This window comes from Cajanus cajan, chromosome 8, assembly GCF_000230855.2.
Source record: "Cajanus cajan strain Asha chromosome 8, NIPB_CcT2T_4, whole genome shotgun sequence".
Taxonomy (NCBI): domain Eukaryota; kingdom Viridiplantae; phylum Streptophyta; class Magnoliopsida; order Fabales; family Fabaceae; genus Cajanus; species Cajanus cajan.
In genome coordinates, this window is record NC_138524.1 from 8,898,656 (window position 1) to 8,970,744 (window position 72,089).

General features: G+C 30.9%; 6 protein-coding genes across 7 annotated transcripts; 4 read left to right on the top strand and 2 right to left on the bottom strand.

Annotated features, from left to right (window-relative positions):
- Nucleotides 1-3,542: 3,542 nt before the first annotated feature.
- FRA8 (Exostosin family protein) lies at nt 3,543-5,936 on the bottom strand. 2 transcript variants are annotated; one of them, XM_020358903.3, is made up of 4 exons: nt 5,231-5,936; nt 4,787-5,148; nt 4,448-4,698; nt 3,543-4,317 (listed from the first exon to the last, which is right to left on the bottom strand). In XM_020358903.3, exons 1-4 carry the CDS (start codon nt 5,478-5,480, stop codon nt 3,834-3,836), a joined length of 1,347 nt encoding a protein of 448 aa, XP_020214492.1. In that variant the 5' UTR covers nt 5,481-5,936; the 3' UTR covers nt 3,543-3,833. The 2 variants fall into 2 exon arrangements, with proteins under 2 accessions (XP_020214492.1, XP_020214491.1); XM_020358902.3 differs by having other exon boundaries at nt 4,787-5,151; nt 5,231-5,935.
- A 16,382-nt stretch (nt 5,937-22,318) lies between these two features.
- Nucleotides 22,319-25,478, top strand: LOC109799173 (protein NUCLEAR FUSION DEFECTIVE 4). The gene has a single exon (XM_020359711.3). The coding sequence runs from the start codon at nt 23,591-23,593 to the stop codon at nt 25,349-25,351; it is 1,761 nt and encodes a 586-aa protein (XP_020215300.1). The 5' UTR covers nt 22,319-23,590; the 3' UTR covers nt 25,352-25,478.
- Nucleotides 25,479-29,308: 3,830 nt separating this feature from the next.
- LOC109798895 (actin protein 2/3 complex subunit-like protein) lies at nt 29,309-34,013 on the top strand. The gene is made up of 13 exons (XM_020359327.3): nt 29,309-29,516; nt 29,722-29,899; nt 29,993-30,055; nt 30,171-30,276; nt 30,479-30,583; nt 30,663-30,739; nt 30,855-30,972; nt 31,195-31,267; nt 31,462-31,653; nt 32,351-32,468; nt 33,060-33,284; nt 33,363-33,420; nt 33,638-34,013. The coding sequence occupies exons 1-12, from the start codon at nt 29,356-29,358 to the stop codon at nt 33,408-33,410; spliced, it is 1,464 nt and encodes a 487-aa protein (XP_020214916.1). The 5' UTR covers nt 29,309-29,355; the 3' UTR covers nt 33,411-33,420; nt 33,638-34,013.
- Nucleotides 34,014-34,640: 627 nt separating this feature from the next.
- Nucleotides 34,641-37,427, top strand: LOC109799132 (shugoshin). The gene is made up of 9 exons (XM_083062317.1): nt 34,641-35,020; nt 35,096-35,133; nt 35,227-35,335; nt 35,420-35,443; nt 35,526-35,594; nt 36,300-36,350; nt 36,449-36,539; nt 36,628-36,685; nt 37,036-37,427. Exons 1-9 carry the CDS (start codon nt 34,892-34,894, stop codon nt 37,307-37,309), a joined length of 843 nt encoding a protein of 280 aa, XP_082918443.1. The 5' UTR covers nt 34,641-34,891; the 3' UTR covers nt 37,310-37,427.
- A 16,249-nt stretch (nt 37,428-53,676) lies between these two features.
- On the top strand, nt 53,677-54,625 carry LOC109798871 (uncharacterized). The gene is made up of 2 exons (XM_020359290.3): nt 53,677-53,875; nt 53,959-54,625. The coding sequence occupies exons 1-2, from the start codon at nt 53,819-53,821 to the stop codon at nt 54,517-54,519; spliced, it is 618 nt and encodes a 205-aa protein (XP_020214879.1). The 5' UTR covers nt 53,677-53,818; the 3' UTR covers nt 54,520-54,625.
- Nucleotides 54,626-56,453: 1,828 nt separating this feature from the next.
- On the bottom strand, nt 56,454-67,527 carry LIG1 (DNA ligase 1). The gene is made up of 17 exons (XM_020359478.3): nt 66,654-67,527; nt 66,372-66,488; nt 65,340-65,441; nt 65,144-65,263; nt 64,627-64,857; nt 64,451-64,545; nt 64,160-64,247; nt 63,590-63,721; nt 62,278-62,390; nt 61,810-61,911; nt 61,665-61,726; nt 61,486-61,557; nt 61,327-61,400; nt 61,182-61,238; nt 59,213-59,290; nt 56,979-57,056; nt 56,454-56,895 (listed from the first exon to the last, which is right to left on the bottom strand). Exons 1-17 carry the CDS (start codon nt 67,365-67,367, stop codon nt 56,824-56,826), a joined length of 2,307 nt encoding a protein of 768 aa, XP_020215067.1. The 5' UTR covers nt 67,368-67,527; the 3' UTR covers nt 56,454-56,823.
- Between the last annotated feature and the right edge of the window lie 4,562 nt (nt 67,528-72,089).

The following is a 72,089-nucleotide window of genomic DNA, read 5'->3' on the forward strand; positions in this document are numbered from 1 at the left end:
ATGAGATATTTTAATCTCTAAAATATCTTTTACTCTCTTATAGTTTTTATGTATATTAATAAAGACATGTATCTATACCGCATGTCTAACAACTTAATCAACTATAGCATTACATAACTTTACAACTTTATTAGTTATTAACATACAACTTAAAACATCAAAATGTTACAACTTCATCAATACTCATTATAAACAACTTTAAACATCATCATATATCATCAATCAGGCAAAAAGTTTCTACCTAACCCATGCTCAATGTCACTCAACCTATGCTCGACATCATTTAGTTAGAGATCCACTGGCTAGATCATGCTTGGCACCACACCCATGGGGCTCAGCGTCACCACGTCAGAGAATTCTCAAGTTCCCACACTTGGTGCCACTCATTCCATGTCTGATATGATTAAGTCAAAGGACTTCTCATTGATTCACGTCCGATGCTATCAATCTCTTGTTCAATGTGATCAAGGTAGAAAACCTCCTAACTTAAGTCACGTCCAGTACAATGAAGACACATTTGACACGATTAATTATACTTGAGACTATCCCAAGGATAACCTAACCCTCAAGATTTCTTGAATCCGGAGTTCTAAAATAACAGTACTAACAACAATATACAATTAAATTAAAAACATCTAAAATTCATAGTGTTATGAAACTTGTTTTATTTTTTCTTCATTTTTTTATTTCATGTTATTTTTTGGATAAATTTATCTAAACATACTCAAAAGGTTGAGGATTACTTTTATTCTTATTTATTTTTTATTGCACTCAAGTCTAAACTTTTCTTGTGACTGCCCCAAACATAAATTACTAAGCTATGTTCAATATTGGGCCAGGAGTCCATGAGAAAAGGCGGACCCTGGACCCAGAATTAAGTCAATTGTTGGAAAACAAATTTCTCATAAAAAGGCACAGCCCAATACAAATTAATGTGCCCAATGCATATATTAGATTTTCGTGGTTGTCGTGGATTTACGTAGTGTAGTATGCACAGTAACAAAAAAAGAATATTCAGAAACATGTTAATTTATGAAATGAGTCTCAAATCTTCGATTGGCGAATATTATTATCTAAGGATAAAACACGATGGTACAACATAAAAAGCTTAATAATTAACCAAGTTGAAGTTGTTAATCTCAGTGATACTCGATTTAGTTTTCTTAAACAAGTTTTGCAAAGTTTTGAAGTTGAGTTTTATCTATAGAAAAAAAAAATGGTCAAAAGAGAAGAGACTCCAATAACATAATTATATATATAAAATAAAATAAACCTTAAAAGTTATTGTAAATAATCAGTGTTGAGATATTTTAGCATGCATGGGTATGAGAAAGTCTCGAAGCATGAAATATTCCCGTGCATGAAAACTTGTGTTAGGCGTAAGGAGTACCCAGCCAAATGACTCTCTGGGCATGTTTGGTTTGACATTAACTTTCAAAGTAGTTGAACATGAAAGCAATAAATTGTTCGATTTATGTTGAACATAATTTGTGTCTTTTCAGTGTTTTGCACATTGGATCCATGTGCAAACATACAAAGATTTTACATTTTTATTTGTATTTAATATTGAAATCGCAATAGAGTTAAATATGTTTACACAGTTTATAAAATATGAGAGTTTTATTTTGATTATTGTGTAAAAAAATACTGGTAGAATTTATCTTATTACATGCGATTTTTCCTGCGATTTTTCTTGCAGTAATAATTTCAAAAAATTCTTTTACAAATTTATTTGCGAAAAATAATTTACAGATATTTCTTACAATTTTTTTTTTATGAAAAATAATCTACAAGAAATTTTTGCAAATTTTGCTACAATTTAATGATCATAGAAAAAAAATTTCATGGTAAAAATTTGCAAAACATATTGTAAGAATTTTATTTTGTTTCTTGCAAATTTTCTTGCCAAAATAAATGGTAGAAAAATTTTGCCAGTAACTTTTTTGCGAATTTTCCTACCAATTTTAATTCGCAAGAAAAATTTTAAAAATATTAAATTTATAAATTTAATATTTTAAAAAAATTTCAAGTCTCACATCGATTGAAAATAAAACAATTAAAGAGTATATAAGTTGGGGGCAATACTTACCTTACAAGTTGATTTGTATGGTTGAATATTAAACTTATAATCTACAATGTTTCAGATGAGCATTTGAAAGCTGAAAAATTATTGATAAAATTTATAGTATTGCAGGAAACTTTCTTTAATGACAATTGTAATCTTGTAATAATAAAGAAATATCTCATGTCCATATTTTTAATGACAATTGTAATCTTGTATTGTATTTTATTTCTTTTATTAATTTATATTTAAGGATATAATAGGGTAAATATATATTAAAAATATCTATCCTCTTCAAAAAAAAAATTATCCATTTTTAATTGGTGAAAATATTAATTTATTTTATTTTATTCATAGAAATACGAAATATTTTTTTCGTAATAGTACGTATTAAAAAAAAACTCGCTCATTATATAAAAATAAAGATTAAAATTGTCATTAAACCGATTAAAAAGTAGGCATACCTAATACGTGAATCCAAACAATGGATAGTTTTTATTCTTGAAGGAAAAAAGAAAAAGAAAAATGCTCTTATTGACCTCTCAATCTAATAAGGAAATGGGCATGCAGGTCCACTTTTAACTAGATTCTAAATTGGACCTATATATATTCTTTAGACAACTAATGAGACTTATTAGCCCAATTCACACATGTGACATGACTAGACATTTATAATATGAAATTTGCAATGATTAACATCTACAGCTAACCCAACACCATTTCTTGATTGTTCCAAGTTGTTAAAAATATTTTTGGTGATATTTCCAGTTAATCTGAAATATTTTAACATTAATCTATTCACTAAGAAATTTAAAGCTATTTTTGAAAACATGCCGTATCCAATAATGGTACAATTTAGCTTATTTTTTACTCTCCAGTGACATCAATTTTGTAGCCATCAATTTTATATCAAGCAGACCTTACCAAATGAATATGCCCAGTACAATTAACAACTTACGAGTACTTTTTCATTTTCATTTTATTTTACACGTCAGTATTGTTCATCAAATTCGACATCAATGTCACTATTCTGCAGTCAAGCAACAACCTAGCCCTCAAATATTTGAATTGATGATTCAAATTTATTTTTACGACTTATTTAAATAATAAAAAGAACGCAATAATGTAATTTTAGTCGAATATTCCTTTCGTTTCACTTTTTAAAATTTAAAATTTAGTAAAATTTAGTTTCCCCATTGCGTTGAATTTGACACCCTTTAACATCCGTGACCACTGACACCCCCATTCACATCAACATGCAAAAAATTTAAATATAAAACTCAAGAAGACCATAAGATTCTGACACTTCTGACACAGTAGCACCCCACACCCCCATTCTCATTAATCATTTCACTGACAAACACCAAAATCTATTCACCCTTTACCCCATTTTCAGCTTCGTTTTTCCAACCCTTCTGAGTTCTGACACATCCTTTACTCACTTTCCAGTTATTAACAAATCAACACACTAACACAAACATTTCAAAAACCCTGTAATTGTTGTATTGTATCCTTGCTTCGTATAACAAATGAATAATAATGTTTTATAGAGTGGAGTATTTACTTACAGGAAAAATGATTTTACAAAATTTATTTCCTCCTTTTTTCCATACCGCATGAGCATGGAATCAATTGGAGCCATGTCACCATTAATATACATTGTGGCCCCACCATGAGTCATGCAATCCCATCTCTGAAGAAATTCCAGCTGTCATCCACTAAATGTTATTTATTCATTATTGACCATGCAGGTGTGTATTGTATTGTCAAGTCATGACGTGTCAAAATCCAATTGGCGAGAAACCCTGGAACCCCTATAGGACCTATCAAGCTTTTCGCTCAAAGCCCTCAGCACCTGCCACGTGGCATCCCCTTCCTGCACCTGGCTGTTGAATAGTAGGGCCCTTCTAGTCGCTGGGTCCCACAGCTTCCTCTGAATGATGCTGAGATTCGTCGCCGCCACGCGCTCGAGTATCTCACCCAGCCTCCCCACGTCCCTCTCCGCCACCGTCACCGATATCTCCGACCACTTCACGGCAGAGAGAAACGGCAACCGGATGCCGTCCGCTATAACAACCGGCACGCAACCCAACGCCACGGACTCAACCAGCCTCGGACTCCACGGGGCCCACCCCAAGGGACAAAGACAAAACACGGAGCGCGCAATCTCTGACTGGTAACCGCCCAACCTATGCCTCCGCAGGTAAAACCTCCGGTCCCCGTTGAACTTTCGCCATATCACAGTCCGCACTTTCCTTCAAGGTTAAAATAGTCATTTCAACGCAAAAAAAATAATAACTAAATGAACACGTGAAAGGTGAAACTGGAACTGCATTTAAGTTTTGTAAAAAAATAAATAAATAAATAAATATCAATTATTATTACTTGCTGTAAAAACGCCCACTGACGTTCTTAGGATGGACTTCCATTTTTCCTCGGAAGAAAACCCAAATATCTCGCCGTCCGTTCACCGGAGATTTCTCCATCGTGTCGTGTACGCTTTCCGGCGAAACGTACGGCGGAATCACCACGTGCTCAACCCTCTGGCACGGGTGGTCGTACACCACGCCAAACGTCTGCAACACGATCGAGTTCTTCATAATCTCTGGCACGCCATCCGCCATCGCCACGTCCTCCTTCACGTAAGAAATTAAAAACATCATTTTTCGAATCAAACGAGAAAAAAAAAAAAAAAAGGTTAGGAACAGAACACGTTAAACGCACCAGGGTGTGGAAACACGAGCCGAAATCGTGCGAGGCGACGAAGACGTGGTCGGAGCCTCGGCTCCGGTTCCAGAAGGGATACTCCGAGGAGAGGAGTTTGACGGCGGAGGCGATGAGGTTGCGCGCGTGACCAATCGCGGGGAAGCCGTTGACGGTGCTGAAGTTGCAGGAGACGTAAACAGGGACGAAGAAAAAGTCAGCTTCGTAAGGGTCAAACGTGCGAAAGTCGCTGGTCAATAACGCTCTATGAATGGCAACCTCCGACGCAAACAAATGTTTGCTACACCTCTCGTTCGCCAACCAGTCCGTGTTGTACTTCGGAGGGAGGTCGTAAACGAACACCTTCAGGTTCTTCAGCGTCCCTGCTGAAATGAAACCAAAAAAGACATATATAAAAGACACCTCTCGATGTGGGCCTAGTGATGCAAGTCAAGTCTCATTTACCTGGAGTTTTCAGAGGTTGTGTGGCGTTGTCTGATTGGGCGAGTGCTCTGGAGACGTGGTGAGAGGGTGACTTGGTGTTGTTGCTGATGAGGTAGGAGGAGAAGAAGTAGAGGGAGAAAGAGAGCCAGAGGAGGCATTTGTAGTATCTGTAGAAGCAGTTTTTGTCTTGCTGGGGTCTGCCATGTTTGTGAAGGAGCTTCATCTTGACATAGTACCCCCTGTTACTTGGGGCTGTCTTGTGCTTAGCCATCTCATTTAAGCCAACGCAGGTGTTGAAGGGATCAGAGTGGTTGTGGGGGTGCTATCCTCTCCTGCTTTGCCATGAAGTGGAAACCAAGAAACAGTGACAGGAGGAGCTTTGTTTGTTTGTTTGTTAGCATTTCCTTATACAAAGTTTTTTTTTTTTTTATTATTATTTGGAGAGAATGGGGGTTTTATTAAATTATTGCGTTCAAAGGGAAATCGTTTTGGGTTTTGTTATTTTCATATTCGGGTCTTTATTCCTAATTTCGATTATTCCCTAATAATTGATGGTGCATTTTATTAACGAAAATATGGAACAAAACAGAATACTAACATGGACAAACAAAGAGTGTGAGACAGAGAGAGAGGTCACATGGTGAAAAGCTGAAAGGTAGCATTGGATCAGAATTGAGGATGGCCACAGACAAGGTCATTACACAGCTTTTCAGTTTTCAGTCCAATACCTCACTGCTTTTTAACTTTCTCGTATGAAATCACCCATTCAAGGTATCAAAATTTAAATTATAAGAATCCAATTAAAATTGAAAGCATTCAAATATTCTAATATCAAGATAATAATAAAAAAATTGGTTATAAGATATTGTGTGCATATTACTCTTAACTCCCTGTTCCCAAGTTGATTCTAATAATTTTTTTTCTTGGAATATATTTCACAAAAACATGAGGAAAAAATTGGTGAAAAATAAGATAAGAGAAAATAAATAAATAAAATAAAATAGAAATGAAAGTACACGATTTTAGAGAATTATGAAAGAGAAGATTACAACAAAAATATTTTTAAAATTAAATAATTGGTTAAATTTTTATTTTATTGATTAAATAGAAATTTTGATTCATTAAAGTAACAAAATATATATTTCTTAGTGAAAATTGATACGCAGATGATTACAAATTTATTTCAAATAATTATTTTCTTTTTTGTTTTGTGGATAAGTAAAATAGCGAGGGATTCATACATCTTTTTAAATTTCTTTACACGTTATTCTCCTTGCAAGTTGCAAATAAATAAGTGAAGTTTTTAAATAAATAAATAAAACAAAAGTTTTAGTTTTCTAAGTTGTTTTTTCATTCTCTCATTTTTAACATCATTCACATACGCTTAGGTATTTATTTATGTTGTAATGACCCGCCATGATTACTACACTTGTAATGAAAAAAATAATTATCAAAAGTTAAATATATAACATTTAGATAAAATATGTAGAAATATGAATTAATTATGCATAATAGAATATATCAATGGTACATAACTTAGAAGAAAATATGAACATAAACTTTATACAACAAAAAAAATTTCCTATAACGGGATCAACACAAGCACATCGCCTCTGGCAACTCAACAAAGCTTCAGGCAACAAATTTAATCCTATCATGCTTGCATATCAAGTATGGTTATGATAGTTCCAACCACAAGGAAGAAAGAAGGGTAAGCTTACGCAAGAAAACACATATAAGTATCAACAATAAGTAATCAACATATAACTTAAAAGTATAATTCACAACTTAACCATCAAACAACTTTCAACAATAACAACTTAGCAATGTATCCAACATCATCATAACAATATAATTCTCTTAATCAACTAAAATAATTAAACAACTTAACAACTAAATCAACATCAATCTCAATTTTCAACAATTAATACAACTTACAACATGTATGACAATCTCAACATAACAAATTTAATTACTACATAACAACTATAAATAATTAATGCACCATCACTCATGTCAATTTGAGGAGATATCCTATAATTGAAATAAGCAATTTAAGTGGTTTGTCCCTACTATATCAAAGCAATATACCTATCTCAATCATGTTAGTTATAATACAATGTTAGGCCTCATAAGAGAACCAACTATAAATAACTTAGTTTGATTTCTTAGACTTTGTTACTTAAACAAGGAAGTATGTTACTATGTCAAAGTAGAACAATTTGCATATAAATCTAATATGACAATAACTAGCTTAACTACACCACCTATAGGATTAGTTCATCAACTACTCCTCAAATACCACAACCCTCCAATATTAGGTTAGGAATTTTAACCCATGACTTTGTACTTTACTCGATTAGTCATTCAACTAAGATATGGTTCAATTACTTCCATACCAAAACCACATAGACGAAACAACTTTCAAAACAATTTAAATCACCTCTAGCATCTATGTATCTCAACTTAAACATGTATCTTAACCACATGTCCACAATTTTACCATTTTATATAGCGTACGACTTTACAACTTTCAACTTTCATCAAATTAATCAACAATATACAACTAAACATCAATAGTATTCATAATCAATTATTATCATTTAACATCATTTAAATATCAACAAAACTCACATAATCATCATTACAAAACATGATTTCAACCACAAAAATAACATGCAAACGATAAAATTCCATAAATCAACTAACTCATGAAGCCAAAACCATGCTTAATAAAAATGCAATAAAACCTAGCTCACTTCATCTAACTTAACCAAGCACCCAACAAAAATTTTGACAATCAATTAGTGTATTTCAAACCTCATTTCAACATGCAAAATAAACAAAAGAATAAGTGAGTTTCCCTTATCTCCCTCAAGTTCAAACAACCAATAAACACGAAAGACCAAAGACTATGTACAGGCAACTCTATTCAAAAAGCCCTAGTCACTCAACTAGCCACAAAACCAACAACCAAACAAGACAACCAACTTCAAGAACACCCAAGAATTTTAGGAGTTAATTAGGGCCAACTTCACGAGCAAGGGAAAAGGAGAGAGGAAGGTTCAATCAAGGCCTGTTACGCAGGATTTTTTTTTTTTCTCTTTTGTTCCCTTTTTCATAAAACAAGTTATGAGATCCTAGGATGAGAACCTCTCCTGCCTCCTTAAAACAATTTAATCAACCCACCTTTTTTCTCAAACCAATAAAAAAGACTCGGCTCACATTAAGTAAATCCAAAAAAAAAAAAAAAAAAAAAACCTTTAAAACAACTCAACAATAACAATAAACTAATTACCACAATAAAATAAATTTAATCAAAATCAAATAATAACAACTAATTAAATTAAAACACACAACACAAATAATTTAATTAACAAATCACAGTTAAATTAAATAAAACTTAGAAAACAATTTAAATTAAACGTTATATATGTATTTATAATTTTATATACACTTATCATCAATAAATCTTTTTTTTATCCTTAAATAGGAGATAGCTTTCTTTCTTACAATTATACGTGTATTGATTTTTCCAAAACAAACACGTGTATTTAAAATTTTGTATTTATATTGATGTTTGATTAAATCATTTTTTATATTTTGATAAATTTATATATTAAAAAATATTTTTAAAAATCCCATTCAAATTAATTTCAATTGAATAAGTTCCAATTTACGTTTTGAAATTTAAGTTCATTAATTTTTTTTCTTGATAATAAAACTGGCTTAATCCTATATCCGATAACAATAACACCCATTTGATGTGAGTGCCTCTAGGTACAACCAATTCTTTGTGGCTTTACAAAGAAGATAAGGTTGTCTAATGTCTTAAACATGTTTTGCAATCAATATCATATTAAGTAATAACATCGATATCAACTTGACAATCTCTGTCTCACGGTTCTTCTTGAAAGTGCATACTGCCAATGAGGTAATGTCCAACCGATTAAATAATAGATTGTGTTTGATGCAAATGCATTGCTATGCAATTATGCATACTCTTAAACTTTAAATTTTCTAATAAAAAATATTTATTATTAGTTTTTTTGTAAAGTAGAAGACTACATATGTTGATAAATAAATAAAAAGTCAAGTTAATAAAAAAATCTAACGAATATCTTTTTCATTTAATATATATATATATATATAGAGGAAACGACACCGGTGTAACTTTAACTAAGTGTTACACCGCTCAATAACTTTATATTAAATGTGAATTTTTTAAATCCAACCGTTAGATTGAAAGTCCATATCTCTTAGATCATATATATCAAATTTTATATTAATCTAAGATGATTTGATACTTCATTTTCATAAAACAAAATTGACGTAATATATACATTTTAAAATATTCTAAAATATTAACACTTTGATTACCTTCAAGTTGTTGTTTAATTTTAACAAAATTTGACATATATGATCTAAGAGATATGAACTTTCCATCTAACGGTTAGATTTTTAAAATTCACATTTAATATAAAGTTATTGAGCGGTGTAACACTTAATAAAAGTTACACCGCTGTCGTTTGAACCCTCCTCATATATATATATATATATATTGAAATTTACTTTAAATCTTACATTACATATTTTAGTTTTATTTATTTTCTTAATTTCATTTTTATTTAAGAGATTCAGGGTATTTAATAATTGTATTTTTTATTTTCTACTCAATTTAATTTTTTATCAAACAAATGAAAAGTAATCTCTCTTTAATTTTTACCCTCTTTTTCCTTTTTTTTTCTTCACTATTAATTTTTCTTATATTTTTTTTCCTCAACCAAACAAAAATTAGTGTGAATTGAATATTCGAAGACAATATAGTCTCTCTTTAGAGTGACTAGACTAGAGCCAATTGGAGAGACCTTTTCTGATTACTACAATTGTGACTATATGTTCTAAATAAGACAACTATTTTAGTTCTAATATTTATCACTATCGGGTCGCATCATACCAAGTCAGGCATTAATTTTATCTGCTGATATTTATTAAAAGAGACGAAACTAAAAATATATTAAAAAAAAAACAATTTCTTTTATTCATTCAACACGCAATTATTTTGGTCATTATATTAAGAATGTCTATTACCTCAAAAAAGAAAAAAAATGTCTATATCTTGAAAGTTCTTTCAACGATAATAAGAAAAATAACTTTTCATGGTATAATTACATATAAATAATAAGAATTAAAAATTATTTAACATTACAGAGTCACTTAAATAAATCGCATACCTGCACACTCACATCACACTATTCTCTTATCATAAATAATTACACGCACAACACATTATTAATTAAAAATATTTAAATTTTCATGCGATTCTTTTATCATAGCTCTTTTCTTATCATAAATTATTATCTAGTTACGTGTATATTCTGACTTTCACACACACATGCATGGCTCTTCTGTTATCATAAATAATTACACACATATCTCATAATTTAAAAAGTATTTAATTTTTATGTGGTTTAAATCATACTTTCGTCAAATAATTACCTAGTTGCGTGTATATTCTGAATTCTGTCATTATATATATATATATATATATATATATATATATATATATATATATATATATATATATATATATATATATATATATATATATATATATATATATATATATATATCGGAAATATTTGGTGTGCGATTGATTGCTTCGTGCCTATTTTTACATCAAAATTAGGTGGACCTTCGTCTAATTTTTTTTCCCCACGATAATGATCGTGATTTTTCGATCAAAATTTTAAAAATAATTTTTTTGATAAGTAAAAATAATTTATATAAAAATAGAACTTTAAATTTTCTTTAATTGAAATTTAAATTAAGTGTGAAACTTATAAATTTTTTTATATGAAAGCAATATCGTATAAATTGTTAATAAATCATTTTTAAAATTAATTTATTGAAATATGTATTTGATGTCGTAAATTCTACATGTCTCTAGAAGCTAACTTAAAAAGACTGGCAATTTATTTAACTAATTATAAAATAATTAATAAGTTACGTTGCTGATAGTCTAAGAGAATAAAGTTACAAGTTCTTTTTGACACCTAAAGGCACAAGTTATTACACACGTAATACTTGGAAAAAAAACTCAGAAGTAGTTTTATTAGACCAGTCAACTGTGTCATTTCTCATTTTATTTACTCATATATTACTAATTTATTTAATTTTTTCTATGATTTATAAATAAAAGAGTTTAAATATCTATACTAATAAAGTAATATTAGAGGACATAATCTCATTTTCTCTCTCTATATATATATATTACTCTTAAAAATTATGCATATATTCAAGTAATGACACATATAATTAAATTGAAATAAAAAACTATCTATTGACACATGTTATTATAAAAAAATATATTTATCTTTTTAACACAAACATGGAGTATTTTTTTCTGCTAATTATATTAATGTGTTATAATATATACACATGTTTTAATATTAGTATAAAAAAGATATTTCGTGTATTTGTATATTTTTAAAATAAAAATAAATAAAAGTGGAAAGTTAATAATAAGTTTTTATTTATTTATTAAGAATAGAGCTTTCCCTAACCAGAGGCACTGGCTACACACATAGGTGATGATATTATGATGATAGGTAGGATGATATACGAGTTTGGAGAAAAGAGAAAAGAAGAAGTATCAACTATCAAGTATGGACATATTATTTCTATAATTGTTAAGTCTCGTACACGGCAAGGCAATAATTTAATTTCTGTTTTAGCAACACATAACTGATTAAATAGAGGAAGTATTAAAATTAAATGGTAAGTAAGAGTTTAAACTCTTGATGGCTTTAACTGATAAAAAGAAGCAGCATTATTTGACGTGTATGGGAATGAACACAAAGATATTAAAGAATAATCAATTTGCTTGTATCTTGGTGTCAAAGGCAATAGGATTACAACGCGTCACCTAAGATGAAATCCGATGAGAAACATTCTTTGCAAAATATGATACCATTGGAGGAATTTTCTGGTACGAGTTTTGTTCAGATAAGCATTCAAAATACTTTTGGATTACTTGTTTGAGCAGCCACACCCTAAACCAGTCCTGAAACATTGAGTAAAAAAATCGAATTGCTTTTAGCCTACGTTGCCATAATTATTATTTTTTCAATTCACATCAAAGATTGTGACTGCAACTGTCACTTCCCATATAGATTAATTAATTGCTAGATGGTATATATGCAATACAGGAATATAATACTTTGACGGCACCGTGTAAATAATATTAACCATACTGTATCCAAGTGTTTTTTCATATAAATAATGTGTAATTGTGGAACCCAATTAAGAACTAAAATATTAAAAAAAAAAAGAGGGAATGTTGAGAAGAAGTTGGAAGCAATCGGTGAAAATACAATTAACTGCCATATAAGTTTCGTTGGCTTTCTTTGTCTTTTTAAAATCCTTTTTACTGTTTAGGATCTATTGGCTTATAGAAGTTTTTTAATTCACTTTCCTTTCATTATCTTGTCTTCTTTCCAAGTCAAGTCCCTTTCCCTCCCTGATTAAGGAAACTGGCAACGACCAATATTACATATCCAAATTAAAGTATTTTCATGGGCACACAAAGTTTTATTGGTTCACTGAACAATTCTCATTTTCTATACCGCCACTATAAAAGATAAATACCAAGGGCGAATGGTCCTTGTCTTTGGGCGATTTTGTTTCAATTCTCATTGGGGTTGAAGAAAACTTAATTACTCAATATATACATTCTATTCTAAAACTTATTAAATAATTAAATAAGTGAACATATATTTGAAAACGTATCCAAATTCGTCCTATCTTATTTTTGTGGCATTAAAATTGCAAAATGAATTATATTACTTGTATTACAGTCTTATAATTCTTAAAAAAATGAATTAAATTATAACTCAATCTACAAAATTAATTTATAGAGTGAGATTGTCTTTCATTTATATATATTATTTTAATATTATTTTTATTTGATGTGAGATCTTTATAATATACAGAATTATACATATGCAGATAATATGATAAATTTTACCGTAACAATAAGTTCCAATATCATCTTAAGAAAATAAATTAGAATTTAACTTAATTTGACAAAATTAATTTATAAGATGAGAATTATCTTCCTCTTATTTATATTATTATAATTTTATTTATAATTAACGTAGAATTTTCAACAAAAATTAATATTTTTTTTATCAAATTTTTTGTTTCTCATGTATATTCTCTCTTAGAGATAACCGTATTTGACATATAATCAAATACCAAATATAAACACCTCTTTCAACAAATGGTTAAACCTTAATCTTTGGTAGAATGAATTTCATTTAGATTACAATATTCATTCTAGTTTATACTTTTTCTCTTATCATTTAATATACAGAAATAATATATATATATATATATAAATTCGAAATTTGTTATATAAATATAATTTATCTCGCAAAAAGTGTATATGATGAAGTGGGCGAAGTGGATAGAAGAGAAGAGTAACAATTAAAGCAATGATTGAAGGGGTCCCTGCATATATGCACACACCTAAATGGCTAAATGTCATAATACAGTAATACCCTACTCATTGTTGCATTCCCTTTGCTAGGTAGGGGTGGGTGCCATTCCCATTTCACAAGTTAAAGCCTCAATGATGTGCTTCAAGACAAATTATCTAGTTACTCATCAACTACGTATAAATATCCTTAATTACTATTTATATCAAATATTTTTAAATTTAAATTTAAATTTAAATTTTTTAAATACATATTATACAATAATTTATTAAAACCATAAACATATAAGATAATTTCAGACCACTTAATAATATTTCGTAATACGCAACACTTTCCACTTCCATCATGATTTTAATAACTTAATTCTAGACAAACCTTTGTGCTCAGTTTAGATTTGAACATCATGACATCAAAAGAGTTAACTTTTTTTATTATAACTTTGCTTCACTTTGGTACCACTCTACCGGTTATTATCTGCAACATCCAATAAGCTAGTATCTTCAGTACTGTTTATAACGCTTAACCATATTGTTAATCAAATTTGGCTTTAACTTAATAGCCCCACGAATTTATTGGTTCAGCTTGGTTAGGTGTATGCATTGTTTTATACATTAATGAGGACGACACTACCATCGGTTTCTGTCTTTTAAATTTAACAATTTGGAAGACATGGCCCGAGTTGACCGTTTCTTGGGGTAAAATTCTGACATGGCTTGTCTATCAAATTAAGAGCATATGGATATAATTTCCACGCTTCACCAACCCAAGTGATGGAAAATCAATATCACTTGCAAATATAGTAAGATTGAAATACAAACTAATATTTGTGAATTACAGGTTGTAAGACAACCACAAATGCTAATAGTAATGCAACTTGGTAAGAAGTCTTATGTGTTAATTTTTTTAGCTAAGAATATAATTAAAGTAGGAGATATGTTAGAAAAGAAGTTAGAAGCTGTGGGAGATGATTTAGTTTATGCAGTGAGTGTGAGTGACCCTACTGCATTGCGGTGTGAGCTGTGTTAGCACATGCATGGGGGAGTGGCACCCTCTCTGTCGTAAAAATGTAGAATCTTCCAAATTATTGGAGAGAAAAGTTCAGCCAAAATTGCCTTTAGCAACGGGAACATGTTCCCATGTGTTCATGTGACACGCTAGAGAAGAAGGAATAACGAAGCCGAAATATTTGAATAATGAATTGATGGATAGGCAATTGGCAAGTATATATTCTTATTATTATTATTTTTCATATGCTTAAGATTTGAGGAATTTGGGTGGTGAAGTGGTGAAGGGGTATATTCCCTTCCCCTCCTCTCTCATATTTGATTATGTTAAGGTTTAGAGGTCGTCTCGTTGGTAGGGGTGTGCAAAAAATTCAAACTGATCCGAAGCGATCCATAACCGATCCGATCTATATTAAAAAATTCGATCCATTTTGAAAAAAAATCTGAACCGAACCACTTTATAAAACCAGTTCAATTATCCAATCCATTTTTATAAAGTGGATCGGTTCAGTTTGGTTTGATTTTCTAAAAAATCGATCCATATATGAGTAAAAAAGTGGATAACTGCACCGCACCGAACCGATCCAATTTCAAAAAAATCGATTCATATTTTAAGAAAACCAAACTGATCTACTTTATAAAAATGGATCGGTTAACCGATCCACTTTTATAAAATAGTTTGGTTCGGTTTGTATCGATTTTTTGAAAAAACCGATCCATGAGCACTCCTATTCGTTGGTTCCCATAGTAATAGCTAGATAATTAACCTTCACCCTTTGTTTGGAAGGGGAAATAATGAAAAAAATAGGTGTGAAATAATTTCATAAAAATAGATGGTAAATATGATGCAAAAAATGTAAATGTTTAATATATAAAATGAAATTAACTAAATAAAAATAGGGAAAAGTTAATGTTTTAAAATTATATTTTATATTGTTAAAATTTTATGTAAAAATAAATAATGTAAACACTTGTCATGGCACATACTGAATTATTTACCAGTCATAATGAATTATAGTGATCTCATGGACACAAATAACATGTCAGTGTATTGCATTAAAATTCTGTCAGAGTTGATTTTGGTTAAGAAAGGAAGTCACGAGTATCACAAAAGTATAGTCTCAATAAAAATATTTTTGTCATCAAAATTTAAAGAGTACTATTAATTTTCGCTCAAAATTAGGCATGAAACTCACACAAGAATTTACCTAATTTCATGCAATTTCATTGTACCAAGTCGATTTTTTTTATAAAAAAATTCATTTCACTTCCCTCACCTCATCCCAAATCCAGCTACTTCCCCTCCCTCAAGCACAATGTTAGAAGTAGTAGGGGAGGGGAGAAAGAGAATAAGAAAGTTTGTATTTTATTAACATGTATTAAACTTCTTATAAATGTTTGGACAAATTAATTTTATATATTTCAACAGTTTTTTTAAGCAAAATAAACTGTTTACAAAATAAATATTTTAATACGATTGATTATAATAGATGATTATATATATATATATATATATATATATATATATATATATATATATATATATATATATATATATATATTGGTTGTTTGACCACTTGGGTCAACCTAATGAGAATTAAAATAATATATACAAAAATTTAGGTTCAAATATTGTTATTATTATTGTAATTTTTATTAATTAAAAAATATTTAAATATGATTTTAATTGCTGTAAATTGAATTAATTTTGATTTTGATTTTTATAATTTTTTCTTTATTTTTTATTTTTTTTGGAACTTATAAGCATTATTTTTAGTCATTGTAAAATTAGGAAAATTTTAATTTTAATTATTTTAAAATATTTTTCTTTGATTTTTATTTCTGAAATCTAAAGTCATTATGTTTGGTCCTTAATGATTATTTTGAGTTTGATAAATAATATTTGTAAATGTTTTGTTTGGTTTATGAAAAATAGATAAAGGAAATAAAATTATTATTTAGTTATTTGGTAGGAGAGAAAAGAGAAATAAAGAGTGAGAGGAAGAGAAAAAGTAATATATTTATAAAATGACATAATTATCTCTAAATGAAAAATAAAAATAACAATTTTGGTTTTGTATGTTTTGTAATCATGAAAGGTATAATGGTATTTTTAATTTTATTTCTCTTTTCTAATGGAGATTTCTTTCCAAATTAGAAAGAAAATATTTTGGTGTGGGACCTGTCATATTTTTCTTTTTCTTCTCTTGTATACCAACGGAGGAAAAGATTATTGATAAGCGTGTAATCTTTCCCTTTATTTTTTTATCATCTTCTCTTTTTCATGCTTTCCAAACAAATGTTTAAGAATTTATATTGAGAAAAATTCAAGTCTCACATCGACTAGAGATTAGATAATTGAATAGTATATAAGTGAAAAATAACCCTCACCTTATAAATTGGTTTTGTAGGGTTGAGTTAGACTTAATCTACTATTCTGAAATGGTATCAGAGTCATTTAGATCCACTTTAAATGGGTCACCCACCATTAATGCATGCACCATAGGCATGAAGGGGTGTATTAGGAAAAACTCAAGTCCCGCCAATCCTAAATCATTAAAAGGGCTACCCACCATTTATCTACGTATCAGTGCTGAACGTGAGGGAGTGTATTGGGAAAAACTCAAGTCTCACATCGATATATAAGTGGAAAACAATTCTCACCTTACAAGTTAGTTTTGTAAGATTCAATAGTTAGGCTTAATCCACTATTCTAAAAATCTATATATAAAAAAAAATAGTGAATAACACAAAAATATCGTCGCTTAAACTTCTAATAAGCACACAAGTATGCCCACTTTCTTATAGAATAGGAGAATTCCAAAAAAAATTATTAGAACCTATGAACCATCATACTATGTGTATGTAGCCAAAAAATTAAATTACACAAAGTGTTATTTCTGACGGGCCTACATAAATCAGGAACTTTGATAAAATAAGGCCGAGAGAGAGATGGCCCATATCAAAATCCTTCCTTGGGTTAATCTCTCGCTGCTGTCCAATTCCATTACTTGAAAAAGGTTAGTTATTCTCACCCTCAATTATACGCAACAATCCCACTGAAATATGATACTCCTAAGAAAAAAAATGGATAATAAAAAACATAAATAATACAATAAATATATAAAAAAAGATTGTAAAATATAATCATAATCTATAATTTTATAGAAAATTGTTAATGTAACATTGTACTAGGTGAGTGGGTGAGTTGTAAGGGTCTTTGGTCAGTGGTCCAGTTGATCATAAATGGAAAGGTATATAAAGTTTATTATGAGCTTTGAGTCTCGTAAACTTAATTTCTCAGAGACCTTAAAGAGAGAAAGTGGAGTAAGAAGCTCTAGAACTCTAATACTTGTTCTCTTCTTTCTAGATTTCCTGGAGGCGTGACAAACTTTTGTTGATCCTTGAAGTGGTAATTGGTGAAGGATTTATATCACTGTATTCTTGGCAAGCGGATCAAGTTTCGTTGTAGTAGTACAGTATTGTCCTCAGGGATTTGTGATATTGGTAATTCCTATTCTAATGATTTATAGAGTAAAATCAATATGATTGAAAGTTGATTCAATATGAATTGATTTAGCACAACAAAATAAATTCTAGAAGAAAAATTATATAGGGAGTGGATTGGATTCAGTTGTACTTGCTAACTCCTAAATCTTCCTTAAACAAATATGATTTATAATGATAATATAATTTATAAAATTATAAATATTTATTTATTACATACTTATAAATTAAATTTTAAATTCTAAATAAATTATTAATTAACTTAATATATTTATTTATCTTAAATCTAAGATATAAAATTTAAAAATGTATTTATTCCTATTTTATTTTCTAATTATCAATCATTAATAAAATACTAATTTAAAATCTTATCTAATTATATCATAATATTTTTATATCAAATTTAAAACCAAATATTAGTTATACAAAAATATTAAGATCATATAGAAAATTGTCAATAAGATTCTAGTTAAATAATTTAAATAATTAAATTTCCAATTATATTATTAGTAAATAATTTATTTCAAAACTAATCAAGTTTTTCTATATTAATTATTAGTACAATTTAATAACTTTTAACTTAACAATTGGATCGATGAAATTCAACATACAGTATGAGTTATCGAGCGGAATAACTTTACAAAGAATTACTTTGTGAGTCATTTGATTCCTTCTCCTCTCTCTCTCTCTCACTCTCTCTTTTTTTTTTCTCTCTCTCTATATATATATGTATATATATATATATATATATATATAGATATAGATATTTAAAATTTTATTAATATTTTTAATTTATGATTGTCAATTTTCATAAAAATTCTTATATTTTCGACAATATAAATTTGTTGAAAATATTCCACCAATAATATAACTTTTCTTATGAATTTTTTTATTGGAAATATAAATTTTTCAAAAAATTTATATCTGTCAGAAATTATCGACAGATATATCCGTCAGAAATATAAATTTTCTGACAGATTTGTATCCGTCGCAAATTATCCGTCGGTAAAATCCTTCGAAAATATAAATTTTCTGATAGATTTGTATCCATCGAAATTATCCGTCAGTATTATAATTTTTTTACGAAATTTTTTTCGTCGAAAAAATAAATTTTGCAACGGATTTGTATCGATCAGAAATTATCCGTCGGCAATTTACATTTTTCTTGTAGTGTATCCCATTTTGATGTGATCGAGTGGGTGCTTTGATTGCAAAAATTATTGTGTTGATTTGATAGGGTGGAGTCACTTAGAATGATTATATTGTTAGGAGATATCTATAGATGAATGTGTAACAATGTATTGGTTGAGATGTTTGCATATGATGTATGTTGTGGTGTGATCATGTGCATTTTGAATGTCTATTTGACATGGTTTGCTTGGGACACATGTTTGGCTTTCATGTATTGTATGATATAAAATTGTTTCTATGCTTACATGTTTTCAAACTCTAACTTACCCTTTTGTTTTCATGTGGTTTGAACTACGATAATCATATGTTATATAATAGTATATTAGGGTTAATTAGGCTGGAGGAGTAGTGGCAATGAGTTCGCAGACCCTTTCGTTGGTGTCAATGCTACTAGATGTAACTTGTATAGTTGAAATCGCCCAACACTATGGCATACGATTATTTTGGGATTACTGTATACACATATATATATATATATTGTACCTGTCTGAATGGCACACTAGTAATCTTCTTGTATTCTGAAGGTCAAACAAGAGCTCCAAGTGAATATTCCAATGAGAGGGAAGATACCTGCAAAAGGCATTCCGACGCTCAAGTCAGGACAAGCACGAATATTGATAGTAATTAATGAACAGTGACATTACTTCGAGATGTGAACTATTTATAGTGACATTAATGGCCTTGTCCTCCATGGGCCCTGTACTAGGGTTACCTGATTAGGTAATACACCTCTAATTGTCTTATTCATATGATAAACCCTTAATAACTATTTAGGGATGATTACAGATCCTATGGACTACTTCGTTCAAGGTTCTTCGGTCATTGGTGGTGCCGATTGGGTGTCGGCAACCAGATACAACATGTTTGGCCGATCCGGTAGGATCGTTCTCGGCCTCCATTTGGGTCGACCGAATGTAGGTGGCCGAATGGCCCTACCCGTGTGTGTGTATATATATATATATATATATAGAGAGAGAGAGAGAGAGAGAGACATATTTCCTTCTCTAATCTTTTATGTTATAGTAATCTAATTTTCGTTATTAGTTGTAATGATTCCATTTAAATTACTTATATATATTATAATTTTTTTTCACATATTAAATAATATATATTTATTACTATAAAGTAAAAAAAGTATATATAGGTATATATTATTTTTAATATTATTGATAATTAATATTATATATATATTTATAACAAACTAATGATTTCATAAATATAAATTAACATACATTAATATAATTTTACAAAAATGTAAATATTTGAAGAAAATCAATTAAAAGTATAAGATATAAATATAAATTTTACATCAAAATATACAAATTTGTCTCTTAATAGTTATATTTTTTTGGCTTAAATATGTTAAAACTACCTTCAATTATGTCAATTTTCAGATTACTACTTTTAAATTTTTTTTGTTTTAATTATCTGACAAATTGTTTTTCTTCAATTTAGTACCTAACGTTAGTCCTCATCTGTTAAGTGATGACATGGCAGACGGACTGCCACGTCATCACCCAATAGTGTCTGCCATGTCATCTAAGGGACTGCCATATGGACATGTTGATGATGTGGCAAATACTGTTGGATGATGACGTGGCAGTCCGTCTGCCATGTCATCACTTGACAGTAATAATAAATTAATAGGTAGTAATCTCAAAATCGACCTAATTGAAGGTAGTAATTTGAAAATTGTCACCGAACTGACCTAATTGAAGGTAGTTTGAACATATTTAAGCCGCACTTGGAAATTTTTTCAAAAGTATCTTAATTCATGGCATAATATAAAACATTTGTTGCTTTTGTTTCTAGTTACATGTGTTTTATGTCTTCTTCATCTTATTAATCTTCACTTTTCTCTACTTCTTCATTGTCTACTATCTTTGTTGGAATTTTTAGTCTATTTTTTATGACAAACTAAAGTTTGAAGTTGATGAATTGTATGAATATTCGCATACGCTCCTTTCACTCAATGTAATTTATGCAATTGAAATATGGTATTACTACCTATTAATTTATTATTTTTTGTTTTAAATACCTGACAATTTTTTTCTTCTTCAATTTAGTACCTAACGTTGGTCCCCTCTATCAAGTGATGACATGACAGACGGACTGCCACATCATCACCCAACAGTGTTTATCATGTCATCACCATGTCCACGTGGCAATCCCTTAGATGACGTGGCAGACACTATTGGCTGATGATGTGGCAGTCTGTCTGCCATGTCATCACTTAATAGAGGAGGACTAACGTCAGGTACTAAATTGAAAAAAAAAATTGTCAGGTAATTAAAACAAAAAAAAATTAAAAAGTAGTAATCTAAAAATCAACCTAATTAGAGGTAGTTTGAACATATTTAAGCCTTTTTTTTTTAATAATTCTGATTAGCCTTTTTTTAATAAGCTTATATTTATATTTAATATATTTAAATTCATTAAATTATTCTTTTATTATTAATATATATACTAATAATATTATTAATTATTATTATTAATTTATTAATTATCAATTATATTATTAATGTTAATAATTAATAACGTACTTTTTAATTTATTAACAACAAATACATGTACAATTTTGATTTTAAACAAAAGTGAATACATTATTAGATTAGATTCGGTCATAATTATAATAATATAGATAAATTATTAAGATTCATAAAAAAAATTAATATAATTAATTTTAATTAAATATTTTTTATAAATTTAAGTTTTATTTCAAATATATCATTTACTTTAAATAACTATTATATTTAATACTAGTTTATAAGTAAATACATTGGAACTAGAGTTAATTAACAATACATGAAGTATATAAAAAGAAATTTAACCTAATTTTTAAAATAACTTTTGCTTATAATTAAGATCAAAGAAAAATTCAATTTATTACTTATAATTTAGATTAAATAAAATAATCAATTTCCAAGGCTTATAAATAGACGTTATCTTGCTGGTTAAGTGTTGTTATTGGATGTCAACATCACATTATTATTTTTTCATCCATGAAAATTATTAAGAGGATTTACATACTTATACATTTTTGCTCAATTAACTAAGTTAAATATTAGACCCCTTTATCAACATCTCCCCGTTTGTCATGTCACTTGTTAACGTCATATAATAAAGATATATTAAATTTTTAATAAAAAAATAAAATCACATGATTGTAATATTTAAAGATTAAAAATTTTCAATTAACATTTGAAAATTCAAAATTGCACTATATTTTAACTTTTTCTTTTTTACCTCCAATACAACATTCAATGACATTTTGTCTAGCCTCGAATGAATTTTGTAACCATTTTCAATTCCCTTTACATGTTCCATAGGTAGATAGTCAACGTATAATAAATATATTTTATCATAATTTATTTTAATAAATGAATATAATTTATTATAATTTATAAGTACAATAAAATACAAAACAGAGAAACATAATTTATTATAACTTCTTATAATTTTCACATTAGAAATTCATTCCCATCTAAAATAAAAGTTAAAGTCTTTACATTATATAAAATAGTAAAAATAAAAATTTTTAACACATGATTATAATGGAATATGCCAGTCAGGTACCGAAAAATGTAATCTCCCTTTGCAAATCAGTGAATTGAACATGCATAAATTAGTTAATAAAATTTCAATAAGAAAATAATATACTCATATACATATATATAATACTTAAATATAAACAAATTTTAATTAATTTAACTTTATTTAAAATCAAATATGATTTTTGTTTGTAATGAATATATCTTATATACACTAGCAGGAAAAAAACACTTCATACAAAAAAATAAGGAAAAGAATAAGAAATTATTCATAAAAAATGTAGTTATTAAAAAATAAATAAAGGATAAAATGGTCTATATAAAAATGGAAACTAAAAGTAATTATTGAAAATAATATCTCCTTTATATTTTTTTTTTGTTCGTCCTTGGGGTATTCACTGTCGATAGCGGTGACTAATTTCATTGCTACATTACAGACACATCAAAGGATGAGATAACTGGCCCCAATATCTCCTTTATATATTAGTAGAGATATGATTCTTATTGAAGTGTGGTAGTGAATTTTTTATCCCTTAATTTTACAAATTTTACGCAACAATAATTCTGAGAGACCCTTGTTCTATATTATTTATTGATCATCTTAGTGTGAGTAGGAGAGACACAAAAATGACCACCATTCTCTCTAACAGCATGAGTAGTGGGCGATTTGGCGGTTTAGGATTTTTAGCACAAGTTCTAAAAGGTCGATGGTTCATGCTTTGTGCCTCTTTCTTCGTCATGGCTGGTGGTGGTTCCGTCTATATCTTTGGATCATACTCCGAAGTAATCAAATCTACACAAGGTTATGATCAAAGCACACTCAACTTTTTGGGGTTTTGTAAGGACCTTGGTGGAAATTTGGGTGCACCAATTGGTCTCATGGGAGAGATTACCCCTCCATGGTTGGTTCTCCTCATTGGATCCCTCCTCAACTTTGTTGGCTACTTCATGATCTGGCTTGTGGTCACTGGCAGAATATACAAACCCCACGTTTGGCAGGTTTGCCTTTACATCGCCATTGGTGCTAGTTCTCAAAACTTTTACAACACTGGAGTAATAACCACCTGCGTCAAAAACTTCCCAGAGAGTAGGGGCACCATATTAGGGTTGTTGAAGGGTTACCTTGGACTCAGTGGAGCCTTCTTGACCCAACTTTACTTGGCCATTTATGGGAATGATTCTGAATCTCTCATCCTTCTCATTGCATGGCTCCCTGCTGCTATACCAATCGTGTTTGCATGTGTGATTCGGATCATGAAGGTTGGAACTAGACAAGCCAACGAGGGGAAGTTAATCACCCAATTTTTTTTCGCTTCAATTGCACTTGCAATATTCATCATGGCTATGATCATTGCTCAGAAACAAGTTGCTTTCTCCAAAGCAGGTTACGCTGGAAGTGTTACTGTGGTATGCCTTCTTCTTATCATTCCTTTGTTCATTGTTATTAGAAAGGAGTTCTTAGAGTGGAACATCAGGGAAAAAGTTGCACACGCACGTACTCCAAATGAGATTGTCACAGAGAAACCACAAATTGTTGAACCTGAGCCTAAAGAATCTCCACTCCCTCTAAATTCTTCTACTTGTTTTGCCAATATATTCAATAAACCTGAAAGAGGAGAGGATCACAGCATACTGCAAGCACTGTTGAGTGTTGACATGATGTTAGTTTTGGTTTCATCATTTGCTGGCTATGGAACAAACGTGTCTATAGTGGACAACTTGGGACAAATTGGCATGTCTCTAGGATACACTGGCAACACAGTGAGATCATTTGTGTCACTTGTGAGCATTTGGAATTACTTTGGGAGGGTCTTGGCTGGTTTTGTGTCAGAAATTTTGCTTGAAAAGTACAAAGTTCCACGCCCTTTGTTGTTGACCTTTTCGCATTTGCTTACATGCATTGGTCACCTTCTCATTGTGTTCTCAGTACCCGGTTCCGTCTACTTTGCATCAGTGATAATTGGATTCTCGTTTGGTATAATGTGGCCAATGTTCTATGCACTTGTCTCTGAACTCTTCGGTCTTAAATATTTTGCCACACTGCAGAATTGTGTGCTCATGATTATTCCCCTTGCATCATATGTGCTAAATGTTAGGGTCACTGGCTTCTTTTACGACAAAGAGGCAACAAAGCAACTCAAAAAAAGTGGCCAAGAGTGGGTGAAGGGCACAGAGTTGACTTGCATTGGAACCGAATGCTACAAGCTTTCTATAATAATATTGGCATGCGTTTCTTTTTTTGCAGCAGTGACTTCTTTGATTCTTGCAATGAGGACCAAGAAGTTCTATAGAAGTGACATATACAAGAAGTTCACCAAGGATGCAACAACTGCAGAAACGGAGTTGACTAAATCCTCGATTCGTAAGGAAGAGCGAGTGGTCAATTAATAATGGAAGAAACTATGCACTATAAACACATCGAATTTTAGTTGACAAATATATTGAGCTGAAGTATGGTTGTGTTTCTCATGTATTTTGTTATGTGTAATGCAATCACACTCATATGTGTTATTTATGATTTCCATTACTTCAAGTTATTGTTGGAAATTCTCTGTTATGAATATTTTCATTAAGATAATTTGCAACTTTTGTAAGTTCTTTTTCATAAGCAACAAAACATCAAAGAAACGAGACTGTGTCTTCTGACTCCTACCTATAAGACCAGTAAAATAACCACTGTTACCAACATAAGAACTACATATTATTCAACATTTTAAACAAATTAGGGATTGAATTAACGAGTGGGGATGATCAATACAAGCAACAAGAACTGAACAACGGGATGATTACGAAGGAAAACGATGGTGAGCAGAAAAGGAAAAACAATGTATTTAAGACAAATAAAAGAAAATGGCTATTGCTCCGGTGCCCTCTTATTTGAAGGGGTTTTGGTGCCCCTCAGTACAAAAGTTGGGTTTTTAAGGGCAATAAGGTAAATTGATAAATTGACTGAAGGCTATCAATTTACCTTATTGCCCCTAAAAACCCAACTTTTGTACTGAGGGGCACCAAAACCCCTTCAAATAAGAGGGCACCGGAGCAATCTTGAAAGAAAATATATGTGTTGCAAAAGTTTAGACATTGAAATGGTCACCATGACCTGAACTTGAGTAGTATATATAGTGACATAGAAGAGTATCACTATCCATACATTAACAGTGTCACAAAGGAAAAGTAATGTTGCAAGGCTGAACATGACCTACAGTATATCTACCAAGTTTAAACCTACTTTGTTTACTTCTTATATACATTATTTTAATTTCCAATTTAACCTGTTTAAAAGTTTAACCCGATCTGAGAGCTTATTTTTATAGTATATTTTATAAAATGTTTATAAATATAGATTTAAATAGGTCAACAAATCTTCATCATCACCTAAATTATTCATGTTTTTCTTTATATATAATAGTTGGACTCAAGTTCGAACATAGAACCTCTAATATACTATTCTAATTACTATTACTGTTAGAACGACTTTAATAATTCTTATTCATATTTTGTAAAGAATAACAACAATAATATTACAAAATTCAACCACTTATTATATTACAAGAGAACTGTGACTCTTTTACTAATGGAGATGAAACGCGTCAAATATATTTTTAGAGATTTTAAAAATTTACTATCATTAATTATAATATCGTACCATTATCACATATAATTATAAAAAAAATACAAAAGCAAAACAATACAGTTATATAGATATGTTTGAGCATTACTCTTGTATTTATATAATAATAACCCTTTCAAAATTTTGAATTAAATTACTTTTGTTAAAAGCTTACTATTGGTAACCGTATGTATATTAAATGTAAGTATAATATATATTACATTATATAGTTTTATATAATATAATATTATTTATTATATGATGAATAAGTTGATCAGACCTAGCATACATTTTTTTTAATGCATAAAACCCAACTTTTTTTTTTTTAATTTAAAAGGACTTTTTAAAAAGCTTATACCTAATGCTTTTAATAAACAAGGGAGGCTGAGTCTTTGATGGGCCACATATCCTATTTTCACCTTTTAAGAAAATTAACATGATTTTGGTTTTTACCATCCAAAATCACTCTCCTATTAGTTATATCTTTAATTCTATATTTGAAAACATTTGCTAAAAGAGAGTGTTTGTAGGGCTATTTTTAAATGAGAAAATTTGCTAGGACGCTGATTTTTTATTTGAAATTTGTTTTTCAGTAGAAATCAAAATAAAAAATTTAAAAGTTAAATTGATGCTATTATTTTTTACACATAAAAGAAGAGTTAATCCAAAAAAAAAACGAAGAGAAAGAAGAGACAGAGCACGTGAGGGACAGGTGAAGTGTTAAGGAAAAAAAAAAAAGACGTTTGATTAAAAATGTATTTAATTATTTGAAATATTTCATTTGATTTAATGTTAATTTGATGGAAATAATTATTTATTAATTAAAATAAGTAATTTTTTTTCTTGAACGACTAATTATAGAAAAAAACTATTATTTTATTCTTATAAGAAATTGAAGTTATGTTGATGATGATCACATATGAATTCAATGGATAACTATTGATCCACAAACATGAGGTTCAACAAGTAGAAAGTTGTTTTAGATTAACCGACACCTCAAGTTTGAATTATTGTTAAATACTCATAAAAAAATATTATTGTTCATAGTAGTTATATCTATCTTAAACAAGATTGTTGTTGGTTGAAGATATATGTAGTCTATATAATAAAAAAGTTTAATATATTATTTAATTTCTAAATTTATTGAAATTTTTTAATTAAATTCGTAAGCTAAAAAAATTGTAATTAGATATTCATTTTTCTATATTTTTATAATTTAGTCTTCAAATTTAGAAATTTATTTATAATTCATAAAAAATTATGGAATATTCTATATATCTTTATTCATGAATAATCACATTAAACTATTATTTCATGTCTTCATTTATATATATCAAACTTTAATTTCTGCTTATAAATTTTCTCTCATAGTCTCACTATTCATAAGAATTTTACACACAATTTCTATGAGCTAGTTTTTTTTAAATAAAAAAGATATGTAGGAGTGCAAAAACATCATTACAAGACCAAAACATCCTCAACAACGTTGACAACTTGAGGCCTACTAATCATTTACAACACACCCAATATATAAAACATGGAAAAGTCGAATAACAAGGATCATGGAAAGACTAGACCAAAATCCATGAAACATTAACAAAAATGAAAAGTAGGTAACACACAAAGATTGTAAAAAAAAAAAAAAAAAAAAAAAAAAAAAAACCTCCTTAATATAGGAGGAAATTGTACCCAAAAAAATTGCAGCGATAATCTAACCCATAGGCAACAAGCTTATCAACACAAGTGTTGCCTTTCCTGGAAATATGCAAAGAAAAGAAATTGTAAATACCTCTTCAATTGGCACCGAATAGACCAAGGAACAATAAGAACATTTTGATAAGCAGTCAATGCCAATTTTAAATCACATTCCAATCACAAATATGATAAAAAAAAAAAAAAGATATGTAAAAATTACACATGTAAAATAAGGTATTTGAAATAAGAGAGAAACAAGTGTTTGCATATCACTATTCGTATATGGTAGTATTTTTTAGGCCAACTTATACTATTGATCTTTGTATATTATACAATTTGCAATTTTGATCCCCTAGTAGAATGGAAAAAATGGGGCTTTGAATTATTCCACAGAAAAAATAAAAGTTTAGTTCATAATTTTAACCACTTGTGTGTCAAATTGTCAATCTACACCAATAAAATTTTAAATGTTAATTAATATTATTATAGCATTGGTCATAACTTAACATTGTGTAAATGATATGAAAATTAATATTTAATAAAACTTAACCTAAATTGTACATTTAATTTATATTTTCAAATTATTTTACAACTTTTACAAAATAAAATGAAACTAAAAGTTAAATTTAACATAAATATCTTTAAATATTAATTGTCATATCATTTATTTAATGTCGAATCATGACTAATATTTTAATTTTAATGATCAACAAATTAGAAATTTAACGAAAGAATTAAAATTATAAAATTTATAAAATTGAGAGTTTAAAATTGTAAAATAAAAAATTAGAAATCAAAATTTCATATTACATAATATAAAAAACAAAAGTGTAATTTAATCTAGTTTTCAAAATGTGTTAATCGACAAAGTTACCAATTTTAAGGAAAAAATAATAAAATTTATAAACGAATTTGATTTTATCATTGTAGAAAAATGTATGCTCAACTCAATTGACAAAACTATACTTCATATATCAGCTATGATTTTTTTTTTTTTTTAATATAACCACATTTTAATTTCCCTCCAAAATGCGAGAGAAGAAACCCATCAATATAGGTTGAACAGCCCATAGAAAATGTTTGCTTCATGACTTTGAGCTTCTCTCACACAACACCACACAACTGCACCACTTTGCTATTTAACAGTCTCAATTTCAAATACCAACTTCGTGTGATGGATATGAACGACCCTTTGGATTTCGAGGTAGAAGACGCCCTTCTCAAATCCCCTCCTATCAACAACAAAAGGTATTCCTTTCCCCCAAAATTTGCATCCTTTTGCCCCCAACTCTTCAAAGTTTCAATTTTTACCAATTTTTCTCTCTTGGGTTTAGGGTTTTACAGTTCCCCTCTTGCAATTTTATTATAATCCATGCTTTGCGTTATGTGGGCTTAACTTGGTTTTTTCAAACTGTGGGTTATAACTAGCAACTGTAATTTGAGTGTCCACCAGGAAGAAAATTATTGGGTTGGATGATCTTCTTCAAGATCATTACAGAGAACAGGACAAGCTTTTAGAGAAGGGCAATAAGAAGGCTAATACTAAGGCAAAGAAGAAGAAAAGTTCCTACGATGATAAAGATAGCAAGGAAGCCAAGTTGACTAGGATAGTTGAGAAATGTCACAATCAGGCATAGACTATTTACCTATTATTATCTCTCTTTGGCTAAGTTTCTGTGTACTTGGCATTATCTGTTACTGATCACTTGGGTTTTTTCATCCAGTTGAAAGCTTTTGGTGAAGAACAGGAAATTCCCCTCTGGGGAGTAAAAGTTTTTGGTGATCAGGTTATTATACTAAGTCAAATTGCTCAGTCATTCTCTGTACATGGTTTGCTGCTTCTAACGCTTATTTGTTTGAATACTTGTGAGGTTAGTAATGTTTTCATTTTTTTAATGGCAGAAAGCCTTTCCCCCTCTGGAGTTTCCTGATCTTGGAAGTTGTAACCTTTTACAGTCATTTTTGAACAACAAGCTCAATTCTGTGGTGGAATTGACAGAAGACAAAGGTTGCTCCTGTGTCTAGTTTGTTTAGGCTATGATGTTGTTGCTTTTTGTTATTTTGTAATGTCAAGCGACCATCTATTCTTAGTATGGCAAAATACTGAATCAAGCCAGATTTATATCAAGTTACTGCTAACATGCTATCAGAGGAGATTGATGTGCCTGTTTTTAAGTGGTAATCTTATTTAATACTATACATTCTTTCAGGAGATATCTTTCTTGAAGGATTACTAGTCAACGGTTGGCTTTCAAAATTAGCTTTTCTGTGTGGTCATGTAGAAAAACCAGTAGCCATTTGGGCCTTCAACACAAGTGAGTGAAAGCATATTGTTTATATCTATTAGCATAGCAGCAATATTTGTCATCCATCTGTTTTACTTTGTTCTTTCAGTGTTATATTCATCAAAAGAAGAGCTCCGCCGCTCTTCTAGCGACTTTTGGTGTGCGATTCTATCTTCTGAAAGGGAGGTAAACTTGTTTGATATGTTTACTCTGGGCATTGTACCATTTATAAAAATTAAGATTGTTTGTTTTAATTCCTATATTGTCTGATATCTTATGATTCTCAATAATCTTTTACCAGGTTGATAGGTTTCCATTCAAAATTGATTGGTTTCCTGAATATACAGATCTAAGAAGAGCTCTTGACATTTTTGGGTTTCTCTTTACATTTTCATCCAGTGCCGAGCCTAATAATTTAGGTAACTCTTATATCTCTACTAGTTTATCTCTTCACTTTAGGATACTGATTGTCTTTGTAAAAAAATATGAATTAGTTAAGTTTCAACACTGTAAGTCTGAACTTGCAAGTGTTTATACATTAATATATCCATTAGATTTGTCTTATTTCCTTTTCAATTGCACCTAATGTAGAGATATTTTGCACTGTTTCAAGTGGATTAATCTATATCTTTGTCTTTTAGATTCTGACACTGAAGGACCACCTCAAAACATTAGATCTTGGATCAGATTTATCACTGCTTGTTGTCTGATAAGGTAAGCAACAGTCAAAAGTAGTGAGTCTCCTTAGAGGACAACCAAAATGATTTTTCTGTTGTATGATTCCTTTGTTAGTCATCATTTGAGTTTAAGTTTGCAATGAACCTGATTAGATAGTCTATGGATAATTCAAGTAACAATATTTTTAAAGTATGATGGTGTCAACTAATATCTCTTGATTCTCATTGCAGGAGTAAAAAAGCTATCTTTTCTGCTGTAGAAGCTGAAGAGATAGTTGAAATTATTATTTGTTTATTCCTAGATCGCCAGTTTCAGGGTTTGTTGGTGCTGTTGAATGACTGCATGGAAGCAATTGTGAATTACTTTACAGACCAGGAATGGTGCTCAAGTTGTGAGAACATAGCAAAATTCATTGCTTGCAGGTTATTACTATTATTAATTGCTCATTTGCTATTGCTATTATATGTTGGTAAGAATACATAAACATTTTTTTGTCAGTAATATTACTTTTAATGTGTTAGCTGAACCCTCAATTAAAAAGGTCTAGGCTTAAGTAGAATTAAAGGGTTTAGAAGTGGACTAGAACCAAATTTTGATGGTAATAGAAAATATAATTGTATTCAGTGATAATAAAAGGGGATGCAGAGTTATTTAGAGCCAGTTGTGAGTTGTGGGAAGGGAAATGGAAGGTAGAGAACTGGGTCTCTTTCATACCCTGTGAAGGAGAGAAGTGTACTACTTGTGTTTTTGATATTTGTTCTGTATGAGTATGACTGTATCACATTGATACTGCTGATACTTATATTCAGGTATACTTCTATCAACATCTTGGTCAATCATTAATAATACTCAAATTGCAGCGTAAAAATTTGCCTATGTATCTTGTAGCTACAGTTTTCTTCATGTTTATGGATGGGTCAATGAATGAGAAAACTTAATAGAGTTTTATACGTTCTCAAACCCTTTGTACGGTTAGCTTTAATGGAATTAATGACATAGTGTGTACTGCAAATGAACAAGTTAAACTGTATGCTGCTACGTATTCTCTACTTATTGCCCATTGGCCTTTTATATTGTGATTGCTTATCTTCTCTTATTCTTACTTTCTTGTATGCGCAGAGTCTCAAAAGATTTGAATTGCATCCAAACTGTTGAATGTATTTCAGAAGCAAGCTCTCGTAGCAAGCAACTTAGGAGTGCTGTTGCCTATCAAACACTGTTTACTTGTTTTGATGGAGTATGTTGCTTGCCCTTTTCTTATCAAGTTCATTTATGCTTGTGCATATAAAAAAAAGGTCCTGGTCATATATGATGGAAAATTACTTTGTGAGAAGTTATACATGAAATCTGTTGTTTACCTGTTTGAATATTTAGGGATTTTATGATAAAATTAAAAATTTAGCAACGAAAATCCATAATCAAAGTTATGAAAATTTATGCATTTTTCCACTCATTCTTGTTTTGGTATTAACAAACACCTCTAAAGCATATTTGATCTGAAATTTTTCCGCCACTAAATTTTCAAAACAGGCTCTTAACATTTCAATATTCATTAATCTATTCTATTATGCAATATAGAGTATAGTCTTGTTTGAGTGTAGATCTATTCACTAATTGTATAATGTATTTTGTTTTGTTAGTGGAGGTTTCATTTCCATTTAAAAAGCTTTTTGTTTATAACACTTGGCAGAATGTGCTAGCCATTAGCCAACTTGACTCGATAACAAAATGCAATCAGAAAATTTTGTCAAACAAGTCAGCAATGAATACAACCAAATAGATTTGCTTCTTAACTTTCAGAAAGCGAGATTGACATTTTTGTCCTCAGGTCAACAGTGGAGAAGAGATCCTCAGATCACTTACTGCAATTAACTTCAAAGACAAAAGTTGTGATTTCTTCAAGATGTATATACATTTGGTTTTGATAGAGAATTGGGTTTTGTCCAACTCATTAATTGAAGACAATCCAGTAATCTATGAGATGTTCTGTCGTTATCTTCAACATTGTTCTACCTTAATTTCAGCCACAAACCTACGATCATACGCATCAAAGGTGAATGAAACAACTTTCTTATTTTTTACCCTTGATTTGGTTACGGTGTGATTTCATGTACAGAAATAATTTTTACAGGTTCGTCATAGGGCTGCATATCTTCTGCATTTCTCCATCTACAAATGACTGGTTTCAGGTACAGAAATTTTTTTTCTTTTCAGGTTCGTCATAGTGACTATTTACCAATGTTTAGCATTCTTCCCTCACAAACTGCCACACACAAAAAAACATACATTTCCATTAAGAATGCATCTTCTCTGATTTGACATTTATTTGTATTAAACATTTTTGCCTTCACAGAACAGAGAGAATCAGATAAACAGCTGCTTAATCTCACTCTTTCTTGTTTTTAGGGTGGCCAGAGATGGCCAAATCTTAAAGGGTGAAAGATTTAGAAATGCCGTGTTGCATTGGCACCTATCATATTTTGACTGTACATGAGATTCTTCAGACTCCCAGAATGCACTACTCTTGTTAAGCATGAGATGCTTTAATGCCATTCTAATAGCAAAGATGCGGGGTGAAATTGGTTCCTTTGCTTCTTGATGAGGTTCTGGCTGGCATGAATCAAGATTTTTTGTTCATCCTAAGTATAAGTTGCTATGTGCTAACATGTAACAACTTTTCTCATACATGTAACGGCATGTGTCTGTGCCCTTTAATGTTAAAGTCCAAAGTAACTTATTATTATTATTATCATGATCCAAAGGTACCTTATCTTCTGTGGTTTCTTTTGTGCCTGTTTCGTATCTCTAGTCAATGCTCCTAGTAGCTAAAGCGTGGAACTGCAAACTACAAACAAGTAGCTGTGGTGTTAAAACTCGTTTTAATTCTTTATCTCTTAAAACAATTCGTTTTAATCCCTTGATTTTTAAATTTTAGTTAATATTATTCTCTCATTACAGTTGTTGTTTTGATTTTGAAGTACGATCTCAAACTATTTTTTGGTTGAAAAAAAAATGAAATTTATTATTTTAAATTTACATATATGAGAATTACGAAACTCAGTTTATGTATAAATAAAAATAATTACGAAAATTGTTCAAAAAGTGAGTTCCATGAACGACAAAAACAGATTTGATATTAAATTTTTCAAAACCGAATCTAAATCAAGTTTTAGAGAAAAGACTACCACAACTTCAATGAAAATTGTTATATCTAGTATTTACTTCATTTTGAGAAATCAGTAGATCAACTCTAATAATTTAAATATTTATAGTTGATTCGTTCGGAGTGAATCTTAAAAGAAAAAAAAAATGTAAGAGTCTAGTGTAGTTTTTCTTTACTTAAAAAGAGTTAATTAAGATATTTAACCACTCTTAAGCATTAAAGTGAGTTGGATTTATGATATGGGTGGATAAAGTGAAAATTTGAAACAGGATGGTGAGTTGGGAGAGCCACCGCCACTTTTTGTTAATTTTGAAAGGGAGGTTCGGAAGGGCTTTGAATTAGGTTCGGACGACGCAACGGTAATTTCAGTTAAAGAAGCCGTTAGTCTCTTTTCGCTTTTCTTTTCCCTTTGTTTTCCTTCCAACACACTCCTTCGTTTATTCTCTTCGAATCGATACTCCAATTCTCTGCATCATCCATCACGCGAGGGGGAGAAAATGGCGAAGAAATCCATCGGAAGCTTAATGCGGAAGAAGCTTTCTGATATCACCAACAGCACCATCCCTCACTCCCAACAACTTGACACGTTTCCTTCCGAGAACAATTCCATTCAACAACTCCTGAAGGTACATTAATTTACTCTTTCACTTTTGTAATATCATTCTCTCTTTCTGTTTTTAATTGGTTGAATTGTGATGCAGGAAAGGACGGCGTTGATCCAACTGCTTGCGGAAAGAAAGTATCCTCTCGTGCTCCTTTTAGGATCTGAATCGAAAGCATTAAAGTGAAATGTTAATGTTAATTGAACTAATGTTGTTTCAAAATTGAACAGTAAGATTATTGAAGTGAGTGGCGCGGCGCTGCAGAGGCTGAGAGGCGATGTGAAGAAGCTGCAGCTTCAAAACTGGAACCTCGCTCAGTCAAATAGCCACATGTTAGCGGTTAGTTAGTTTCCACCGAATTGAACAAATGCTTTGTTAATTGAAGGTGATTGTGATAGTAACTGTTTCTGCTTGATTTTGCAGGAGCTTAACTTGGGGAGAGAAAGGGTGAGTTACTCAGTGAGTTGGTTCATTTCCCTAACTCTATTTGTATTTGTGGATTGTCTAAGATTGTTTTGAATTGTTTCAGATAAAAACGCTGCAGCATGAAATTTTTTGGAGAGCTGCTTTGCTTAAAGGAAAGACCATGGACGTGCAGGTATGTCATGCTTTGACATGAATAGTGTACTTTTTATGGCTATGAAGCCCCATTGTTCAAAAAATTAGAAAGTATTACTGATATAATTGGTTTTAGAAAACAGTCCAGGATCACAATTTTAGCCACAATTTCAAGATTTTTCAAACCTCAATTCTACTAAAGTTGAAGCGACATCAACTGTATTTAACTGCAATTTCTCAATATTAAAAACATGTAACTAAACTGATGTCGTAATTTAAAATCTTTAGTATTGTACCCTATCTGTACTGATAATTATATAACTAATCGTATAATCCAAGGAGTATCATTCAATTTTTATTTTATTAGAATTCTATTGAGTAATACATGTTCGGGATAACGCTAACATATTTTGCACAAGGCTAAAATTAGAAAGGGCTGAATCTTTTTCTTTATATCCTTAATGGGTAATTCAATTATACAGAGCCAAGTTTATTGAGTGTAGGACAGATGATTTTTTGTGATTTTTAGTCATGAGTTGGCGAAAAATGTTCAACTTTATAACGTGTATAGGAAAAGTTATCCATTGGTGATCCTGTTTTTATGCCATCTCAGTCTTCAATACGTCCTCAAACAATGCGCAATATGTAGTAGGATAGGCCATAAACAATGCTTTCCCTTCCTTTTTTTTCCCCTTAATCTCTCTTATCGTCGTATGTGAACCGGACCTCCTCTTCATTTTTACAGGAAAAAGTGGAGATTGACCACGAAAAGAATCCACCATTATCACAGTTACAGGTGTTGGGGCTAAAACCTTTCCCTTAATTGTTTTCCAAATTGATGACATTGATGAATGTTATTCCTTATTCTTTTTCTTGTATTTTGATTGGCTCAAGGAAGGAGATGAAAAAGCAGGGCAGCCAACCCCTAAAGCTAGCAACGATGAACAACATAAGAATATGAATAGGAGACGCATGAGAAGTAAATGTAAATGCTGGAACTAAGTACCTTCATGGAAATTTTTCTGACATTTTTCTCTCTCAAGTTTGTTGAAGTTTGCTATGGAACTTTGCAGCTACTGGTTCTTCTACTGCTTCCAAGAATACAAGCAAAGACAAAGTTAAAGACAATAGGTTAGTTCACGTTTTAACTTTTAGCAACATCTACATCGACTCTTTAGATCGATAAACTTTCATTAACTCTTCTAGGAAGAAAAAATATGAAGGAAAAATAAAATAAAGTTTGTTCTCAAGTTAAATTTAACTTATGTACAAATTTATTTAAAAAAATTTGCAGAAAAGAGAACTTTTATAAATTATCTTATGTATAAATTAATTTTAGCTTACGAAGAAACATATTTTATATTTTCCTCTTATTTAGTTGTGATGAATACACAGATTCTGAGAAAAATTCTTAACATTACAAGATAATAATTTTGTAGAAAAATTGTTAATATGGTAAGTTCCTCTTTTTGGGTATATAGGAGACGTCTGAGGAGACATTCTACAACGTTCAAAACCCATGAACATGAACCTCTAGAAAATTTGTTCGAGTTAGAGGATGCTACATATCTTATCACACAATCTGGACCTAACAAACTGAGATCTCCAACTTCGAAAACTGAAAGAGGAGAAAATACTGTTTTAAGGAGGGAAGCTCCAAGGTGTTCTTTCGGAAGACCCTTGCGAAGAGCAGTTCAGAAGGTTCAATCTTACAAGGAGATTCCTCTAAATGTCAAGATGCGAAGACTAGCATAAAAAGCTAATTAACCGATAGAATTATATTTAATGTTCTTTGTTTAATCATTTAACATTTTGTATCCTATGTTGATGTTGAGTAGTAATGTTGTATACTACGATCCTAGTTTGTTGGCTATCATTCATCGAGTATTTTTTTTCCCCTTTCATCACTGTTTTTTTATGAATCGAAAATAACAGTCACTTTACACAAATCTTAGGTGATTGTTTCGATACCCTTTGTCTCAAAGGGTTTTGGTGACTTTTTATACTTAGCAAAAGAAATCATAATTTGTATGTTCTAATGTAATGTAAAATTTCTATTTTAAACACTTCAACTACAGTTTGATTTTCTTGCATGATATTTCTAAGAATATTTATGTCACAATCTATTGCCAATAGAACACAGATGGATTAATAACGTGTGAAAATAAATGAAAAAAAAAAAAAAGCAAATAGGACTTTTTTTTGGTGACACTTTGTATTTTTTTTGGTAAAGCAAGCAAATAAGACTTTGGAACTGAAGTACAAACTAAAAAATATACAAGAGTCACTTAATGAACTAAATCTGATATGACAACAAGGTTTTCTCTAAGATTTTATTTCCTAGTTATATGAGGCTTATACCTATTCCACATACAATTTTCTTCTCCTTTTGAAGTTCTTTTGGATAAACAAAATAATTAAATTTTATGCTACAAATTTGTTTATAAATTTTATAGAAATAAAAATTAAAAAATATTTTAATGAATATTACCAAAAAAGTTATTAAAATAAGTTAACAAAGACTTTTAAGTGATTTATGCAAAGATTAAATAATATTCATAATAGATTCCCAGAATAGACACGTTGTAATGGCAAAATTATAGACGGAAAATACTTGGAGAGCCCAAACACTCCCTGTCTAATTGCCAAAAAAAAAAACTATAACTATTGCCTATTGGTTGGAATAGCCTTGTAAATGAATCACCAGTTTAAACTTTAAAAGAGCTACCTTTATTGTTTCAATATCTGTTTCTTAGGATTACTTGATCATTTTTTGGTCAGAAGGGTTGCAAGATCCTGTGCTTAGGATTACATGTCGGCCTATAGTTCCAATTGTCCAAAACATTTGGTGAACTCTACTGAAATTCCAGTTACAACTCCAGATCCAAGCCCGTGATGCTTTTATTACAGGGTCCAAGTGAGGAATATTTTACATCAAAGAAGTTGGACCCCCATTTAAAACAACAAAAGAAGACAGAAGATTATAGTATTAAAGAAAATGACACAAGAAATGATTTTGAGCTTTAAAGGTCTTAAAGGCATGTGAACTTTTTCTTGACAAGTGATTTCTGACCGAATCGAAATTGTGCAACCATGTGCAATGAGACTCAATAGTCAATACCACAGTTTCTTTGGTGCTTTGTGTGAGTATCATAGCATCATCCCATGTTCTTCAATAAACCAATGACTTTACGAAGAAACCGTGTGGGGCCTCCTCTTTCAATTTTTATGCGTAATAACATTGCTAATCCTTTCCTTTTGGTGTTTGTTTAGACAATGATGTCCCTTCTGTTATATTATATTTACCTGGATTTTCATGTACCCTTTTTCCTCCACTTTGTAGAAAAATTTAAATAAAATGTAAAAATGGTTCATGAGTATTCTTTAATCAGTGTCTTGCAAATGAAGAGACAAATATTAAAATATTAAAGCATTTAGTAATAAAAAATAAAATAAAATAATTTATGGATGACTCTTACAAGTCTCGTGAACATGGAAGAATTGCTTAATGTACCCACAGATTCCAATACAGAAAACAGATTTGACTCAAGCTGCAATTTAGAAAATAAAATTCTCTTTTATCGATAAAAAAAAAATACATCAACCATAATAAAAATCAACGTGAGCTAGTTTGCAAAATCAATTTAAATTTAAAATTTTAATTTTTAAAATATTATTTAAATATAGAAAGATATTGTTAAAAATGAAAAATATTATACTTATTTTAAGAATTTATTTTCTCTTTTAAAACTAAAATATTAGGTCAATAAATAAATATTCTTGAGATGAAAAATTATCTATAAAGAAGGTCATCAACTTAAATGAAAAAAATTATACAAAAATAGATTTTCAAACTTCAACCATAAGATTTATGAGAAGTTTTCAAATTTCATTCACAAAATTTACGATGAGGAGTTTTAAAGTTTTATTTGTAAAATTTCTAATAAAGGGTTTTCAAATTTTATCTATAAACCTTAGAGAGAAGATTTTCATAAACATAATTATACATTTTGAGATAATGAGCATATTTACAGTTGTAAGTATGAGAGGTCAAATCATGTTAAATAAATTTGTGTAATTTTTTAACTCTAGTATTATTTTTAGTATGTTTTTTTATCATTGTTATTGTAAAAGAAAAATCTTTTTTTTTGTTCCCAACAAATCCTTATAGTGTCATCTTAACTCTCATCACTAAGTTGACTAGTGATTTAGAAAATAAATTATAATTTTAAATCAATGATTAAACATAGTAATAATTTTAAAGTTTATTTACAAGTCAATGGATCAACTCATATTAAATTATTGCAACTAATTAGTAGTATTTAATTTAATTCTTAAATGTATAATTATGTCATATATTCTTATAAAAGCATGTCGAATGTTTTGTTGAGTAAATGAGTTACTTCATCCTATTCTTATGAGTCTTACAATGTCATATAAGTTTAAGAACTTTTTTTTTTATATCAAATTTCACACAAATACAAATGTGTTCTTATCCTCAATTTTTGGTTTCTAATATATAACTTTCTCTCTCGCATATAATAATCATATTCTCTTTTGTAGCACTTCTCTCATAAAAAATAATTTTTTTTATTTTAAAAATCCTTGCTTATTTGAGTAACTCAACTAAAATACACATTGTCATGTCATCTACTTCGATACAAATATTTTTAAAAGATAATATATCATTAATAAAAAATTCAATAAACACTCTCCATTATAACTATTCTAAAAATTCTATCCCCTATAACAGTTTTATTCAACTCAACATAATTATCTTTTAGATTAACAACATATCATGTGAAATCTAAAAAAGAAAAAAAAAGTAATTTTATCACAACATTAATTAGTTTGAATTTATAAATATACTTGATATGGTAGAATTGACATTCCCATGATAGAAAAAGGCAAGGGAAAACATGCTCTTTTGGATTGTTGGAAATCAAATTGGGCCACGCGGCAGTATCCAAGCAATGCTAACTAACAATCTAACTTGTGATCTGCTCACCATAATACGACAAACTAACGGGCCGTCGTTTTCGTACACTTCGAGACCCAAAACCCTCTCAATTCACATTTTTTTAAATCACCTTTCATCCTTCAAAATTAAAACTTACTTTATATCCGTGATTATTTTTTAATTGAAAAAAATTTCAAATTACTCTTTAATAAAAAAATATAACAAAAAATTTAGTCGACCATGTGATGTTAGTTAGTAGTTAGTTAATTCGATATTATTTTAACCATTTTGAGACTAGCTTGTTAGAAATTATTTAGAATTTCATTTATTTTTAATTTAATGGTTAAATTAATTTAAAAATAATTTTTATATAAGTTAATAAATTAATTATATATAATAATTTATGATAATATGAAAACTTAAAAGATTTTACATTATTATCAAATAATTATGTAAAATTTTAATTTCTCCTCTCCACAAAAGTTTAATGATGCATTTTAATTAGTTATTTTATAGAGATAATTGCTTCTCTCTTTCTCTCTCTTTTTCTTTTTTACATATTTTTAAAAAATATTTTAATAGGTTTTTCATTGTTGAAAATTTCTAAATAAGCACTAATTTAAAATTTAAATAATCATTTTGGTTGTCATTTTTAAAAATTGAATTTTATTATTTACATTATATATTTTATATGTATATATCATTAGTGTTTTTTATTTTTTTCCCACTAAAAAGCAATTGAATTCACCCAAAAAAAAAAAAGTAATAAAAACCTTTATATCAATATCTTTATATAAATCACATCGATCATGTCTGTCAAAGATGGTCTTGTTGAAGTCATAATCCTAGTAGAGTTTGCTTACAAGAAGAGGTTACCAATGTCATAATTTGCTAACACATCTAGGGATTAGCCTTCACAATTTTAATTATTTAATATTTGAATCAATTTAATAGTAACTTTAATTAGCTGGGCCCCATCTTTTGTGTTAACGACTACTTGTGATTCCAAAGATCATCAAAATATGATATGATTGGTGATGGAATTGACGACCCACCTAAAGACATAAAAATAAAAATAAAAATAAAAAGATTGGTTCTTTCTTAGTGACCCATTTTCCCTATTAATTTGTTTAAATTCTTTTTCTTAATCTTAATTGCTTTGAGTAATGGAGCCCACGCGTTTTAAACAAAGTTGGCATCCATGATTCTCTATTGTTCCTTCCGACAGGTATTAGCCGTTAAGGACCCCACTCATGGTGGACTAGCTACTCCCCTTTCTTATGTTCCTCTCACTTCTTTTTTATAATTATGTTACTGCTAGAAATATTTTTTAATTTTATTGATGACTAATTTTAATTAAAAAACATGATTAATCATCTTCAATAAAAATATTGAGTTTAGTACCATTCAACTAGCGTATTTTAGGTTTTTATGAGTTAATATTGTAATATCTTCATGTTTAATCAAAGGTATATTCTATGTTTCGTGTAATTTTAACTTTATGTAAATTAGCTCTTGTTTGTTTGTTTGTTTGTTATAAACCCTAATTGATCAGTTTGATTTGATTTTGCTGTACAATAATTCAATCTGTAAACGTAATTTGCTTATCGCATTACACGTCTGCTTAAATATTGGTTATTTAAAATGGTGCATTAATTAATTATAAGATTTGATGATGGATACGTGTTTGCATATGTACATGAAAGTAACGTATGCTCTTTCCTTGCGATCTAATAGAAGATTTTGAAGTGGACACCAGCTTTTTATTTTTATTTTTATTTTTATTTTTATTCTATAGACAGTTGTTTTAAAAAAACTTATGTTGATTGTTAAAAAATATTTTTTTACAGCTTGTTAAAAAATGTTATTAAAGCTCTATATACTGATTGTTTAGACCATGTTATTAAAACAATTAATCATGTAATACTACTGGGAAAAAAATTGTGTAATACTTAAATCAATAACTTGTTAGTGCTATATTTACTAATTGAACATCAACTTAAAAATAAATAAATAAATAAAATTCCGTGATAGTAAAAATTGTGAAAATAATAACTAATAAGCATATGTTCAGATGAAGTTTTTGTTTGCAGGCTAAAAGTAAAATATAATGGTCACTTCGCTGTTTTCAAAGAATCCATTAGTATATTATCGCTTAAATTTGAAAAGTGATGAATATATATATATATATATATATATATATATATATATATATATATATATAAAAGAAGAGATTTATTTATTTTAGAAGTAAGTCTACCTAGATTTAATCAGTTCAATAACTCGTGTTCTATATCAAATTTTAACAATTTAACTGTTAAATTTACAGTTCTTAATACATAGATCAAGTCTACAAATTTTTAAAAAATTTGAAAATCATTTGATACTTCATTTCATTAATTCAAATTGACGGATAATCATAAAATTATTTTATATATTGATTTGAATTAATGAAATGAAGTATCAAATAGTTTTTAAATTTTTCTAAAATTTTACAGATTTAATTTATGCATTAAGAACTTTAAATTCAACGATTAGAACATTGAAATTTGATATAGAATATGAGTTATTGAACGGAGTAAGTCTAGATAGACTTACTCTTGAAATAAATAGATCCCTCCTCATATATATATATATATATATATAATATACATTTCTTGTTATTTAGTTAATTTGTATTAAAAATAATATAGTAGTTTAAAATTTAATTATTTAGAAAATAATTTTTTTTCTCTCCTCTTAATTTCTTGTCACTATATTTCGAGAAATTCTCAATTAGCAACAAAACTACTAATATACTAAAAGTCATATATTTACTATATCAAGACAAGTAATATACATTTATAACGCATTTAAAAAGGAAAACAATTATATATGTATAAAACAAATGTATACACATATACAATGATCCAGAAAAGAGAAAAAAAATTATATAACTTAAGTATTTGAGTCAATTATTATTATACAACTACCAATATAGTGGTACAAAACACTCAAAAGTTTTGTCATCTACTTGATGGCCTCCACTGCTCATTTTTTAAGACTTATTATTACTCTACTTCTACACTAAGTACAATCATTACAGTGCAAACCATATGCAAACAAATAAGACAAGTTATATTTAAAAACACAAATACTAGTATAGAGAGGGATAGGAAAAAGACATGTGAAAAATAAAGAAAATAATTATTTTTATGATAATTTTTACAGTCTTAATATTTATGACAGTTTTTTAAAAAAAAAAATTAACAATTATTAGAGATAAAATAGGTATAGAACTTTTGGACACAAAGTAATATAATATTTTTTTATTATTAGTATAGATTAGAAAAAGAAGAAGAAAAAAACACTATATATCTTTATAAATTATTTAAAATAAAATTATTTTTGTGAAGGAGAAAAAAAATTGCATGCGGTTTAAAAAATTATAGTGGGTGAATTGTGAGAGAGTATTAGAAAAGGTTTATATAATATGAGAGTAAAATTTCCTTAAGAAAAAATATCTTTTATTGTTAGTATATATAAAATTGATTATGAAATATCTCTCAAGCATTTTGTTTTAGTGCAATATATTTTCGTGTGTAAAAGACTGAAAGTGGTGGAGTCAAAAAGGGTAGAATATGACTTTATTCATCTACCCTTTTATACTAGACTAAGGATATGACTCTCTTTAACTTCCCCCTTAAAGAAATTCGTTAATTCTTTTTGAGAATCATTGTGAAATCTTGCAAGCAAGAGACAACGCAATTAACTTTGGGATCACTTTGATTCGTAGCAAGCACAATTATTCTTTGGCAACTAAGCCCATTAATTTAGTATTATCTTTCCTTTCCTTTTGTTACCAACACAAGTTAATAAAGTTGTTATCGTATAGCTTGTATCCTTAAAACAAGCAAGGACAAAAAAATATTTTAAGGAGATGTATTGAGCGAAAATATTTTTTATGCGAAAATGAGAAGAAAAAAAATATTGGATATCCAATATTGAATGAACAATACTAAAATACATAAGTTATTTAAATTTTCACATAAGAAATACTTATTCTTTAACTAAGCTTTGATGTATTTATAATAATGTTGGGATATAAATAAAATCACACATTGTTAAAATAAGAAAAAATAAAATTTTATAAAACACACATACTTCATTAGTTAAAAACTTTTAAGTGATGATCACAAGCAAAATTGTGAGAATATAATCCCAAAACAAACAATATCTTATCATTGCAGAGTTGTGTGTTATATCCCGGTAAAAATAACATGATATAACCATTCTCTTGATAAATATATCCTTTCACACAAGTAGAAAACAATCTCACAGTAATATCAGAGCCACTAGTTGGATTCGGTGGCACCCAATAACTAACCCATAATAAAAAAATGTAATGCAATGCAAGATAGATTCCGTTGAATGGGAGATTAGGTTTTTTATCTGAGAAAATAATTATTGAAATACAAACAAGATCTCATATCATTAAAATAAGAGAAGAAATAAAATTTTTATAAAATATACATACACATATACTACATTGGTTAAAGGTCAAGGTTGGATATTTTATTTAAGGAGAGAATTGTTGGAATACAAGAGGTGACAAAATGAGTATGCTCAATTCGTTTAGGCCCAACCCGTTGTTGACTTGCAAAAAATGAGCCAAGTTGGGCTAGCTTGCCAAATGAAAATGGATTAAAAACCTTGGCTCGTCCCACCTAAAGGCAAGTTGGTAGGCTAGTCTGCCAAAAAAAATTAAAAAGGGGAAAAAAGGAAGAATTTTTTTTTGCATATATATTTTGGGTTACTCTTTTAACGTATATTTTTTTCAATATCTAAAGGACCTACATAAATTAGTGTACCTAAATAATAAAAAGTACAAATTACAACTAATTTGATTTATTGTACAATAAATCACAAATTATAAACAAAATAAATTTGAAGTGACTTAATTAAACTTATAATAATGATAATAAATAATCAAAAAAAAGGCAGGTCGGCCTGCCCTGACCTACCATTTGGCCTGGCAAGCTAGGCGGGGTGGGTTGGCGAGCTAGAACACTTTGTCGATCTTGCTAATTTTTGATCGGCCAGCAAGTCGTAGCTCATTTTGTCACTCTTACAAATAAGGTCTCACATTGTTAAAATAAGAAGAGAAGTAAAATTTTATAAAGTATACACACTCCGTTGATTAGAGACTTTTTGGGTGATGTCCAAAAATAAAATTGTAAGCACTTAACCCCAAAGTGAATAATATTTATACCAATGTGAAGATGTGTGAAAATACCCAACAAACAATAAAAATATATATACAACCCTCCTCTTGATAAATATATATCCCCATCAAACAATAACCAAAAGTCCATAACCTTAATAAATACTCACTATTTTATCATTTGAAACTCTTGTGTCGTCAAAATCTTAAATAGGATGCAAAGTGTTTGAAGAGTGAATTTCTATTGTAGCCTTCCTTTATGGAATCTTCTTTTTGGAAAAGGGTGAATTATTTTACTTATGGATGTGAAATGAATTATGGGTAATGGAATTGACTATCAATCTTGTAGTTTTGTTTTCAATCTTTAATTCTCTATTTTAATTTTTTGAACAAATCCTAAAAACTCGAAAATCACATTATTTATCTGTCTTGATTGATTGAATTGCTTTTTTTAACTATTTGATTAGTTGTTCGATAATTTCTTTGTTTAGGATTATTGAGAATTTGGAGAGTTGTATACAATTAATTTATGAGTCGCAAAAAAATTAGATTATGTGTGTTTATGTCTATAATTATTATATTACAAATGTAATTAATTTATGTGATAAACTTCAAAAGAATTATACTTAATGAGTGAAGTTGAGATGTTTTAGAAAATCTTTGTTTAAGTAGAATTCACAAGTTTACACTAGGAATCTAAATGATTTGTTTAGAAGGTGTTTGGTTTGAGTATTGATTTTACTTTCTCGAGGATCTAGGTTGAAAATTTTAATTTTCCATGTTTAATTTTTTAATTAAAAAAATAGCATTCCTTGAAAAAAAAATTATTTTCCGTAATTGTTTTGTACCTATGTTTCTCACAAAGTTTATTTCATTAAATTAGATGAAAATCTAACATTTCTAAATTAAATATAAAAAGTTATATTTCAATAAAAGTATCATATTATATTTATTTGTTTATTTAATATAATAAAAATTATTTATTTTCAAAAACATGTATAAATAATTAAATATATTATAATCATTTTTAAGAATCATAATTTTTAAGATTTATAATTTTCAGAAATTATTTGAGAATAATTATTTTCTTATACGTCTGGTGCGAAACTTTCAAAAGATAGTATTTGTTTTCTGACCCTTAAGCTCTACATGAGACTCAACCCTCACTAAATGTAATACCCAGTGTTGGGATACAAACAAGTCCCGCATTGATAAAATAAGAAAAAAAAATAATAACTTATAAAACACACATACTCTAATGTTAGAGAAGCCTTTAGAGTAATGACCAAAAGTAAAACCGTGAGAGCTTAGGCGCAAAGCGGACAATATTTCATCATTGTAGAACATGTTTGTGTAATAACCTTATAAAAATAACCCTTATAAAATATTTCCTTAAACAAATACCATAAAATAATTTTATTAGTGGTATCGGAGCCACAAGGTTAAATGCGGTAAAAAATTTCGCTGCATGAAAGGTTAGGTCCCTTGTTTGAGGAGAGGATTGTTGGGATACAAACAAGTCTCACGTTGATAAAATAAAAAAATAATAACTTATAAAACACACACATACTTTTTGGGTAATGACCAAAAGTAAAATTGTGAAGGTTTTGGCCTAAAACGAACAATATCTCATCATTGTGGAGTATATTTGTTTAATAACCTTATAAAAATAACCCTCATAAAATATTCTCTGAGAAATATAGCCCATCACCTAGAGAAGATTAGCGCATCTGGGGCTATCCTTTATATTTCACTTAACACCATCCTTTCTCATTAATCCAAACTAATGGGAAATACTCAATGGAGGGTATATAAAGTATATGATCCGTAGGGGACAACACGAAGGCCAAAAGTTCCTCAAATTCTTGAACGCCACAAGTGGACAACAAATGAATGCCATCTACTTGTACCATTTATAGGAATATTAAATTCAATGTGGGCATACCCCTAAACAATCCTTGTAGATCAAAATCATAAGTATGGTTTCAAGGTCCCCTTCTTGTTTGACATCTTGGCTTTGCTTAAGGTGCTCTTGCTCTACCACCACTATATGGTCCTTCTAATGCTTAAATTTGCCGCTTCCTAGGCACTAGCAGTGAAACCCACTTCAACATGCATGTAGTTTGAGAAAGGTGAATCCAAAAATTGCAAAGAATCTAAATCAAACCCAGATGGGACATAAAGGTTACGGCGCCCTATTCAACCACTTTTGGGTTTGGGCTTTGTATTATCAATTTGGATTTACCACTCTCTGCCTTGAAAGTAGAAAACAATCATATAATTTTCCCATTAATTAATTAAATGTGTAATCACTAGTTATATATCCTATGCATATGATGACACATCATGGTGGAGTTAATTAACTTATTTACTCTCATCATAAGTCTAACGGCCATTAGTCGTGAGATATGACTAAAAAAATGGGTTGTCTTCTAGGTTAAACCAAACACGTGTCCTACCCTATAGGGGATATGTTAATGTAGTTGTAGGATACCCTAGCTAGCTCACTTAATCAAAATATCATTTGATATTTCTACAAACTACAGTGTCTGGGTCTTGATTTCGTCAAACGGAAGCCTCCTTTCCATAGGACTTTATTATTTCAAAGAGGCCCCTCACCTTTCTTTGGGCAAATGTTGGTGGGAAAGTTTGGTTACCAGCTCCTTTTTGTGACCACACTGAAATTTATTAGATTCTTATGAGGTACATGAACAGTGAGACAAATAAAGATGGAAATGGGTAAGAAAAATTCTCATTATACAATAAGTATATACATTGGTCACGTGTGTAATTTATCTTGTCAACTATGATCACAATATCGCAAACAAATTAGTCTCTAACTCATTAGTAAAAGAAGAAAAAAAAAATGTATACTATATTTTCATATTTATGCTATGATCGTATTTACGTATGCATTTAACTGAATCAAATGAAAAGAAATTTAATAAATTAATCAAAGGGTAAAAATCATATAAATATAAATCGAAATGTAGTGCCCATCATTTATGTTAAAACTATGCGTCTAACAACAACTTTTAGATGGAAATAGCTATTCCTTAGGGTTCAATTCTTAGGTGGTTTGTGAAGCACAGACAGGCCTATTTCTCAAGTCAAATTTGAGTGTCGTGGGATGTTTTATAATTACTTTGTGTTTCTTTCTTTTATTTGGTTTGTCAAAACTGACATGCCGAGAAAACAATGTTTCTTTTTTCTTTTTTCTTTAAGAAAAAAGAAACTTCGTATATTACGTATCAAATGCACGCGAAGAAAAGGCATAATAGTAATTAAAAGTAACGAAAAAATAATTCTCATGGACACGCTTTCCAGATATAATTTAATAGTAATGTAATTCTCATACAGTTAAGAGATTTGGATTCATTTATCATTGATTAGCTTTCAGGAAATGGTAGCATCTGCTAGAGAAAAAGGACATGGGTGGAAGGTTCGAATGATTAGAACATCTTGATGGGTATATATATATCGATGAAGTGTCAAATAAGTTATGACTTGTTAGAAATGTAATAAAGTTATTGACTTGTCTTCATTAACTGCTTCAAGCATATTTAAAGTCTTAATTAAAATTACATTTAAGTTGTTTAATAATGTAAAAATATATATTCTAAAAATTATTTAAGTTTAATTTTTTCACCTTTTATGACAAAAGATCGAGCGTTACATTTATATAATCAATTTTTAAAAAAAATTTCTTCTAATTAATAAATTAGTTAAATTATTTAACCTTTCTTAAAGCATATTTAAATGTAAATAGTATTTTGTTAATATTAATTTTAAATATTTTACTGATATTACACAAACAAAATTAATTAAAATATTTTTGAGTTTTCTATGTAATTTAAAAAATACTTTTATTTATAAAATTTAATATTTTTAGGTAATATATTTTAATTTTTATATGTACAATACTTTTTTAAAAAATTTAATTTTTAAATGATTTATTTTGTTGGGATCCCCATAGAAGTGGAGTCCTGGCCATAGGCTTTATAAAAAGACTTGTGCTTCAAAACAACCGTGTTTATAAATAAATATGATTGTAATATGGTCTGAATCAACTAAACTTAATTTATAATAATTAACTTGATGGGCTTGATTTATAAATTAAATAATTTAATTTGAGAAGTTCAATACACAACACACATCATCTGGAGTAAAATGAACGATCATTTAATTTTAATTCTACAATCAAACATAAATATAACCATGTATTTGTCATGTTTGTGAAGAGAAAGAGAAGAATAGGATTGATATATGCGAGTTGAATCAGATAGTTCATAGACTTGAACCAAATCAAACTTGAGTTAAAAGAAAAAGGATCATATAAAATTCAACTCAAATTAAGTTTCACAACTTGTTTCCAACCTTATACTAACAAATTTTGATTTAAAAAAAAAAAAAACTCATTATCAATCTTAAGATTTGGGTTATAGTACATATTATAGATCATGTGCATTCTTTGGTTACAAACTTAATTTTAATAAAAAGAATGTTATAAAAAAGTTATTGTGTGAGGTGACCGACCAGATAGAATTAATAAAATCATTTGTTTTCTTATTTAACAACATAAATTTTAAAAAGTTGGTTCCTTGGTATGATTTTGGTCATTATTAGATTTTTTTTTAAAATCTCACATTTTTTTTTTATATTTTATATCAAAATCCTAAATGAAATTCACACTAGTAAAACAAAAAATAGATTAAACAACATCATATTACATCGGTTGCATGCAATCGATGTAAAAGATCCCTTACTAATAGTGTCAATATATTGGAGTAAAGTTATCTGCATCTCTCAATGCATAACCAAAGCTACCTCGTCTTCACATATTAAACCATTTTTTTTTACTGCAGTGAGAATTTAATAAATTTTAGCAAGCAGCCATGTAAAAAATAAAATAAAATAAAAAAAATAACAAAACAACATAGATGAAATATTTTTCATATTTTTAAAAAAATAAAAGTGTTAATAATTTAAGAGTTTAAATAATATACACTGTCAGTTTAATTTTTTTTAGAATGTCAATTAATAAAAAAAAATACTTGATACAAATTTTAAGAAAATTATTATAAATATAAACAAACTTTTTTCCATTCCCTTATATTCCCTTTTCACACGAGCCTCTCCTTACATTAAAAAAGAGAGACGACTTATAAATTATATTAACGAATGGTGTGGGAGATTTTTGTCTAAAACATAGCAAGGCTATATCGCATAATCAAAGAACCACAAACAATAGTTTATGTTAATTAAGCGTCGTGTGAAAATTTGATAAATAAAGAATCAAATTTGATTTAAGTGGGTTTCTAGTTTGTATCCAGCATGAACGTATGGAAAAATCAAAGTCATTCCTATGAAAGAAATATGGAGAGTTGGTTTTTCAACTGGAAATCATTTCATTTTAGATAAAAATAGCTTTCAAGGGAGATAAATAAATTTAATTATTTTAGTCCAAACATTTACACTATTTTTTTTTCCAATTAGTATTTTTTCCTCATGCACAATTAATACTCAATGAAATCCTACATAAAACGAATCAAACATACACATCATTTGAACCAATCACTCAACACTAAAACTATTTCCCTATGTTTTCATTCTTAGCAAATCGAACTTTATGATTGTAGGAAAACATTAATTTACTCTAAATTAAAATTAGTTATTTTCCACACGCATTGCTGCTAGTAATGTTCACACAAAACCACTTCAATTTCTCAATTTATATATATAAGCCATCTTTCACACGTTCAACTGTTGAAATTGTCAACCAAAACAAACAATTATTTCATTAAAAAAAAGGGGGGGCTTATGGATCCTTATGGCACATGATATGATATCTACATTATTATACAACAAAACTTTTTCTAATTTGTACCCTGTTCTTACATAGAAGCTGTAGGTTTTCGACCTTATATTGGAGAGACTTTTACAAGTAGTTGCAAGTCATAGATTTTATGGTCATAATATAAAAAACTAATATCCCTTGGTATCGGGGAGTTGAGATCACATAATTTATTTTTCCAATTGCATTGATTTTAAAACTCTTGAGATAGTAGAGATTAGCCGTATTATGAAGTGTGCCTAGGTGGCTAATTCCGAGATATTGAAGAGCTAAATGGATAATTGAGATTAGTAGATTATATAATGGAGAAAACACCCTCGACAAAACGATAACTATTTAACTGATATATATTTAATGAATAATCACATTATATTTAAATCAATATTTATTTATGTTCTGTATTCCATGAATGACTATATTTTTGTGATTAATGTTCTTTCATGTATAACATACCATTTTTCAAATACTAGCGAATATTATTGTCTTGTAATTTGGGCGAATTGAAGAAGCAAAATCAAAGTGAGGCACAATTGATTGGAATGGTGCAGTAGAAAACAAAAGAAATATGTTTGTATTTACTGCACTACGCAGCCCACGTGTAATGAAAATGAAAAGGGTAAGTTGGCTTAGCCAAAAATGGTGATGCATGTATAGAGAGAGAGAAAGAGAGTTTTATTAAGTTACTTGCCCTAGGGGGTAAGGAATTAATAAGTAATTAAGGATCCTAACCTCCCTCATGCATTCAAATTACTGTCGTAATATCAACACGTTCATTCTTCTTTTTTAGGGGAGCAAGTGTGTAAAATTTTGGAAATAACTATATTTAAATAAATAAAACAAACATTCCATGTGAATCCAATTAACCTCGTATTGATTGAGAGCTTTTATGTTTTATTTTTACAGTGTACTAAAGTACAGTTAGGAATAAATTAAATGTACACAGTACAGCCCATTTTTGGGATGCATATGTGATGAAGAAAAAAATATATATAAAGGAAGTAATACTTTATAAATTGATGTATGATAACCCGAACAATTAATGATTTAATGTTTTAGCATTCAAAAATGCTTCATTATTGTAATGCTAAAAGTCTTTTTTCAAAAAATAGAATATGATTAATGTCTAAAAGTCTTTTTTAGCTCCTATTCCATTAGGCTCAGCTCGCAGCAACTCCTTAATTTTCAAGTTAGATGGGGAATTTGTATTTCAAAAACAAAGGAAGATCATGTTATTATAATTGGCCTTTTCAATGGACATGTCACGTCCAGCTCTTCATTTTTGTTATTATTGCTACTTTATAGTTGCAAGGCTATCACTGTTTTATACGGTGGCTTTCTAAGATTTTTTTGATCAATAGCATGGAAAAGCCATCAATAGACCTGAAGAAGACTTGTCTAAGAGAGGGGAGTTAATTAACATAAAAGAGAAATAATTATAATCTTATAACAAATTTGTACTAAAGTTTTTTTTTATATATATAATTAATGTTATGAGAGAGATAAGGAGAAGTAAAAAGTGATACAAAATAAGTTATATATAACATATTATTAAAAAAAAGTTCTTAATAACAAAAATATATAAAAAAAAAAGTATTATATAAGTATAATAACAAAAAAAGAAAACAGCAGAAGCATTTGGTTGTTTGGTCCTGCTTTTGCTTGCTAATTTAAACATTTTGGCTGAATCCAGCATATACAACCTATTATAAACATATATACAATGGAACAAGAGAATCATACTTATAGTTAAATTGAATTTAATTTTTTATGGAATAAATTTTAGATCCTATGTATAGTGAGACTGTTTTACTCCACGTCTCCGACATTAATTTCTTTATGCAAAAGTGCCGTTAAACTGACGAAAGAAAGTTGCGAGATAAAAATAGTATTATCTTGACTATTTCTCCGTAATTAATTAGGAGGAAGGATTCACTGTTGTCTGATACTAATCATTGTTCCAATAAAAAAGGAGTATAATTTGAAGGAAAATTATCAGTAATATGAAATATTAAAATAGTGTAATTAATATTTAGAAGAAAAAAGTATAGTTAATTAGTATTGTCTCTGAAGTGAGGAGATATTATTATAAGATAGGGGAGGGGGTGTAGGATTTGGGCAGAGTTGATGTGTTAGGCTTATTTTTCCAACACAGTAACTCTCTCTCTCGAGTCTCAACTATAAAACACCTTCCAGCATCCCCCAAATCCCCCAAACTCTCTCTCTCTCTCTCTTTTGCCATATCAAATTATGAATTACATGGAACGCACTCCTCTTATGAATTGGGCTTACTACTGCCACGGAAAGGTATGTGTGGTAATCTTGAATATATTTGTTTCCTATTGATATTGTTGATAGTAATATGTGATGATAATGTTGTAATTAAACAGTCAATGGAGGAGCTGAAGCAGTCCCTGATGTACGCAACTGTTGAGCTGGAAGAAACGAGAGCGAGTGTGGAAGAGGAGCTGAGAAAGAGGGACGAAGAGCTGGTGAGGCTGAAGGAGGTTCTGAGGAAAGTGATGAGAGAAAGGGACGAAGCAAAAGAGAAATGGCAGAGGCTGGTTATTCCTCCAGGGTCAGGGGTTTCAAGCATTGAGGATGAGCCCAGAAGAGATGGCCTCTCAATCTCATCGTCGGATTGCGAGGAGAGCATTGTTTCCTCTCCGCTCCATGGGGGCCCCATGATATCAACAGACAAACCGTTGCCAGAAAAGGGTAAGCTTTTGCAAGCAGTCATGAAAGCAGGTCCTCTCCTGCAGACACTGCTTCTTGCAGGACCACTTCCTCAATGGAGACACCCTCCGCCCCCTCTCGAGTCCTTTCAGATTCCACCTGTCACCATTCCTTCACACCCACAACCCCAAGATTCCAACTGCAGGAAGAGGCTTTTCTCTCAGCCCCCTCATTCTCCCTCGCAGACCAAGTATCAAAGGATTCTACTCCACTGACTCCTATTTAGTAACTTATTGTTATCATTCTAAACAAAAGGACTCATCTACCGTATGTACAGTGCTTTCTATTAACTCGCTGGGAGGGCTTGCTTTTTGGCTTTCAGGATTTGTCCTTGTCATTTTTCCCCTTTTCACATTCTCCTCTTGTTTTCTGTGAGGTGAAAGGGTCACTGAAATTGTAATGTAACTAGGATACTGTAGTGTAGTGCATTTGTGTGTGTGTGATGGATAAGATCACATCAACAATTAAGAGAATGGGTGTGTAGTCGTTGGGGTTGGGGGAGGGTGTGCCCAACCACCAAGGGTCGGGTTAGGTGGACCCACAAATCAGAATCAGGATCTATTACTGGTGTCATGTATCATTATATTAAGCTTTTTTAGACAACTTATCATTATTCACTTCGAGTCTCTTTTCTAATTCACTAAACCACACCCTCTTTTAGTTTTATCAATCAATCTGTTTACGATTCCATTATGAGCCACAAGAGCAGATAATTTTGACCAATACATCTCTATGTTCCATGAAAGCATGGAAACAAATAAAACATGTCAAATTATGGTAATATAAAGTTGAATCATATTGTACCCCGAAAAATTATGTTACAAAAAACAAACAAAAAAGTTGTCTACAATCGTTAAAGCCAGTAGCTTATCTTCTAATCCATCGTATTCCAGTGCGATTGTTATTTTATTTTATAAAATCCTTTGGGACCAATTTTGAAATTTCCAAGCTCCAAGAGAAGTATTGTCAGCATCACAGTTGATACTAAGTGTAGCCATGTTCTATAACAGTCGCTCAAGGAAAGCCACATGGTTAGTCTTCTTGAAGGCAGACAGGCAGATGCAGAGACAACATAACTTTGCCCAAAAATAGTGCCTGCTTCACGTAATTTCCAAATGTGAACTTTACCCACCAATGCGTACTGTTTCTATTCAGATTTTCTGGCATGTTCCTGTATTCCTCTCTTGCACCAGGTATAGGAAATTGCTTTTTTAATCCAAAAAATTAAAATAGAAACGTTACTTTCATCCAGCTAGCTGTGTATATAAACATTACATCAATGCATCCTTGCCAGTGACGGCAACAAGGAAGTCCTAGAAAACACGCCAAGCCTCTTCTCAACGGTGAACACAGGCTGCGCAAATGACGCCACTCATGCCTTACAAGACAAGAGACATTAAAACTTTGGTCAATAATAAGGCCAAATAAACCAGATTATAACAACTAAGTGGACACAATTTAATATCACAGACAAAGCTTTAATTAAACAAATAAAGCCCAGGCCCATAATCATTCGTCGGCCCAACAAGTAAACCTCTTCTGTAGTCTGTATGTTCAAAGAACAGAATAATTAAACCTACGAAAATTCAAAGATAAGTCATTTCTAGTCTGCAAATAAGAACGAAAATTCAAAGTTTAAACCAATGGCAGAACCTCTTAAAAGGAAGCCACCTAAAAATATCAAAGAAAAGTAAGAAAAGAATAATAGTCTGGGCCAATGGCAGAACCTTAAAAAGAACACTTCGGGTATGCAAATAGAGGAATCCCAAACTGGGATCAGAGTGAAAAGGGTTTATGTAGGCTTATTCCACGGAACGTGGAGGCTCGAAGATGAACACTTGCTTGACCAGCATACTCATAACCCGTTCAAAACATTAGGCAGATCTCACTTAACTATCTCCTTCACGGCAATCATTGAACCCAGTCCTTTTCTCTAACAAGTTTATTGGCGCCCATGACTCCACCATGGAAATAATATTCAATCTTATCTTCCAATTCATGCTCATGGTATTAGAATTAGAATTAGATACTTGAAACGGCGACGTCTATAGTTAGAAAGAAAGTTCAATGCAACATTGCACTAGAGTTTTAAAGCCGAAAGATAATGCTCCATAATACATGTGCCTGCAAAATCATTTGACACGTGGACTGCAACTAATGTTGATCCATTAGCATGTGCAAAATATTAAACTCTATTCCTAGTCAATAGTAGCAGCCTTAACTACAGCATCATTTAAAAGAATAACGCAGAATTCTACACAAGAATAAGTGTACAACGGCCCCTTCTGGAAAACTATCCAATTAACATGGTTTAAGGGCAAATGTCTACTTTTTGGACCCACAATGAGCTTCTACATTGTACATCAAATTTCCAGACATGTTGAATGAGAAGTTATGCTCTCTGACCTATGCCTTGAAGGCAAAGAATTCACACCTACACATCTATTCTCTTGGGATCATCGGCATGAAATTATGAAATTTTATAGTACAGCGTGAAAGAAACGAGGAATTTTTTTCCCTCAATCATCATTTTCACTGTCATCTAGCTTGTTCGTTTGATTGTGTTTTTGAGCATTATACATTTCAGCAACCTGAAAAGTAAGCGAGTAAATTATAACCAAAAAATTCAACTTTGATTTCCCACTGCCATTTTTCAATGAAGATTGTACTTTACCTGCTCAGATGACGTAGCCTGTTCAGGAGCTTTGTCAGGCCGGACTCGGAGTAGTCGTGGAAATCGAAGAGATATGCCCTTTAAAGAAAGATACAAGTGCCACCAAAAAAAGTTAAATGCAGCTATTATTATTATGGATTTGAAATGACTGCAGAGTGTGCAGTTATAAATCTCTCCCTTATAGTTAATAAATTTAAGGGGAGATTGAATTAAACTCTTATAAATGACACATACTTTTGTTAATTGAACACTAATTTTTTAATTTATTTATCCATATCACACACATAACTTTTTATAGTTATATAAGATAATATAATTTGTATAAAAGAATAAATTATTAACATAAGTATCAATAATTAAATGAAACTTTATCTCTTATTCAATTTTAACATAAATTATATCTTAAATATCATACTTGTTATAATTTAAAAAATATATCAATTTCAAGGAAAAATTTCAAATGAATTCAGAAATTATAATATTCAAAATTGAAATGCAACAAAAAAAAATTATAAGAAAAACAGAATATTGTATGTAATTGAAAATCGAAAGATAGTCATTTATATAATTGACAGAATATTTTTTTTTTTACTTTAATTAATGATGTTACTTTAAAGAAAGTAACTTTAAAAAATTTGAAAGATGTGTATTATTTAAATAAACTTTGAAAGAGGCAAGTACAATTTTTCCTAAATTTAACTCGAACACTAATTTATTGTGTAATAAAATAGAATCAACGGATGAGATCTATGCAGTTTCAAAAGTAAACCGTAGAGAATCCCAATCCTATTATTATTATTAGGCTAAAACCCTATTTTGGTTCCTTATAATTTTTTTTGTTTCAATTTAGTCTTTCATTAATTTTTGGTCTCAAATTAGTCCCAAATTAATTAATTGATTTCAATTTAGTCCCAAATTAATTAGTTTCAATGTGGGACTTCCATCCAAATTATTTAAACGGAGTTAACTTTTGGCCACGTGGATGTCACGTAGATGCATACGTGGCATCCACATGGATGAGAAAATTCTTTTTAATACACCTGGACCCGGAACGGCCCGTTCTGAAACCGGAACGGGCCGTTCTGGTTGCAAAATTAAAACACCACCAGTGAAGCAGAACGGGCCGTTCTGCTTTCAAAACGGGCCGTTCTGAAATCAGAACAGGCCGTTCTGGTTTCAGAACGGCCCGTTCCAGAACTGTGAATAAAATATTCTTTACTTAATTGTGTTTTTGATATTATAATTATGCAATTTTGATCTCTAAGGTTTTAATTAAGTAATTTCAATCCTTAAAAGATTATAATTGTGTAATTTTAGTCTCGCAATTTTTAATTGAACAATCTGAGGGACTAAAATTGTTCAATTAAAAATTGAAGGACCAAAATCGCGCAATTACAATTCTTTAAGGACTAAAATTATGCAATTAAAATCTTGGAGATCACAAAACTGCACAATTGTAATACTTGAGGGATAAAAAATGCAATTAAACCAATATTCTTAATTAATTTTATTAAAAAATATAATAATTAATAAGATAAAAGGAATATCACTTTATAATTTTTTGCAACTTATTTAAGATTAAAGAAATAAAATGATAAAAATTAATAAGATAAACATAATAAAATAAAATATAAAAAAAAATATTAATATATTTATTTTATTGGATATAATAACATAATTAAAATATAATTAATAATATATATTTTATAAAATTATTAATATTTTATATATAAAAAAATAAAATAAAACCGGAACGGTTCGTTCTGAAACTGGAACGGGCCGTTCTAGTACATTTTGGGTGTGTTAATTTTGCACTTGGAACGGGGCGTTCCGGATGCAAAATTAACACACCAAAAGTGCACCCAGAACGGTCCGTTCCGGTTTCAGAACGGGCCGTTCTGGGTCCAGGTGTTTTCAAAAAAATTCTCATCCACGTGGATGCCACGTATACATCTACGTGGCGTCCACGTGGCCAAAAGTTAACACCGTTAAAGCAATTTGGACGGAAAGTCCCACGTTGAAACCAATTAAATAATTTAGGACTAAATTGAAACCAATTAATTAGTTTGGGACCAAATTAAGACAAAAAATTAATTAGAGACTAAATTAAAAAAAAAAATTATAAAGAACTAAAATAAGATTTTAGCCTTATTATTATTAGCGATAAAACAATGTTAAGAGGCAAAATAGAGTGAAAATAAAGACAAAACTTCTGACATTTCCCATCCAATTACCTTGTCCGAATCTACTATGCCCACTGCAGCACGGTAAACAGGGCTAATGGTCAGGTCTGCAGCTTTCACCTCCCACACCTGTATGAAACAAGGTAACATAACTTTCGTAAAAAAATTGATACAATCAATGAGCATGGTGCAATTTGAGTAATTCTACATCCTCCAAAAAATACAATGGAAATATCCCCCCAATACAGGATAAAATTTTTATTATATTTAAATTATTGACACATATCATTTTTTAATATACTTCGGATAAATTTTCGGAGGAGGATACATCAGTTTTCGTGCAATTTTATTCGACAAATATGTATTAGGTTGCATTAGATAATTTTCTACAAAAACATTTATAAGAAAATTAATTAACCTCCCTATAAACTAAAATTTACTTATACACAAATTTATATAAATTCTTTTATATTAAATTTTTCCAAAAACTTACTATTAACTTATACATAAATTAATTTTAGTTTATAAAAAAATATGGTATATTTTTCATTATTTTTTTATCCTAAAGTTTTTTTTTTTTCAGAAAGTTTATCCAAACACGTTCATATTAAAAAAAGAAATTGGCAAAATATCATGTTAACTCTAGATCTTTCACCTATTATTCAAAAATTGAATTGCCATAATATGATGGGGGAAAATGGTTAAGAACTTTGTATCATAAGCTTATGATGGGTCACCCATTTTTGGGTATATTGGGCCTGCATATAGGAGAGCAAATAAGGAAGAGTAGTGTTGGAAGCGTGGGAGAAAGGTTTTTAGAAAGGAGTCCATAATAGACTGGACAGGTGGCAAGTGACGAATGGAGAGAGGAAAAAATTCTATTTTTGTACCATTGGATCCTTTTGTTTTTAAATCGACCGTTGATAGATTTATATTTTTTTTCCTTCATTCTTGTTTCAAACTTTACCCTTTCCCTCCACGTTTTCCCACGAGTTTCACCAGCATGACATACCCCTCCGCATTGACGCCAACAACTATCTTGAAGATGTCTACCACCGTAAGCAGAAAGTCACCGCCAACCACCATTGTTTCCATCTCGCCATCCTCTACCCGTCGACGTTGGACCCCGTCATAAAAGCAGCCATGCCGCCAGATTCATCCGTGCCTCCGTAGCTTACACTCTGAAGCCAAACCGAAAGCACTAGCATGGACTCTTTACCTTTTTCCCACAGTCCATGACACGCAGACGTGGAGGAAGCAACCAGCAAATAGGGAGGGAAAAAAGAAAAAGAAAAAACTAGAAAAATCTGAACCGTAAATTTGAAAACAATAAGATCTAATGGTGCAAAAATAATGTCCCACGGTGGTTGACAAGTTCAAGTCTCCCACCCTAGCCCGTACCATTAAGGAATTGGTTAGAAAGAATATTTAGTGAGGCTGAGTGAAGGTGGTTCTTCCTCAGAAAAGGGTTCTATAATCACTATCATTTGCTTGTTTTTTCTGTGGTTCATATCGAAACAGAGGTCTATACCTCTGATCTCATTCTAATTCAGTATCAATATTAATTGAGTTTTACCATTACATTTTGGTCCCAATCAGTTCTATTTTGGTTCCTATCAGCTTACTACACTGTCCCGGGAATTATACAAAATGATCACGATGTTTCCTAGCTGCACCCATTATCTTCCACACTGTAATTAGTAATACATGCCCAAGGACACACCCAATACCCCATTAAACTAGAAGGCAACGTGTAAAAAAAAAAAAACATGACCACTCTCAATCATATTGGGAGACCATTCAGCCATGAACGAGTGGCATCAGACCATCCAAATATTCCCAACAGTATGAAAATTCTCATATCATTCATTGAAGTAATAGGAAATTCAAAACGAAGGCACGGTAATATCAGTAAGAGGTGGTATACCATAACTCATTATTTATTAATGATAGTACCTTAACGAACAGAATTGGAAAAGAAAATAATGAAATTCCCAGGAAAAGTCAACATAATTCTAACCTCAGTGGCTTCAAACCAGACATCAGGATTGATTTTTTCTGCATATCGATAGTATGTCTGAAATCAAAGAACATATTTAAATTAGTATATAAAATATTAAGCAGGACTCGGGAAAGGTTAAGAGTGAAACAAGGGGCAGGGGGACCTTTGGTTTGGGAATCACTTTAGAACGAAGACTAGAAGAACATTCTTCAAGCTTATCTTCAGAGAATCCCGTTCCTATCCACCATAACAACAAGATTAAGGGAAAGAGTCAAATTTAATGGACAAATGAACTCAGCAGTGACTTAATGAAAATACTCACCTATCTTACAGATAGTTTGAAATTCTTCATTTTCTTGGTCATAGCATGCAAGGAGGAAGGCACCATAAACTCCTACAAGACATGCCGCCTTTTCATTTTAGATCACTCCAAGCTAAGGAATTACAATAGCAGTATATATAAAAGATTAGAAAAGATTAAAGAGTGTATTTCATGATCACCTGTACGTTTCCCACGACCATGGAAAGCAGCAATAGGCACCAAATCTAATGAGTCCCCTATACTGCAAATTAGAGCCAATGAGTAAATAGAAATCCATTATGAATAAAAAAAAGGAATTAAGAAATATGAATGTCACATCCTTACTTTTCCAGATAATCTTTCTTCAATTTTAGCCAGTTGAGAGAACGCTTGGCAGGTTCATATGTAGCATCTTCATTTAATGTTTTAACAATTAATCCCTCACAACTACATATCAAGAGACAAGGCCAATGATCAATGACAAAATTTCTAATTCAAATTATTGCAAGAAAACCGAAGTTGGGAACATTTGTGAACGTTAGACAAACAATTAAGAGTGTTTGTTTTGCCTGTTTCCCACTTTCTAAACAAAGCACATTTAACTTAAATCCTTGTCTCATATGTCATTCACATTCGACATGATTGAACAGAAAATCAAACACACTAATTAGTCTACTGTCCTTCAATGCCAATCAAATGCTTTAGTAATGTGATATAAAGTATAATAAATTATTCTGAAATGATGTATAATTTTAACTCAAACAAAGAAATTTCTATTCCAGGAATTTAAATAAACTAGAAGAATCAGTAGACCTTGCATTAACAGCTTTGTCAAGAAATTTCTGTATTTCCTCAACATCATTTGATGTTATTGATGTTGCAAACTGAAGAAATCCAGTTTCTTCCTCAAAAGAGGCATAGAGATGCTGCAGAGAGAAAACCAGATATTCATCAACATATAGTTCTTAATTATGCTAGAGAAAAGAGACGCTCCGCGCCTCTATAGAAGTTACATAATAATAGGTGGTAATTAGATGAGTAGTTCAAGGTTATAGGAGTAATATAGTCCACAGAAATGTGTATACCAAAAATGATATCCCATTTATTATATGTATTGATGTATTGATATAGATGTATATAGATGTATAGATAGAGCCCATAATTAATGGGAGATGACAATTCATAAATAAATACTTGTAAAAAATAACATTTGATGAACAGTTTTAAAAGAGACCAATCAGCCTCCCGACCAAACTGAAAAACTTTAAAAACCTAATCCCTTGAATTCCCCGACCAGGATTTATTGCTTTAGTTATCGGACGGAGCTCAACCTCAACCTTTTCCACTTAACTACACCAACTCAAATGACACAATGAACAGTCAATTACACTCCAACCCACCCAGGTGCTGCCTGTATATTATGCTGGCCCAAAGCCAACAATCTTTGAGCATTTTGCTAAGGTGCTTCAACGAAGCTTGCTTGAAGCAACTCTCCTGTTGGAGTAAGCCGACTTGGCGATGAAAGTTGCATAAAAAAAATTTCAATTCCTTCAGCAAACAACTATTCCTTACTATTAAAAAGCAATATTTTAGACCTAGTTGGGACCACCATGCAACTGTTACATAATCAAGTCAAAAATAAAAAATAAAAAATTATGAGTTTCTTGAAATTCTTTAAAATTTCCTCCATTGAAACAAAATTAGGTATGAGTTTAACAATGACATGGCACAGTGGGAAACACCAATCACACCTTTAGATGTACTAAGCAACTCATGGAAATTGCCCTTACAATCCTCTTTCCAGTTCCAGCCTCATACAATTCAACATTCCAGAAATATAAGTCATTGATAGCACTTTCTCAATCAATTGCCTGTCATTGAATTAAAAGCTACAGCACATTGCAATCTTATAACAACCCACCTAGACCTTACCAAGGCTAGATGCTGACCCAAAACCTAAACTCTGCACATCTTATATTCTGTGGACAGACCTCTTTAAAATTTTATCTTAAAAACTGGATCAGCTATTTTGGTTTCCAACTTACAGCCATCTCTATCAAGGACTTGCCTACTTAATAAATAAAACAACAAAATGAAACTATTGGTGGAGCAAAGATAAAAGTACCTCTCTACGGACTCTAAGATTTTCCTGCAGAAGTTCTTGGCCATTCAGATACAACAGATCAAAAGCAAATACGCAAACATCAACCTTTACATCCTTGATATCTACTTTCTTGCGAGGCCGAGTACTAAGCTTCTGTCAAGATTAATAGATCATGAAGAGAAAAACATGAAAATGTTTTTGAAAGAGTCAAAAGATATTTTAAAGACTTTGGATAATATAAATGCAGGTACCAATAAATGCAATAAGGCAAATGTAATTTCCCATTTTTAAGGGATATAGATAAGCAGATAACTAGCTCTGATACACGTCCTATCTCTTCTATATTAGAGGACTTCCTATATATCAGTAAAAGGAGAAAAAAAATTCTTTTAAAGTCACATGTCTAATCTCAACTCTTCACACAAAATATCGGATGTTGAAAAGTTGCATCACCAAAATAGGTAAGACAACACAAGCAAAATGTACAAAAGGACTTGATTTTGCTCATCTGCCCGTATAAAAGGGTTCCTACTCTCTACACTATCACTAAATGATGTATTGAAACCCATAAAAAACCAGCATTAACATTACCTGGAAAGATTCGATTTGCTGTTTTGCACGATCATATGCAACAATTTCACAATCAAGAACAAATGACGATACAGTTGGTTTCTTTAACCTGTTCACTGACAGCAAATATCAGAAACTATGAAAATGAAATTTGTACTGGGAAGCAACGGGTGTACTATCTCAAACCGTCACCAGTCATTAAGAGTGTTTGTTTCACTAAATGCAGCTTCATGTTGTTAAGGAAATGCACTTAACCACCAACAAGACTGATCCAGACCCAAAAATATAATATTCCTAATACAGTTTGTGTACCTTGAAACTGCAGCAACAACGTCAGGATACTTGTCAGTGTTCCGTTCTTGGTGTCTACTGTAAACCTCAACTGAGCCATTCTCCACATAATGTATCTGTCTCAACACAGATAACGTTATTGCACATTAAGTACTGTAAGGGCTATGTTTCTGAGGGAAAATTTGACTAAGCATCACCTGGGCACGCTCTCCATCATATTTGTATTCACAGGTAAACTCCACATCCTGGAATTTATTTAGAACTTCTGATACACCCTTTGTTGCCTTGGACAGCATAGGTTCAATTGGAACACCTGGAGTAAATTTACATGTCTTTGGAAGCATCCATAGACCCTCTGTAAGCAGTGCAGATACTATTTTGTCATAGTCAGGAAGAACAGAATAGACTTGTTTAATAATATTTGAAGCCTGATGCAAAATGAAAACAGAAATTAGAAAAATATAATAGGAAAGGAAATATGATGAATTACTAAAGCCTTAAGGTTCCTAAAATTCATAATAGGGGAAAGGTTGGTATCATCACCAGAAATCACCTATCCCCACTTCAGCAGCAGCACCCCCCATCCCCAATGTTCAGTGCTGATGCACTTCAAATGTTTAAAACCCAATGCATATATTGATATTCACCTTGGCCTCCTCATGAGACTTGACCATTTAAACTAACATATTTCCCACTTCAATCAGATTAGCTTACCTCTTCTAAAGGAGACTTAATTTCAGGAGGGGGTTTAGAATGTTCTTCAGTGTTGTATGCTGCAGCTTGGCCTAATGCAGCTAAGAGAGTTTTCTCAGAATAGCCAATTCGCAACTTTGCCTAGAGACCAAGAACAGATTAACATGGAGAAGTAAGCCCGCCAAACATTATAGTAAAAATTACAAACAATTTCAACCTGTAGCAGTCGGATTAGATATTGAGGTTCACAGTCAGTAGCAGCAACAAGAAGTGCCCTGATAAGATCTTTTTTCTTCTCTACACTGTCTTTTCCAGATTCCTGCATACATTTAGAAATGAAGACAAAGTGACATTGTTTCAAAACATCCATCTCCATACCAAAACATTGATTCAAATCCCAACACAAATTTCTCTTTCTTTCTCTTACAGGACATAGATTGTGCAAAGCATCCAATATACCCACCACACAGATAACAAGGAATTTAAAAATCAAAAAAAATATAGAACATAACTTTTAGTAAGTCATATCTTTCAGCAAAAGATATATCCCTACCAGACAGGAAAATAAAATAACAAATGAACCTCCATTGCAGGCACTTTATTCTGATACCGTGTGTTAAAACTCCAACAAACATCTAACCATAAAAGAGTATCAACAAAATGAGCTTAAAAATGATTGTCATGCTCCCTAAACTATGTTACATGGGCACCAATAACAAACTCCAAGTTTTCAATATCAGTTTATCTAAAAATTCATATTTGCAAATTCTCTCTTTTTTTTTAACAGTCATTCTTTTCTACCAAACGTATTTACAATAAAACAGGTTGTCCCAAACAAAGGCATGTGGCCATGCTGAGCCTAGTTCCTTCAATCACCCAATATTGTAATGTAACGTAATAAATTCAAATTAATACCCAACTTAGATCAAAATCAACTAGACACTAATATCAACTTATCACCTCGGGTTTTGAAGAAGCTAGATGAGAGAACTTCTAACAAAGTTAAGGTACGTAAGTTGGCTTTAAATTAAGAGAATCTCAGTTCATTTTACCCTCTTATCTTATTTTCTAAGTGTTAATGGAGAATTTCATCCAAACAAAGCCTAAACTTGGCAAGACAAAACTAGACACTAATATTTAAAACAACACACCACAAGCCTGAGGCAAGCGGGAAGTGAAGAAGCAATGCAAATAAGTGAATAGCCCAAATGCATGACATTCAAAATTGACGGTAACATTACATACTCACCTTAGCAATAACGCGAAAAGTATTCAAAACCTTCCTAATAGTCAATGCAACAGGCTTCCTAAACATGCTCTGCGAAGAACGGCTCGCCTTAGCAACCAAGCCCAAATCCCCTTTTTTCTGCCAACATCAAACACCTTTATCATCATCATCATCCAGACAACAATAACTAGCCCAAATCAAATACAATAACAAGCTACATAATTAGTCTTTGATTAGATGGAGCAAAATGAAAAATCACAATAAAAAGAAATGAAGAAAAACAAAGCAACACAACGAATTCACCTCGTACTGAGTCTTGACAGATGCCTCGTTCGTTCCGTAGGCGCTGGCGAGGGCCCTGATGATGGAAGCCTCGCCGACGCCCAATTCGAGGCCGGTGTGCGCCGGAGCGATCTTGTTGGCGGAGAGGTAAATGACGGGAACGAGATCCTCCGGCGTGACGTGCATGACAGTCCTAAGCACGTTGCAGACGATGTCCGTCATGACGATTCTCCCGGACTCGAGGGAAATCATGTCGAATGCCAATGCGAGGAAGAGGAACGGCACGGGTTCGCCGTTCTGCCACCAAGCAACGGAGGCCGGGTCGAAATCCGAGGGTTTCTTCTTCAGCAGCGAAGCTCGCTTCTTGAGCTCCGCGGTGTTATCCTCCGACGAAGAGGGAGATGGTAGGGACAGGCTGAGCAACTTTTTCTTCGGTGCCGGCGCGGGTTCGGAGGAGGCGGGTTCAGGTTTGGGAGGTTTTTCGAGGGGATTGGTGATGCTAGGGTTTTGAGAGGAGGTGGAGTGCGGGGATTTTCTTTTCCTGGGAGAGGAGGAGGGTTGCGCCGGCTGGGATTGAGACTTCTTGGCGGCGGCGCGAGCGCCGGACATGAGAGCGTCGAAGGCGGAGGGGCGCTTGGACATGGCGCGGAAAGGGGCGGAGGAGAGAGAGAAGAGAGAGGAAACCCTAAGAGTTATGGAGGTGTAGAGAGGAGGAGAGAAACGCAATGCAAGCATGAACGAAGGAAATGAGAGAAGAGATAGTAGCAAGTAACAAACAAACAAGTAGGCAGAGAGGGTTTGTTTGGAGAGTGCGAATGCGCGAAACTTGATGCAAATGGCGGGAACACATTACTTTTGGGTCTTTCTCATTCTCACTCTCTTCACTTCACTTCTCGCTCCTCCTCATAAAATAAAGTTAAGCTAATCAAAATAATCTTTATTTATAATATTAAAAAACTAATCATAAATATAATTAATCAGTTATTTAAAAATATTATATAATTAAGGATTAAATATATTTTTGGTTCTTCAAAAATTGTCTCTATTTAATTTAGTTCTTAAAAAAAATCCTTACTTTAAGTAAATTTATATAATACATATTTATATTTTTTTAAAAATATTGATAATTTTTGTTGCTAAAAAATGTCATATAAACATTTAAATCACTATTAGTTTTATTGGCATGAAAAAATTTTAATCTAAAATATTAATTATTTTAGAGTTAAGTTTTAAAATCAAAACTAATTTTACACTTAAATTTTTTTACTATTCCTTCTCATATTAGTCATACATAGCATATTAATGCTCTAACAACTTATGAAATAATAACATCAATATCTCACTCAAACCATGCAATTTATAACATACAATCAAGTATAACATATCAATGTTTATCACCATTTTAATTATATAAGCATAGCATGTCAATGTTTATTATTATCATCCTACATCAAATCACTAGTGCAGAAAAGTCTTTTACGTCAGCTAAATTACGTCGGAATAGGCCAACACCGACGTTATAAAAACGCGGTAGGAGAATGGTAAATAAAGATAGCTAATTTACGTCGGCTTAGTGGGGGTCCGACGTAAATTAGCAATTATACGTCGGAGAAATATAGAAGCCGACGTAGATTTGCTAATTTACGTCGGACCCCTACCAGGCTGACGTAAATAATCCACTTCACTGCACTTAAATGAAGCTTCACACTTACTGGAGGAGATTTGAAGATTTCAAAATTAACCTTCCTTCTCCCGCGCGCTTCACACTTGCTGGAGGAGATTTGAAGATTTCAAAACCTTCCTTCTCTCGCGCGTTGTGTAAATCTCTCTGCCTCCTACTCCTTCGGTTCTTCCATTCATACGGCAAATGGGTGAGGAAGCAAAACTTTCTGTTGACATTGTGATTTCCTAGTAAAACTTTTTTTCTTGCTGATAGTGTTATCCTAAATGTGTATTTTGTATTTCTTATGCCAAGGAATTGACTTTGAATGAATATAAAGAACTCAGTGGCAATGAGTAATGGAAACATTTGCAATAATCATTAAGAATACATAGGAGGGAGATTGATGAAATTTAATCCCAACTATTTTTTATATCTGTTTTCCTTAAATTTAATTTGATTTTGGTTACTTAAGTTTAAATCACTGCTCACATTAAATATTTAACATATGTGTGAATATTCAAACTTTTAGTTTACAAGTAACAATTAGTGTAATAAAAATCAAGATCTACTTCACAAGTTCCTGAGGATCGACAACCTTTTTACTATACTATAGAGACTTGGGTGTGTTTGCTCGGAGAACCAACAACAATCATAATTCACACTAAGTAAGTCAAGTTAGAGATTCCCCCTGAAACGGTCACACTCGCTTGCTTTAAGTGACCTCATTGGCACTCTAAGCGAGCAAACCCATAAACATGCATGAGCCTCGAAACACACTTCATCGCTTTGAAGAAAATAACTTGCAATTCAAAAATCTCACACCTTGTTTCAAATTTCAACATGCAACCAATAACAATTACCTTCCCTGTTCATTTTACTAAAAACATCACATAATAACCCATGTGTAACCATTCAATAGCATCAAGATCATGGATTTCATCCATCCTTCACCACAAACACCAAAAACATCAAGTTCTTCAAACTTCTCAACACCCAATCCAATTCAATCATAGTAACAAGCATTTAACAGAATTCAAGCACGTGTAACACCAACAATTCTTCTAACAACAAGCTCTAACTTCCCTTACCTTAATTCCACACCAAAAGAAAAGAGGGATAATGAAGAACTAGTTCTGAACTTTTGAACTCGAGGAGCTTCGCATGACATTGCCTCAAATTCCCAGCTTAAAACTTAAAATCCACAATCCACCACAAGAATCACACACTAGAAATGTCTAAAAAGAAGAAACTTCAGGATCTGAAGCTTATCTCTCTACAATTCTCTTTAAGGTTATGAAGGATATGGGCTTTTGAAGCTTAAACATAAACAAAAACTTTATATACCTTACTTTCTTAGGGTTAGTTGAATCTCAAGCTAGAGACCCTCAAAACACCATGAACACTCAACCCTAATAAAAAGTATAGTGTTACAATTTCATTTAGAGTGGAACTCATGCACGTAATTAAACTTCATTTAGTGGACTGGGAAACTATCACTAAATTACATGAATACTTATATACTGGGGAAGTTGATGTGGGACATGATTCATAATGCATATAAGCTTTGGGTATATAGTTGTTGATGGCTAAATATCCCGATCAGGATGTGCAATGTGGTTTGGAGCATGATGGATCTTACTTTCTATGTTCTCTAAGGCAAATGTATTCTCACCTAAAGGAGGGTTTTGGATTACACTAGGGAAATGGGGAGTCTAGTTATGGTTTGATCCTTGGTTTCAAAGATTTTTCATTGCACGTGAAGTACCAAACCCATGATGCTCATGTTAGGGTGTAAGATGCACTAGTACAATAAGGGTAATTTACGTCGGTTATTTTAAGTTTTTTACGTCATAAAAAGGTTCAACGTAAATGCGGGATACGTAAATTTACGTCGGCTGTAATATCCGATGTAAATTTACATCGGACATTCACAAGAGCCGACGTAAAAAAGTTGGAAACAAAAAAAAACATAACACGTGGAAGCAGAACGGGCCGTTCTCCAAGTAGAACGGTCCGTTCTGATTGGAGAACGCCCCGTTCTTCTTGGAGAACGACCCGTTCTGTTTGGAGAACGGGCCGTTCTGCTTGCAGATCCACCCAACGTGAAGCATTTTCTACCTGTATTAACTAATATATTAACAAACAATGATTTACCCAAACGCGAAAAAGAAGATAATATTAACTAATATATTAATAGATCATTACATACATTTATTTTCAACATATTAGCCAATATATTAAGAAAGGATTTTCCAAACTAACCTCAAACGCGAGCCCAATGCAATCGGTCAAAAACTCAAGAACCACTCAAACGCGCAAGCATACACTCAGATGCAATACACTCAAACGAAATCTTAACTCAGAAAACTCGAATGACACATACACTCAAAGCTCTCTTTTTTAAATATTGACGCGCGCGCGAATATAATTTAAAATTTGTAGATATTTTACATCAGACCTTGTAAGGACTGACGTAAAAAAGTTGGATTTAATTACAAAAATGACACCACATTTTTTTAACGTCGAATTTGTCCGACGAGAATACAGTGACGTAAATTACCCTTTTTCTGCTAGTAAATTAACTTGTTACTCCATTGTCGATTGAAACAACCAATGAACTTCAATAGTAGTCTGCTTGGTTGCATCCTAGGCTTGTGATGTCCTTGTGTGGAGTGGAAGTATTCCTAAATTACATTTGGCTGCTTTCGCTTATCATTGGTTATCTTTTGATGGCGATGGTTCTCTTTTAGTTTCTTGGAAATGTATTTGGTAACTGCCTTTGGGTGAAAATATCAAATTTTTTATCTGATAGCTTTGTAAGCATGCCTTGACAACCTATGAAATTCTTCACCTGAGACATATATGGGTGGGGGTTCTTTATGATGACAACAGAGTCATGAGAATAAGAATACGTTGCACCTCTTATTTCGTTGTGGTTGTACCTTGTTAGTGTGGAGGATGTTGGGCTTGAATAATATGGAGCTTTTGCATCAGTAGGCTAGCTAGGACAAGTGGTTGTGGAATGTTTTGATAAATGGGGTATTTTGCCTCTTATTATTTTGTGGTTGTAATGGAAGTATCGCAACCTGCATATCTTTAAGCAACAATATATGGTTCCTTAGAGGATTGTCTAGTACGTCTACTTGTTGTTGGAAGTCAGTTACCGAGCTTACGAGGGAGGGAACTTTTCCCACCAACATATGAGTGAGGCTTGGGTTCATTGTGTGCATGCAACCGATGGGTAGGTTACCTTGCATGTGGATGACATTTGTCTGGGGCAACTTGCCCCTGCTAATTAATTTTGGTGGGTTGCTTTGTGATTCAACTAGTACATGACTTAAGGGATTTTATAGTGATATTGGTATATCGATCGAACAACACCAAGGCAGATTTAGCTGGTTTATTGTTTGGGTTGCAGCTTGCTTGGCGGCATATATAGTTATAAGGATGTTTTGTGTTTCTCAGTTTCTTCTTACGCTATCTTGTTGGTGTAATCATCTGGTGATCATAGACATTGTTTAAGTGTTTTTGTTCGACATATCCAAGAGTTGTTATGTGGAGATTGATAGGTTTAGTTGCAACACATGTTACAGGAGGACAACTAATGTGCTGATTTTTTAGTTAGGTTGAGACCAAACTCTTATTTTGCATATTTGGAGTTAGTCCCACCACCACTCGCTTTAAAATTGCCCCTTTAAGTTAATGTCATGGGATTGCAATTTTTGCAGTTGTAGTTTTTATTTTATTGCTTGTTTATTATCATTTAAAAAAAAGAAGAAGACATAACTTAATAT

Excerpts from the sequence above, each read along its gene's own strand:
- FRA8 (XM_020358902.3), bottom strand. The coding sequence starts at position 5,480 with ATGGCTAAGCACAAGACAGCCCCAAGTAACAGGGGGTACTATGTCAAG. Across the intron at positions 5,152-5,230 it reads ACAACCTCTGAAAACTCCAG|CAGGGACGCTGAAGAACCTG; the intron begins GTAAATGAGACT and ends GTTTCATTTCAG. Across the intron at positions 4,699-4,786 it reads GCTCGTGTTTCCACACCCTG|GAGGACGTGGCGATGGCGGA; the intron begins GTGCGTTTAACG and ends TCTTACGTGAAG.
- LOC109799173 (XM_020359711.3), top strand. The coding sequence starts at position 23,591 with ATGACCACCATTCTCTCTAACAGCATGAGTAGTGGGCGATTTGGCGGT.
- LOC109798895 (XM_020359327.3), top strand. The coding sequence starts at position 29,356 with ATGACTTTGAGCTTCTCTCACACAACACCACACAACTGCACCACTTTG. Across the intron at positions 29,517-29,721 it reads CCTCCTATCAACAACAAAAG|GAAGAAAATTATTGGGTTGG; the intron begins GTATTCCTTTCC and ends AGTGTCCACCAG. Across the intron at positions 31,268-31,461 it reads ACTGCTTGTTGTCTGATAAG|GAGTAAAAAAGCTATCTTTT; the intron begins GTAAGCAACAGT and ends TTCTCATTGCAG.
- LOC109799132 (XM_083062317.1), top strand. The coding sequence starts at position 34,892 with ATGGCGAAGAAATCCATCGGAAGCTTAATGCGGAAGAAGCTTTCTGAT. Across the intron at positions 35,595-36,299 it reads GAAAGACCATGGACGTGCAG|GAAAAAGTGGAGATTGACCA; the intron begins GTATGTCATGCT and ends TCATTTTTACAG. Across the intron at positions 36,351-36,448 it reads CACCATTATCACAGTTACAG|GAAGGAGATGAAAAAGCAGG; the intron begins GTGTTGGGGCTA and ends GATTGGCTCAAG.
- LOC109798871 (XM_020359290.3), top strand. The coding sequence starts at position 53,819 with ATGAATTACATGGAACGCACTCCTCTTATGAATTGGGCTTACTACTGC. Across the intron at positions 53,876-53,958 it reads CTTACTACTGCCACGGAAAG|TCAATGGAGGAGCTGAAGCA; the intron begins GTATGTGTGGTA and ends GTAATTAAACAG.
- LIG1 (XM_020359478.3), bottom strand. The coding sequence starts at position 67,367 with ATGCTTGCATTGCGTTTCTCTCCTCCTCTCTACACCTCCATAACTCTT. Across the intron at positions 61,239-61,326 it reads AAGTGATTCCCAAACCAAAG|ACATACTATCGATATGCAGA; the intron begins GTCCCCCTGCCC and ends CTTTGATTTCAG. Across the intron at positions 59,291-61,181 it reads TCTGGTTTGAAGCCACTGAG|GTGTGGGAGGTGAAAGCTGC; the intron begins GTTAGAATTATG and ends TGTTTCATACAG.